Source organism: Akebia trifoliata, chromosome 9 (genome assembly GCF_017979445.1).
Source record: "Akebia trifoliata isolate Shusen 1 chromosome 9, ASM1797944v1, whole genome shotgun sequence".
Taxonomy (NCBI): domain Eukaryota; kingdom Viridiplantae; phylum Streptophyta; class Magnoliopsida; order Ranunculales; family Lardizabalaceae; genus Akebia; species Akebia trifoliata.
Genome location: NC_141383.1, coordinates 8017062 through 8089150, shown reverse-complemented (window position 1 = coordinate 8089150; position 72089 = coordinate 8017062). Strand labels below are relative to the sequence as shown.

General features: G+C 34.2%; 2 protein-coding genes and 1 pseudogene across 8 annotated transcripts; all 3 read right to left on the bottom strand.

The window, feature by feature from the left end:
* Positions 1 to 32593: 32593 nt before the first annotated feature.
* LOC147394239 (protein NLP9-like) lies at positions 32594 to 37318 on the bottom strand (annotated as a pseudogene). Its single transcript, XR_015181307.1, has 3 exons — positions 34392 to 37318; positions 33596 to 34038; positions 32594 to 33442 (listed from the first exon to the last, which is right to left on the bottom strand). The product of XR_015181307.1 is annotated as a protein NLP9-like (transcript).
* Positions 37319 to 38641: 1323 nt separating this feature from the next.
* LOC147394238 (superoxide dismutase [Mn], mitochondrial-like) lies at positions 38642 to 46598 on the bottom strand. Of its 6 annotated transcripts, none has more exons than XR_015181616.1 (10): positions 46075 to 46598; positions 43150 to 43230; positions 42726 to 42761; positions 42384 to 42469; positions 41785 to 41854; positions 41558 to 41683; positions 41387 to 41444; positions 39561 to 39694; positions 39235 to 39469; positions 38642 to 39005 (listed from the first exon to the last, which is right to left on the bottom strand). XR_015181616.1 is itself a non-coding variant. In XM_086454418.1 (7 exons), the coding sequence occupies exons 1-5, from the start codon at positions 42775 to 42777 to the stop codon at positions 39660 to 39662; spliced, it is 357 nt and encodes a 118-aa protein (XP_086310544.1). In that variant the 5' UTR covers positions 42778 to 43143; the 3' UTR covers positions 38642 to 39005; positions 39235 to 39469; positions 39561 to 39659. The 6 variants fall into 6 exon arrangements, 1 of the variants encoding a protein (XP_086310544.1); XR_015181617.1 differs by lacking the exon at positions 46075 to 46598 and adding an exon at positions 43493 to 46026; XR_015181620.1 differs by lacking the exon at positions 41785 to 41854 and having other exon boundaries at positions 41558 to 41755.
* Positions 46599 to 54946: 8348 nt separating this feature from the next.
* Positions 54947 to 61915, bottom strand: LOC147394237 (putative aquaporin NIP-type). The gene is given in 6 exon segments (XM_086453981.1): positions 54947 to 55346; positions 57685 to 57746; positions 59448 to 59645; positions 61435 to 61613; positions 61616 to 61652; positions 61767 to 61915. Coding segments are annotated over 6 exon segments (795 nt in total). The 5' UTR covers positions 61881 to 61915; the 3' UTR covers positions 54947 to 55141.
* Between the last annotated feature and the right edge of the window lie 10174 nt (positions 61916 to 72089).

Below are 72089 nucleotides of genomic sequence, written 5' to 3'. Positions count from 1 at the left end.
AACGGACTTACCGTTTGGAAGTTATGGCCAAAATACTCCTCCAATGGCATTTCTATAATTTTCACGATAGCACTGTTCATTAGGCACGGTAGCACCGGCAGCAAGTACCATTTGAGCACGGTAGAACACTGTTGGAGCACAATTCCACCGAAAGAGCCGTTGGAACTTCGAAAATGAATTTAAAAAGGTATTTTTGGCTCATTTCTCTCATGGTTCTAGCCCTAGAGAAAGCTCACACTTCATATCTACATCCCCTTGCTTTCTCTAAGCTTGAATAGGCTACATACTTAGTTGAACAACCTTAATCCAAGCCTATTCAATGAAGATGTTACTCTCAAGGACATGAAAGAACTCAATGCTACATCGTGGTAGATCGATACATTGAGTCGAGTCCTTGTGAGTATGATTTGTTGCTGTTAGATTTCTATTTTTCTTCAACCAAAAAGAAGTTTCTTGGTTCATCCTAAAACCAAGATCTTGAGAAGAGTTGAGAACTCTACTCAAGAGAACAAGGTTCTAAGTTTTCCAAAGAACAAAACTTAGTGTTTGGATGAGGTGGTACCTCATTTGAGCAAATCGGTTTGGGAATTCTACCGATAGAAAAATCCCATTTCGAGAGAAAGTCATTTTCTCAATCTTAAGGTTTAGAACTTGTCCTAGGCTTAAAAAATTCTATGTAAGGTTTCGAGGTAAACAATAAACCTACATTTTGATAGTGGAACCCAAGACCCAAGAGTAGGGTACTTGGTAGTAGATGTAGGCAAGTTGCCGAACCACTATAAATCGTGTGTTTCCTTTAAGATTATGCTCTAAGCGTTAATTTATATGAATGCAACTACTTGCTCATCAAATGCTTGATAAAATGCTTATCTTGTGATGTATGATGTATGATATAGGCTGTAGCTCATAAGATATTATTCTTGTACATCTCTAAGTTGTATACATTTTAGTATAATCGAGAAAGTTGAAACTTCGTGGGGAGTTTTGTAGACTTAAATTTTAATTAACCTATTCACCCCCCCTCTAGGTTTAGACACGGTACAAAGCCCGTAATTTTGCTAAGAAGTCTGGTATCATTGTGGTAGTAAACCAAGACAATGAGTTAATCCTACTCGAGTTCAAACTGAATGAAGAGTGTATATAAATTATAGGAAATTCAACTCAATAATTCCCAAAGATCACTTTTCAGTACTTTTCATTGATCAAATGTTAAAACATCTTGCAAAACATTCCTACTACTGATGAATGTCTCCAAACACTCAATTATACGCACATTTTCTGGATTTTTATCTTTATTTTTGTACCTATTTCTCCATATTAAGGTAATAATCATGATAAGTCTCAAAATACAATGTTGCATGTTAATTAGGTTTAATTATATATAAATAAATTTATTTACTAGATAAATATAATTATGTGTATTTCTTGTGTAGGAAATCAACATTTTGGAATCAAAATCTCAAGGCAAAAGTATTTGGGCCCACTTTGGAATACCCTAACACTTTGGAATGCCCTAATCCTTTAAAAAACCCTATTCCTTAACTCATATTCTCCTCTTTTATCTTTTTGTGCAAAGAAAAGTGGAGGCTACTTTTAAACTCTTCTACACACATTTCTCTCTATAAATAGAACCTCTATCTCTAGAGAAAGGGCCTCTCTTGGTTCTCTTATCCAAGACTCCTTTAATCTAAGACTCTTAGCCTATTCTTTTATTTTTTGTATTTTTATCTTCTAGTTATTTCCTGTTGGTTAAATAGTCTTGTAAGAAATAAAAAAAAAAGAAGTTGTAAGTTTTTTCATGAAATAAAGAAAAGTTCTTTCATCTCTTATCTTCCCTCTCTTGTAATGGCATTAGGCTAAGTTCGCCTCCATTGAAGAGTGGAAAAGCCTAAAGCAAGTTTTTGTGTTATTTCTAATTTCATGCCTTTCTTTTATTTAAAATGTTTATGAGTTCTCTTTAAGTTTCTTGCACATTTTACGCTTAGATTAGATCAAGATAAAGTATGCTTAAAGTAGATAATTGGTAGTAGAAAGTTTTCAAAGAATTCTACTTTGCTTATGTTTCCTCATTTCATTTTATTTGTAAAACTTTCCGATCTAAAGAGCTAATACCAAGCCCTTACAATTGAGTTATAAAAAGGCTAGAGACTAGGAATTGCTCATCAACAAGTTTTAGGTATATCTACTTCCAATGGTGTTTTAATTTCATTAGTTTACTTGCTTTTAATTTCATTTACTTTAGTTCATTTTCTAGCAATTTTATATCTTCTAATAAATTCAAAAATACAAAGAAGAAAATTTTTAGTTCTTTTTAGTTAATTTGAATTTTATCCTCTTAGCTTAACTCTACTCCGCCTTTCTCTTGGGTTCGATCCCCTACTTTCCCCACAAGTAAAGTAAAAGTAAGATTATTATTAACTCCGATGAGAAGAACAACGATAGTCTCATCAGAATTTTGACACCGCTGCCGGATAAAGGTAAAGGTAGTAGTGATAAGTTTTGATTTAAAATTCATTTCTTTCATTTTTATTTTATTTTATTTTTTTTTGATTTTTTTCTATAAGTTCAAGTGTTCTTGAGATTTTAAGAGAGAAGAAAGAAGAAAAAATCATTCCCATTTGTTTTTTCACTCTTGACAGCAGAATTTAAACTGATTGTAACTTTTTGCTCCGATCTCCGATTTACTATTATAGTATATCGATTTGGGGTAGAACGAAATTTTCTATAAAATGTGACTAAGTCTACAAGATTTTGGTAAGTCAGATTCATTTTTGAGTTCATTTACTATCATTTCTGCTAACATTTTTATTTTGTTTCTTGTAGGTGAACATTTTTTTTTCTTTTCTTTCAATTTCCTTTAATCGTTAGTTAGGTTTATTTTTTTATTTTAGAAACACTTGTATAAGATTCTTTGTAATTTTTTTAATTATCCAAGAAGGCTTGAATTGTAATAGACTAGGAAGGACGACAGGTGGACAATACCGCCACGGCTCCTTAGGTTCGCACACCAAAATTAGAGTTAGTGACCTAAGTTGACTCAAACCGTCTTCACCCCGTCTAACACAGGAGGTAATCTTGAAATACCTACGCCTCTTTTTGCTAGTGGATTACTCATTGCCTTTGTGTGTTATTTTTCTAATTTGCACACACTTGGAATAGTTAATTAAGTAGTAAAGAGCACCCCTCTCCTAGGGATGGCATGATAAGATAAGAATTGGAAGTCATTACCAATTTCTTGCTCTAATTAGGATAATCAACTCACTAGTCATCCAATCAAATTAAATAAAATCAATTAGACTTGATTATAGGGCCCATGAGCTCAATAGGAGAAATTTCACTTCAAATTGTGCCACTTGTGTTTCTTGATCATTTTTTGTATCTAGTAAGATCTTGTCCTTTGAGAGGATAGACTCAGTCTATTCAAGAAAGGAAGGTGACTTAATAGTGCCCTTGCTTATGCATTGTACGCTACCTCCGATCTGGAGATCCGAATGATTCAAACCTGACTTCATAGAATCGAGTTGGAAGGCTAGTTGTGCTATTTCTACCCAGTTAGGACCTGTCTAGCTTTAGGTAACCTATCTAAGTCCAGTATTTTCTTTTCGTGATTGTTTGATCAACTGTGTGATTTGCATGCTTGGTAGATGTTCACAAAACAACGTCTTAGAACCATTTGATCCTGAGATCGAACGTACCATTAGTAGGATACGCAAGACACCATCAGTAGTTATGATAGATGATCAAGAGCGAACTCTCAATGAGCTTTTCACTCCAACTTCCGCATCTCCTCCTACGTGCATTGTGTTACCATTGAACAATGCACCTCAATTTGAATTAGGGCTGCTACCATCAATATACACCCTAAGTTCTACGGTTTAGAGCGTGAACAACCTTACACCTATCTTAATCGATTCTTAACTATATGTCAAATTTTTAGCTACCAAAATCTAGATGATGAGAGTATCAAGCTTATTATATTACCGTTATCCCTGGAAGACCACGCAGCTGCATGGTTGAACTAACTAACACCCAATTCCATATCTACCTGGGATGTTCTATCCAAGAAATTTATGGCCAAATTCTACCCCGTGGCCAAAACTAAGAAAATGAAAGACTCCATTAGAAATTTTAGAGCCAGTCTTGATGATGAATTTTCCCAAACTTGGGAAAGATTCAATGATTTATTGGTCAAGTGCCCACACCATGGCATTGACAAAGTACAGCTGGTGCAAAGTTTTTATAGAGCAATGAATCAACGTACCTTAGTTGAGTCAATGTATAAGGGTCAATTCATGAACCATATTCCCAATCAAGCGTATGATTTCCTCGTAGAGTTAGTCAAGAGTGTTCAAAATTGGAGTACTAACCAAGAAGAGTTTGATAGAGATGATCTGATTAGGAAGACAGGCATGTATGAGATGAAGGCAGACCCTGATCTCAAAAATGTTATGTCTAGTCTAGTGAGTAGGATGAACAATCTCACGAAGAAGTTAGATGCATTTACCATCTCAGCATACAAACCTCAACTAGATCCTCGTACAATTTCATAAGTGACTATTGAACCGAGTTCTTTGTGCGTCATATTCGACGACAACAACCATTTGGTCAAGTGTTGTCCCACCTTGCCTCAAATCAAAGCTGAACAAGCAAATGCGATTAATGGCTATAGTACTTTTAAGAAGCCAACTCCAAACTCTTTTAGCCAAACGTATCACCCAGATAATAGGTTTCATCCTAATTTCTTATATAGACATAACGAACATATTCTATCTAGTGATCCGTCAAGTTACAATAGGAGTTTTCCTAGGCAATCTGGTTTTTCTACAAACCAAGCCATTATTCCTCAAGTCCCTTATCAACCCCAACAATCTACAGATTGTAGAGCCATCATACCAGATCCCATAACCAATTACCAGCAGCCTGCCCAATAACAGTCGTCCTTAGAATCTATGATTACCGAGTTGATGAGGCAGCAATAGCAGTTCATTCAAACTCAACAGCAAACACATCAAAATCAAACTCAAATTAACCAGGTTACTACGCAATAAATAACTAAAATGGAAGTTCAATTGGGACAGTTAGCTCTCTCTTTGAGTGGGAGAGAGAAAGGTCAATTTCCTAGTCAAACTATTCTAACCCTAAAGGTCAATCTTTGATTTCAAATGGATCAAAAGGTCAATATGAAGTAAGAAGCCATTCTAGAGCTCCACAAGACTCAATCTAAGCTATCCACACCTTGCATTCAGGAAAGAAGGTGGACAACAAAGTCCAACCTATTGACATGGGAAAAAAAGTCTTAGAAAATGATAAAGTTCAAAAATAAGTCATAGAGTCTCCAACAGAGAAGGAGAAAGATTTGAAAAATCCTCCGATCATTTTACCAATTGCAAAAGTTCCATTTCCCCATCGTCTTAGAGATTTTAAAAAAGGTAAGCAGTTTGGGGGTGTCTTAAAAGTCTTCCAAAATGTGCATATCAATATCCCATTCCTAGATGTCATTAAACAGATACCTTCTTATGCGAAATTCCTAAAGGATTTGATCACAGTTAAAAGGAAAATATTGTTTCCTCGGGAAGTCATCATGGCAGCCCAAGCTTCATCGCTCATCCAACAAATAATTGCATCAAAATTTAAGGATCCTGGATGTCCGATAATTTTCATTCATATTAAAAATCAAGTAGTTGAAAAATATCTCTTAGACTTAGGAGCCAATGTGAATCTTTTATCATATTCGATTTATAAATAATTACGTTTGGGGGTTTTGAAACCTACCGATATCACGTTGAGTCTAACCGATAGATCTATAAAAATTCCAAAGGGTGTAGTTGAGGATGTGATAGTTAAAGTCAAAGATTTTTATTTTCCTGTTGACTTTGTTTTCTTAGACATAAAGTCAGTCATCAATTCGAACAGTCATATTCCTATCATCTTAGAATATCCATTCTTAACCATGTCTGACATAGTCATTCGTTGTAGAAAAGAGATTATGACTTTAGCATTTGGGGATTGAAAGTGAAACTGAACGTCTTCCACAAGGAATTGATGTAGATGATGGTATGGAGGAAGTGAATATGATAGATACACTAGTCAATCAAACGTATCAAGAGTTAGGGTACTCTGATCTCCTAACGAAATGTTTGGCTCACTTTGGCCTTGATTTAGACGTAGAAGAGTGTATAAGCGAAGTCAATACTTTGTTCGAATTTGTTCCACTCTTAAATTTTGTGATGTGTCACGCAAAAATTGAAAGTCTTCCTGTGCGTACATTCAATCTTATTCCTTCTCATGTCGAGCCTCCAAAATTATAACTCAAGTCGCTTCTAGAGACCTTGAGATATGCATTTCTTGGCAAGAATCAAACCTTTCCCGTGATCATTTCCTCTCACCTCAATGAAGTTCAAGGGGAAAAATTGTTAGAAGTATTAAGAGAACATCAAGAAGCTGTTGGTTGGAGCATAAATTACATTAAGGGAATTAATCCATCTGTGGTGATGCACCACATTCGTTTAGAGGATTTTGCTAAACCTTCCTTAAAACCTCAGAGATGCAAAATCCTGTCACGAAAGATGTAGGTCGGATGAAAGTGATAAAATTGCTAGATACGGGTATTATTTATCCTATCTCTGATAGTAGTTGGGTGAGTCCTATACAAGTAGTTCCTAAGAAGTCTGGTATCACTGTGATAGTGAACCAAGACAATGAATTAATCCCCACTCGAGTCCAAAATGGATGGAAAGTGCGTATTGACTATAGATAACTCAACTCGACGACTCCTAAGGATCATTTTTCCTTACCTTTCATTGATCAAATGTTAGAGCGTCTGGCAGAAGATTCTTACGATTGCTTCTTAGATGGTTATTCTGGGTACAATCACATACCGTTCCTCCAATCGATCAAGAGAAAATAACTTTCACCTGCCCTTTCGAAACTTTTGCTTATCGTCGCATGCCTTTTGGATTGTGCAATGCACCCGTTATTTTTCAACAGTGCATGATGAATATATTTTTCGATATGCTAAAAAGATATCTCGAAGTGTTCATAGACGATTTTTTAATTTTCGGACCAAATCTTGAGGAATGTCTCCATCACTTGACTTTGGTCATTGTACGTTGCAAAGAGATCAATCTAGTCCTCAATTGGGAAAAATGCCATTTCATGGTGATATCGGGGATTGTGTTAGGGCACATTATTTCTGCAAAGGGAATTGAGGTAGATAAGGCAAAGGTAGGTCTAATAAAAAATTACCACCTCCTAAAATAGTCAAAGAAATTAGGTCATTCCTAAGTCATGTAGGTTTCTATCGTAGATTCATTAAAGATTTCAGAAAAATCTCGAAGCCTTTATGTGAGCTATTGGGAAAAGATACTCCTTTCGACTTTTCAGAGTAATGTCTCTCTGCATTCAAGAAGCTCAAGTCCGAGTAAACCTCGGCACCCATTATTCAACCTCCAAATTGGAGCATTCCATTCGAAGTTATGTGCGACGTTTCAGATTATGCAATAGGTACTGTTTTGGGTCAGTGAATCGCAAAACAACCTTATGTTATCCAATATTCTAGTAAAATCCTTAACGATGCTCAACTTAACTATTCTACAATAAATAAGGAAATGCTAGCAGTGGTCTATGCCGTTAAAATTTTTTGCCCTTACCTCATAAGATCTAAAGTCATGATCTACACAGACCATGCAGCATTGAAGTACCTTCTATCAAAGAAAGATGTTAAAGCAAGGTTAATCTGTTGAATTCTACTTCTACAAGAGTTTGATATTGAGATCCGAGATAAAAAGGGGGCAGAAAATGTCATAGCTAATCACTTGTCTAGAATAGTTAACAAGTCATCCGATGAGTCCTTACCCATATCTGAATCTTTTCCCGATGAGCAACTTATGCAAATCTCTCAAGCCAACGTTCCATGGTATGTAGACATTGTCAACTACCTAGTTACAGGTCAATTCTCATTCAAAATGACTAGCCAAGAGAAACTCCATCTTCCGTTGAAAATAAAATGGTATTTCTGGGATAAGCCATACTTATTTAAGTATTGTCTCGATCAAATCATTAGACGTTGTATTCCAACCTGTGAGCAAGTCAATATCCTAGAGTTTTACCACAATCATACCTGTGGAGGACACTTCAGTGGTAAGAAGACCGCTATGAAAATCTTATAATGCGGTTTTTTTTTGCCTAGTATTTTTCGTAATGCCCACGAGTTTAGCAAATCTTGTGATAGATGTCAGAGATTAGGAAAAATCTCTAAGAGAAATGAAATTCCTCAAAATACTATCCTGATCATTGAAATTTTTGACATGTGGGGGTATGACTTCATGGGACCCTTTCCTATCTCCCAGGGTTACCAATACATCTTAGTTGCCATTGATTATGTGTCAAAATGGGTCGAAGTTGTGGCATGTAGAACTAACGATCACAAAATTGTGATAAAATTCATCAAGGAGACGATTTTTTCAAGATTTGGTACTCCGCGAGCTGTCATAAGTGATGGAGGCTCGCATTTTTACAACAAGATCTTTACTACGTTGATGAAGAAATACCTCATAACGCATAAGGTTGCCACACCTTACCACCCACAAACAAGTAGGCAAGTGAAGATTTCTAACAGGGAAATAAAGACTATCTTAGAAAAATAGTCAATCCTTCAAGGAAATATTGGTCTTTGAGATTGAGTGATTCACTCTGGGCCTATAGGACTGCATTCAAGACACCCATAGGGATGTCTCCCTATCGTTTAGTTTTTAGTAAGGCCTGCCATCTTCTTGTAGAATTAGAACATCATGCTTATTGGACGATCAAGCGCCTCAACTTTGATTTTTATAAAGTCGGTGAGAAGTAAAAGTTACAACTAGACGAGTTAGAAGAGATTAGAAATGACTCGTATGATTGTGCTAAAAGGTACAAAGAACGTATCAAATTCTTTCACGATAAGCACATTCTTAGGAAGAATTTCATTCCTAATCAAAGAGTTTTGTTGTATGATAATAGACTTCACCTTTTTCTAGGAAAATTTAAGTCTCGATGGATTGGCCCATATATTATCCAAACAGTCTACCCCCATGGTGCTATTGAAATCCTTAATCCTAAGGACGGATTCACTTTCAAAGTGAATGGCCAACGTCTCAAACCTTTTCTCAAGTATGTTCCGCAGGAGGAAGTTCTTCTCCTTGATGATCCCGTCTATCAAAGTTAACAAAGTTTTCATCTAGCTAAAGACGTTAAACTTAGCGCTTTTAGGAGGCAACCCATGCACTTCAAGGGATATTGTGTTAAATATTAATAAGACTGTAAGGTCTTTCTCAGGTGTTATCTAACCCACTTCATTTCATTTTATCAATTTCAATTTTACCTTTGAATGTATATGTTGAAATATTGAAGACAATATAATGTTTAAGTTTGGGGGTGTATAGGTCGGATTTCCACTTATTATTTTCTTCTTTCAAAAAAATTAAAATTTTGGATGGCGATTTTGTTGTATTTTGCTCAAAATCTTAGCTTGTATCTTTAAGTACTTAGTTAAAAATATTTAATCAATCTTTCATTAGAAGCTATGATCTGGAGTCCCCATTTGTTTTTCTCTTAGGCAAAAATTAGAGCAAAGTTATCTTTTGATTTATAGTCACTTCTAATAAGGTTACCAAGAGTCTAGATTGTATTAAGAGAGCTTGTTACCTTCTTTCTACCTAAAGTTTAAAGAAAAACTAGGTTTGATGAACTTTGACTTCCTTGTTCACTTGGTTGGCTGATTAGAAGAAAAATAGAACTGGGTTGTATACACCTTGTACAGCAACCATTGAATTAGACTAGGTACCTTGAAAAGGACTGCCTACTTTTCTTAGAAAAAGAGTGAAGAAATAATAGAAAAAAATAGACCTTTAAAAAAAAAATCAAAGATCCAAAAGTTTATATAAAGTTTTAGTAGGGTGAAAGCCATTAAGTATAAAAATATGAGTATACTGGAATATCACAGATAAAGTCCCTTAGAGGTATTAAAGTGAATATCCACACTTCTCACTACCTCAAAGAGGATGCTAAGTTTAGAATTAAACCCTAAGTTACTCTAACTATTCTTGAGTAGTTAGAAAGTTGAAACTCATTCTAGAAAATCTAATCTCTTAAATTTCTGAGTTAGAATCACTATCGCTCAAAGGTCAATTTAAGTCTAAGTTTTGTCATAGAGAAATAAGGGTTGGAACTCTATACCAAGCAGTATTTCCAATTGATTGACAAAACCAAAAAGACTTGTGCTTTTCAATATAAATTTTGATTTTGATTATTTTTACTTCAAAGTTATTTTCAAATTTTGTAGGTATATTTCTGCAAATCCTCACGAGTCAAACTCGTTCACTAGGGGTAACCTAGTGGTTTAAGGGCTTGCTGCATTAGCTAAATGCAGTCGACGTGCCTGCGAAAGTGATAGTTTTATTTTTTTGGGACTAGAAAAAGGTACGTTTGGAGATGTGATGAGTCTCTCCAAATACTCAATTATATGCATATTTTTTAAATTTTTATCTTGATTTTTGTACCTATTTCTCCATATTAAGGTAATAATCATGACAAGCCTCAAAATACAATGTTGCATGTTAATTAGGCTTAATTATATATAAATAAATGTATTTACTAGATAAATATAATTACGTGTGTTTCTTGTGTAGGAAATCAACATTTTTGAATCAAAATCTCAAGGCAAAAGTATTTGGGCCCACTTTGGAATGCCATAATCCTTAACTCATATTCTCTTCTTTTGTCTTTTTGTACAAAGAAAAGTGGAGGCTACTTTTAGATTCTTCTACACACATTTTTCTCTATAAATGGAGCCTCCTTCTCTAGAGAAAGGGTCCCTCTTGGTTCTTTTATCCAAGACTCCTTTAATCTAAGGTTCTTAACCTATTCTCTTTTTTTTTGTATTTTTATCTTCTAATTATTTTCTTTTAGTTAAATAGTCTTGTAAGAAATAGAAGAAGAAGAAGTTGTAAGTTTCTTCATGAAATGAAAAAAAGTTCTTTCATCTTTTATATTTCCTTTCTTGAAATAACATTAGGCTAAGTTCCCCTCCATCTGAGAGTGGAAAAGCCTAGAGAAAGTTCTTGTATTATTTCTAATTTCATGTCTTTCTTTAATTTAAAATCCTTATGTGTTCTCTTTAAGTTTCTTGAACCTTTTATTCTTAATATAGATACTTTATGCTTAGATTAGATTAAGATAAAGTATGATTAAAGTAGATAATTGGTAGTAGGAAGTTTTCATAGAATTCTACTTTGTTTATGTTTTCTCATTTCATTTTATTTACAAAACTTTTTGATCTAAGCAGCTAACACCAAGTCCTTACGATTGAGTTATAAAAAGGCTAGAGACTAGAAATTACTCATCAACATGTTTTAGGTAGATCCACCTCCAATAGTGCTTTAATTTCATTAGTTTACTTACTTTTAATTTCATTTCCTTTAGTTCATTTTCTAGCAATTTTACATCTTCTTATAAATTCAAAAATACAAAGAAAAATAATTTTAATTCATCTTAGTTAATTTGAATTTTATCCTCTTAGCTTAACTCTACTCCGCCTTTCTCTTGGGTTCGATCCCCTACTTGCCCCACAAGTAAGGTAAAAGTAAGATTATTATTAACTCTGGTGAGAATAACAACGATAGTCTTTTCAACTACTACTTCTTGGATGGTTACTCAAGGTACAACCAAATACCCATTGCTCCCATCGATTAGGAAAAAACAAATTTTATAAGTCTTTTCAAAACTTTCGCATATTGTCACATGCCGTTTGGGTTGTGCAATGGACCCGCTACTTTCCAGTAGTACATGGTGAGTATATTTTCAAACATGATAAAAAGATATATCAAAGTGTTCATTTACGATTTTTCTGTCTTCGAATCAAGTTTTGAAGAATGTTTCCATCCTTTGACTTTGGTCTTCATGCATTGTAAAGAAGTTAACTTAGTCCTCAATTGGGAAAAATGTCATTTATGATAACATCCGAAATTTTGTTAAGGCACATTGTTGCTGTTAGAGGGATTATAGTAGATGAATCAAAAATAAGTTTAATAGAGAAGTTACCACCTCCTAGAACAATCAAAGAAATTAGGTCATTCCTAGGCCATGTAGATTTCTACCGTAGATTCATTAAGAATTTTAAAAAGATCTCAAAACCTTTACGTAAACTCTTAGGTAAGGATGTTCCTTTCAATTTCTCAGAGTCATGTCTCTCCACGTTCAACCAGCTTAAGTCTGAGTTAACCTCGGCACTCATCATTCAACCTCTAAATTGGAACATTCCATTTAAGGTTATGTGCAAGATTTCAAATTATGCGATAGGCGTTGTTTTAGGTTAATGAATCGATAATATCCTCATGTCATCTAATACGGTGGTAAAACTCTCAATGATACTTAACTTAATTACTATACAACAAATAAGGAAATACTAGCAGTGGTTTATGCCGTTGATAAATTCTACCTCCACCTAATAGGATTGAAAGTCGTGGTCTACATAGACCAAGCTGCATTAAAATGCCTTATATCCAATAAGGATGCTAAAGCAAGGTTAATCCGTTGGATTTTACTTTTGCAAAAGTTTAATCCAAGATCCGAAACAAAAATGGCGTAGAGAATGTCGTAGTTGACTATCTATTTAAGATAGTTACTGAGTCATCTAAGAAATCTTTACCCATCTTTGAATCCTTTTTCAATGAGAAACTTATGCAAATTTCTAATTCTAATACTCCATGGTATACTGACATTGTCAACTATCTAGTAATAGGTCAATTGCCAATCTCAATAACTAAGCAAGAGAAATTTTATCTCCTTTCAAAAATCAAGTGATATTTTTGGGATAAACCATATTTATTTAAGTATTGTTCTGACCAAATCATTAAAGTTGTATTCCAACCTATGAGCAAGCCAATATCTTGGAGTTTTGTCATCAATATGCCTGCAAAAGGTACTTTAGTAGTAAAAAAACCGCTGCGAAAATTTTGAAATACAATTTCTTTTGGCCTTCAATTTTTTGAGGTACCCACAAGTTTAGCAAGTCTTGTAATCAATGTCAAAACTTAGGAAATTCTTTTAGAATAAATGAAATACCTAAGAATCCTATCTTAATCATCGAGATTTTTTACGTTTGGGGCATAGATTTTATGAGACCCTTTCCTATCTCCTAGGGTTACCAAGATACCCTCGTTGTTGTTAATTACGTGTCCAAATGGGTAGAAGTTGTAGCGTGTAGAACAAATAATCACAATATGGGTATCAACTTTGTCAATGAGACTATCATATATGAATTCGGTATTCCATGAGCTATCATAAGTGACGGTGGCTCGTATTTCTGCAGTAAAATCTTTACAGCATTAATGAAAAAAATACCTTATAACTCATAAAATTGCAACACTTTACCATTCACAAACATATGGATAGATAGAGATTTTAAATAGGAAAATTAAGACCATTTTGAAAAAAATAGTCAATCCTTCATTAAAAGATTAGTCTTTGAGATTAAATGATTAATTATGAGCCTATCGAACCACTTTTAAAATGTCAATATAGATGTCTTCCTATCGGTTAGGTTTTGGCAAGGCCTGCCATCTCCCTGTAGAACTTGAGCATCGAGCATATTGCGCAATTAAGCACCTAAACTTTGATCTTGATAAAATTAATGACAATAGTAAATTACAACTCGATAAATTAGAAGATATCATAAATGACTCTTATGATTATGTTAAATACTACAAAAAACATACAAACTTTTATCACAATAAATACATTCTTCGATGAAATTTTGAGCCTGGTCAAAGAATTTTATTGTATAACAATAGACTCCAACTCACATCTCGTTGGACTCGCCCTTATATTATCCAAACAGTTTACCACCATAGTGTTGTTGAAGTCCTTAATCCTAAGAACAGATAAACTTTCAATGTGAATGGCCAGCTCCTCAAACTGTATCTATAGTATAAACCACCAAAGGAAGTTCTTCTCCTCGATGACCCGATTTATCAAAATCAACAAAGTTTTTATCTAGTTGATGACGTTAAACTTAGTAATTCTAGGAGGCAGCTTATTATTTTTTCCTTTTGTTCTTAGTAGCTTTAGAAGTTTTGAATGAGTATTGTAGTTTTTCACTTCAGTTAAGCTTAGAACTTTGTCATTTTTCTCATCGAGAATAGTTACCGGTTCGAAATCAAAGTGGTAGGCTCTAAAAGAAAAAACTATAATTGATCTGATATGTTTAAGGTTGCACAATACTAATCAGAAAGGAATGGCCTATCTATCGATAGGTTTCTCTCTTGGTGGCCCTCTTCAAATAGTCACCGCCAAATCAGGATGGCATACCCGATGCACCCAAGCTCTACGTGTTAAAAATTGACGAGTTGATCCCTTATCACATTAAACGATACACATAGCTACCTCCTTCCCATCCAAATCTTAAGTAATTAGTATTTCTTTTTGTAATTCTTCTTTTAATTTTTATTTTAATTTTTTTAGGACTTTTTAGCAATTTGGAATTTTCTTAATTTGTATTCCTTTCATTTTAAGATCTTTATCTTAGAAATTTAGGATTTTATGTTGTCATAAGGGTAATTTGGGAATTTCTCATTAACTTTAAAACAATAAGAAGTCCCAATCACTAATCTCTTGTTCTCCACCTCCATTTCCAAATTCATCCAAAACCATATTTATCAAGAAGACATTTTTCAGATCTTCCTCCTTAGTCGTTTCTATGCAAATCAGAATTAGTCAAAGCAGTTAGCACCAAATTGCGACCTGTTCACTGTCATTGCGTCGTCATCACCATTAGATTCACTACGTCATATTCAACCTTCACTACGTTGTAGTCCTTTGATCAGCACTCAAATCTGAATTTTTAGAAATAAATTGTGTAACCATCCTGATTGTAGTGGTACTAATGACTTCTTCTAAACAAACAATTTTTGAAAAGTCTATTTTCAACCATTATTTCCAAGGCATAAATTGAACGTGGTTCCGCGAGACCATCACTGTACGAAAGTGGAGCGATTTGTTCTTCACCAAATTTGAAATCTATTGCAAGGAATTAGTGAGAGAGTTTTATACTTCCATTATTTCAAGCAATTCTATCATTCTTTTACTCACCATCAAGTGTCATGGCATCATGCTTGTCATTGGCGTTGAGGATATCAACGTAATCTTAGGAATTATAGAAATCAAGGATGGAACTTGCCATACCCATCATCCATTTGAGTTCTTCATCACTCGATTCTTGAGAGGCAGATAATTCCTTATACAGCCACTACTAGAGGCAGAGCTCGCAGGGATTAGGCGTTTCACTAGATATTTCATTAAGTGTTTTATTAAGTATTAGTAGTGTATTTGAACTTGCTTTGTTAGTAGGTTTTTGTGTGTTTATTTGAATGTTGTATCACCCTATTTTATTTCAAGAATAGTTTATTTTGGTAGTATTTTTAAAAATTCTTTTCTTTTTCATAGCTATTTCATCTTGTGCTAGTTTACGCACTGTAGGTTGAAAATATTAGTATGTATTTATCTTACATAGCCTAGGAACTATTTACTTAGCTTATGAACACAATATCTTTCGTGGTGTTTTTAGCATCATACAACATAATCATGATTAATGCGGCAGATACAATCGACGTTGTGAAAGTGATGTGTTGTCTCATCCTAGGGGATAGTATATTGATATACAAGATTGAAAGATCATTTTCAAGTGCTGTCCAACCCAGTTCATTTCATTTTTTCAATTTTAGTTTGCATTTGCATTTGCATACTACAATATTGAAGACAATATTTTGTTTAAGTTTGGGGGTATAGGGTTGGATTTCCACCTATTTTCTTTTATATTCTATTTCAAAAATCATAAAAAATTTAAAATTTAAATATATATATATATATATATATATATATTTTCTGAAAACTTTGTTCAAGAGCTTAGCTTGTACCTTTAAGCACTTAGTTAAAAACACTAAATCAGTCTTTGGTTGGAAGCTTTGATATGAAGTCTCCATTCGTGGTTCTCTTAGGTAAAAATTAGAACAAAGTTATATTTTATCTATAGTTACTTCTAATAAGATTACCAAGAGTTTAGGTTGAATTGAGTAAGTCTTTTACCTTCTTTATACTTAGAGTATAAGAAAAAAATGGGTTTGACGAACTTCGACTTCTTTGTTCATTTGGTTAGTTGATTAGAAGAAAAATATAACTAGTTGAATCTATCGTGAACAACAACCATTGAATTAGACTAGATACCTTGAAAATGACTATCTGTTTTTCTTGAAAAAAAAGTATAAAAGAAAAAGTAAGAAAGCAAGAAAAATAAAAAGACCCCTTGAAGCATAAAAGAAAAAAATATTCAAATAAAAAAGTTTAGAGTTTTAGTAAGGAGAAAGTCATCAAGTGTAAAAATGTGAGTATGCTGGAATATCATAGATGAAGCCCCTTAGATGTATTAAAGTGAACATCCACACTTCTCATTACCCCAAACAAGATGCTAAGTTTAGAATTAAATCCAAAGTTGATCCAATTATTCCTGATTAGTTAGAAAGTTGAAACTCACTCTAAGAAATCAAATCTCTAAAAGTTTTTAAGTTAGAATCACTATTTCTTAAAGGTCAATTTAAGTCTAAGTTTTGCAATAGAGATATACAAGTTGAGACTCTATACCAAGTATTACTTCCAAATGATTGGCAAATCTTGAAAAAATTTGTGTTTTTAAATATAAGTGGAAAATTTCTTTTCTAAAGAACTAGAAAAACATAAGTTTCGAGTGTAAACAATGTCTTGAAACACTGATTTATCTGCACTTTTCCAAGAATTTATCTCAATTTCCATTCCTAAGTCATTAGATTAGGTAAATAATTGTGTTAAGTCTCAAATTATCATATGACATGTTCTACCATACTAACTAAGCTTAATTGCACAAAATTTATGTATTTATTGGAAGACTGGTTACGTGTGTTCATCGTACAGGTCATATATCAAATCATCAAGATGGACCACCAAATTAATCAAACAAGTGTGTATTACAATCTAGAAAACCAATCAATCAACTATGCAAAATTGAAGATCTAGAAGCCTCCAAATCAATGTGGCGCAGTATTTTTCTAATGAGGACTCATAAAATTGCTCAATGTTCTCCGCATGTGATATTATACACAAGAGTGATAGCGATTATTTTTGGGTCCTTCTAGAGCACCTAAGGCCTATAAATAAATCATTTTCTTAATTGGGAAAAAGTCCTTGGCCCTTGGTCCATTCTCTTTTCTCCTCTTATGCCCTTAGCATTTTCTTTGTAATTTTCTATTTTTAGATAGATTTTATTTCAATAATTCTCTGTAATTTCTCAAAGAAGGAGATAGTTACATTGGTCACTAAATGAATACAAGTATTGATCATAACTTTTCCTTGTATCCGTACAATGACCACAGGCTCGACTCCCTCTATTAGTTAGAGGAGGAAACCTAGGGGTAAGATTTTAATTTTGTATTTATGTTCTTTATCCTTTCATGTATTAATTATTATTGGGTTCTCTTCAAGGTTTTATCCAACTCTAATGGATTAAAGTTGTAAATGAATCTCTATGTAATGACTTGAAAATTTTAATACACATCTCGAGGAAAGAGTTGTAGATTTTGACGTTGATTTAAAAGTATAGATCCTTAATTTTAAATATTTGAGATAAAAGAACTTTACTAATAGATTCAAAAGGATCAAAAAACCTACTTTAGCCTACAAGTATGTTTTAATTAGAAGTCGAACGAAAAAGTTGTCGAATCCTCGAATTTCATGCTAATTTTTATCCAATATGTAAAAAGTTAATTTGGAGGCATAATTTAAGGAATGCAATCATACATTTAGGTTCGTGTCAAAAAATACCTGAAATAGAATATAAGAATGTTCGAATCGACATTCAAAAAAAATAATTTTCGAAACGATACTTATGTCCCCACTTAAGTATAAATATCAAAAACCTAAAGAAAAATCTAATTTTTCTTATTCTTCTCTCCAAACAAAACTCAATCCTATGGTTCCTCGATCTTTGCTTGTTAGATCTAGTCAAATGAGAATAATCTGAGTTTTACAGCAAGAAGGAAAGTTGCTCCTTTTCGTCAAGGACTACGCGTAGACGCAAAGAAATTCGATTTTCGTTGGAGGAAAGTTTCTGTGATCGGTCAAAGTTGATCTTTTACTTCAATCAACCATTGAAAATAACCCGAAATAGGATGCCTTCCCTTCTACCCTCTAGTTATATAACAATTTCATAGAAAAAATACATTTAATCCTTTATATTGTGATTTTCTTCCAATTTTTTATTAATTCGTTGAATTCACGCATGTTTGAATGGATTGAATCATGTTTGCGTAATTTTTTTTGCTTGATTTTGATTCATTGGATATTATTTCAGTGTTTTATAAGTTGTGTGATATTTTACAATCAAATCGATATCATTTTTATCGGTTATGGATGATTTTTAGTGAAAATTTTGAAAATAAAGAAAATATTTTTCAAACTTTTTGCTTGTTGACGGTGTCGTCTTTAGCAACCGTTAGTTTTTATGGTGCCACTGTCAAAACAAAATTTGTTCAAAAATTGAAATCTGGTTTAAGTTTTGCTTTTCTACAGCCTTAATGTGTTTTTCCAACTTTTACTTCACTAAAAATATTTAAGTAAATGTATTTTCTCTCCATTTATTTTACGTTCTTTAATGAAGTTAAGGTTTTACCTCCCATTTGAAAATTTTGAAAATGGTTTTAAGATTCAAATCTCATCATATCAAAATGTGATTTTTGGTTTTAAGAATAAAATGTACATGTCGACGATTTTGCCCGATTTTCAAAATTCGATATCTTTATCATTCCTTTGAATTAAGCTATAAAAATTACATGGTATTTCTCATGTTTTATTAAGGACTTCTGTTTACAAAAAATTATTTTCAATTTAAATAACTTTCAAAAATCACTTTTTTAAATACTTAGTCAAATTTTCACAATTTTTCAATTTTACGTCATATGGCTATATCATATTTTTCGAGTATTTCTACTCAACTAAAATCCTTTAATGAAATTGATTTGTGGCGCCCCGCCAAACGCTAACACAAATCCCCATGTCAGATCTCGAAGTACTAGGTGGCACCTCGAAATTTTGGCATGGACTCCTTTGTTAATGTTAGTATTCCAAGGCGTTCAACCTGCAATTGATAAACGACATACAATCCTGCATATAAACAAACAAAATATAATACTAGCGGAAACCTATATACGTCTAATAACCTATAATAAATCAGAGTGCGGAAGAAGAAAATTTATATACAAAAATTTCTCACTCTAATAATACTCCTTGACCAATCGACCCACTAGGGGTGTAGCCCCAATACTCACCAGGTGACGACCTCTAGTTGTCTATCTGACCCACCAGATGATCCTCACTCGTGCTCTATACCTGCCTCACCAAGCTCTAAATCTGAGACTAAAAAATGGAGAAGGAAAGGGTGAGTAACAATGGTTACCCAGTAAGGAAGCAAACAATTTTTGCCAATAACCTCTCATAACATGATGAATAAACATACTGAATCATTTTAAAATATGTAAAATTTTATAAAAAAAACTATGATTAACTAGTAAATATAGCCAGGGATGAGCAACTAAATATTTTAAAACTCACATTACATCAATCATCATTACTTACTATAACATTCTCTTTTTATACAAATCTAATTGATCAAATAGAAACATTAAACATGCATTTCATTTTATATATCAAAATAAGACAACAGATACATAATATACAATGGTGAAGTATACAATTAAACATATCAAACATGCAATTTCTAGGGTGAATTTTAAAATAACAAAAGAATTCTATATTTTTGAAAACTCACCACAAATTTTTTAATAAAATCCTAAATACAATTTTCACAATCTACAATTACTAATAGAAATTGAGAGTTCCTTACAATCTCTATGCAAGATGATTGAAGCACGTGCGCTAAAACTGAGGCGAATGGCATAAAAATTGAGATGGACCAAACTTTGAGATTTTTGATTTTTGAATCTGGCCCGGTGATTTTGAAGATCTGATGCCTTCGTCATTTCTCCCTTCTACGATTGAGGACAGTTTGACCCCGAAATCGATAAAATTTGAGGTCAAAGTTTCGAAATCCCTGTATATAAATATGATTGATTTTTGACGATATCGGATGAAAAAGAAAGTAAAACAAAAAAAAGTTGGGTGGATTTTGTAGAGAATGAGGCTGCGTACGTTTCTCCCTTCTACGTCGGTCATCGACGACGAGTCATTTGCAAGGGATCTGAAGTGGAAGTTAAAAAAAAAACGTTGGTTGTGTTTGAATGGGTTGGAGAAGACAAAGGAATAAAAAAAATTAAAATTTTATTTATATAAAATTTAGGATAAAATCGATATTTCGCTTATTATTTTGATCGACGATAATTTAATCGTCCAAACTCCAAAAGTGACGAATGAATACTCTATTTCACCTAATTTTTTATTCTGGATCTAATGGTGTAATCAATTTCTATAAATTCTATCTCTAACAAAAGTTTGCATTTTTAGCTTGAGATGACCCCTAAAATTGACGTCATTTTTGTTTTTGACGATAATTCAACTTCTTGATCTCCAAAAATGATAAATAAATAGTTCACATTTAATAATTTTTTGTTACGAATCCAATGATATAATTAAATTTTAATAATTCATTCTCTAGTAAAAAGTCACTATTTTAACCTGGTCCGACTCGATAATCGAGGATTTTATAACATTTCTATTCGGACTTGCATTTGAGCGTGCTTACAAGTTGAAGTATGTTTTTTGATCATTTTGAATATAATGGTAAGATTAGATTTCATTAAAATGATTAGAACAAGGTCCTATAGTTTTACCTTAAGTCCCACTTTCAAGATTTTCTCAAAATTTTAATATTTTATTTTTTCTCGATATACGTATCAAAAACTTGAGATTTTACATGGTTGATATTTTATGGATCTAGAATAACTTTAAAAGTAAAACTAAGGTAGATGATAGATTGATCGATTTATTGATAGATGGAAAGAGAAAACGTATGTTCTCAACTGATTAATGGGACCAGACCTCCAGTCTTATGTAGTGACCATGCCACGTAAGACTTGTTAAATAGATAGATGGATGGAGGTATGAAAATGACACTTGGATGTAACTGGAGAGCACTACTAAATCTTGTTTGTATTTTCGATAAAAAAAAAATTAGTATATATTACAAATCAAAACTATTTGGTTTACCAGAAAGGGTTCGTAGAAGACCCATAAAAAGTGATGCGTTGTTGTGTATCCGGAAGCAACGAGTCAATCTAAGATAATATTAGATGTTATATGTTCTTGGGTAGTATTGGATACTTTAGAGCATATTACAACATATGAGATCTGGAAATTTCTTCTACTTCTTTCTTGGAGAGCTTTGTGTGTAAAGGTGATCTCTATATAGTATAGAGGTAGTTGGGATTTACATGCATTGCCTCTTAATAGGCTTCAACGCAAGGGGTCTCCTAGGCTAGTTAGTGATTACTGTTAGTTTGTAGTCATCAAACGGTCAACCTCACTATTAGTTGAACTCAATACTGGGTTCTTAGTCAATGGCCAATTTGAGTCAGATAAATTGTCATCCAACTGTGGTATGTTCAGATTATAACGATAGGATTTCACGTCGAATTAAAAGTCTAGTATATTGAATTACCATAGTCGAGGTGTTTATATCGACTTTTTCCTCTACTTTCTTATTGACTATACCACCGTGTTCATATTATGTATCTTTTCTTTTTTTTATATAATGTTGATACATGTTTTTGATTTGAAAATTGTATGTATTATTTTAAATGATAGAAATGATAGATTGAAGTTTATTACAGCTATTTATTGATTATGCTTAGACATTTATCTTATGTTACATTATGAAAACATACATTATTTAACTGTTAAGATGTTTACTCGTGCATGTATGACTCGTTGTTAGAATAGCGTTCATGCTGCTAAGTAACATTCCCCTGTTACTCACCCTATTCTTTACCTTTTTCAAATTATTCAGCTTTTGAGAAGTCATTTTTTGAAGAATCATTCAAGGACGTTCCTGAGGAGAATCAGGTTGATTTCTTACCATCACCGTCAATTTGAGGATTGTTAGAAGATTTTGGCGGTTATGTGACTATAAACAAGAAACATACTAGTATAAGAATTTTGTAATCTAATTTATTATGAGATTGAGGATTCGGTTTACATCTTTGTTTGATGATACCTTCCGCATACTCTAGATATATTTAGATGTTAGTTATTTTGTTGTTCCACTGTGTATGTTATTTTTTCATGTGTATTATTGTCTTTGATTGATTTATCAAGTTGTGTGGATGTTTTTCTCATACCTCGAGATTCTAACTAATGAATCATCGAGATTTATGTTGGGATTTCGGGATGTCATAGCTTGGTATTAAAGCTCAATATTAATTTTGAATAAGACGAGAGCTCTTTTGTGAAAGTCTATTATAGTCTAAATTGGAGATAGGATCAGGAATAATAGAAAATTCCTTAAGAGTATTAAGTACAAGACAATAGTTATTTGAGGAGTTAATGGACTAAGTAGTAATAAATAAAATATGTTTGAATGCATAAATGTTTGATGTATAATTAGTACTCTGCTTAGATTTTGATGAAATGTCTTTTGGATTTAGAGTAATTATAAAGATTATTTAAATTGCATATTTTATTAGATGATAGGCAGAGGTAAGTCAAGCAAGAGACCCCAACTCATAGATGTCGGGAAGTCTACATCTTGACAGCCTACTGGGATGGAGGTTATGGTTCAAGTCATAACTGCACTCTCCCAAAATCAAGAAATATTGAAAAAAAAGCAAACTAAAATGATGGAAGACCACTCCCAAAGTCGAACAAGATTGGAAGAGAGCAGTTGGCTTCCATAAGATAGATAACATGGATGTTTGAGGGATATAATCATCTAGCTAAGCAAACCCCTAACACCACACCTGAGCATAGATGCCTAGGCATGTGTAGTTGGTACGACTACCATATCAAGGTCATACAAGTGTTCTTTTGAGAGAATAAATAAGTATGAAACCACCCAATTTTGATAGAGCTATGGACCTCACCATGGTTGAGAACGGATTGGAAGAGTCTAACAAGTACTTATGCATTAAGAGTGTTTAGACACACAAAAGGTCCTGTATACCTCTTTCGTGTTTCAAAGGGGGTGCAACACATTAGTGGACTTCAATGAAAGTTGATCAACTAGAAATTCAGAATAGTTGGACAATCTTTCAGAGAATGTTCCTAGAAAAGTATGTTCCCATTAACTCTAGAGACAAGAAAAGGATAGAGTTTGATCGGTTGGCACAAGATAATATGATAGTGGATCAGTATGAGTCCCACTTTACCCAGTTGGCTCGTTATTCTCCCGAGTTGATTTTTACCAACCAGATGAAAGTCGAGAAGTTTGTTAGAAGATTGAAAATCACCTTCAGAAGTATGATGGCAACCTTCGAGGTTACTAACTACTTCGAGGTGGTCATGAGACCCTAAAGGCTAGATAGGGCAGTGAGGTTATCTATGAGCAAAGCACTAGGATGAGGATGGTACTCCCGTCAGCTAAGAAGCAGATGATGTATAAACCCAATAGTTCAGGGCAACAGTAGGCTAATCAACCACAAGGTTAGAGTAGTTTCCAACCCCTAGTATCTACAGGCTAGTACCCGTAGAGGGCAGCAATACCAATATAAGGAAGAGGTCAAATTACTTTATCACAGAGTCAGATGACTACAAGCCAGAGACAGATTTTGAGGTCTCAGGTTCAGATTGCCAGACCCCTACTACCATAACCGAGGGCACCTATGTGTAAAGCTAGTAGGAAATCGATCAGATGTTATGAATGTGGAGAGTTGGGACATTTAAGAAGATAGTGCCCCAAGATCCTCCAGTAGACACGTGACTCGATGACCCAGGCTAGGGTTTATGCTATGACATAGGCTGACGTTGCAACTTCAGAGAATGTCATGGAAGGTATAATCATATTATACAATTGCTTAGCACATATATTGATTGATTCGGGTTTCATGCATTTGTTTATATCGTGTTGCATGATAGAGAAGTTAGAACTATCTATAACAGACACAAGTAGGAAATTTTCGTTATTGACTCCCCTAGGAAGCAAAATAATGCTACATCATGTATGTAACGGGTGTATTCTCAAAATAAGATATTGTTCATTTGAACTGGACTTGATAGTCTTAGAACTTTGAGATTTTGACATCATCCTAGGTATGAACTGGTTAGCAACATACCACACAATTATAAATTGTTATGCGAAAACAATTTAATTTCGTGCACCGAGACAGTCAGAATTCAAGTTTAAGGGAATTTGGAACCATGTAATCTGAATGATAGAATCATCTAGGAATGGGGCTGATTTGGATAGATTGTATGGCATGAATGTTATTGTTAGTAAAGCAAAAGAAGAATCACTAAAGGTGGAGGTAATTTAAATAGTGTACGATTATCCTGATGTCTCTCCTGAAGATTTACCTAGGTTACCCCTAATCAAGAAGATTGATTTCTCAATTGAACTGGTTCCAAGAACTAGACTCATATCGATCCACCTTATCGAATGGTTCCAATGAAAATGAAGGAGTTGAAAAGCCAATTAGAAGAATTGACAGGTTTGAGTTTCATTCGTCCAAGTAGTTCACCTTGGGGTGCTCTAATTTTGTTTCTGAAAAAGAAATATAAGTCAATGAAATTGTGCATTGACTACCGAAAATTGAACCAGGTGACTATAAAAAATAAGTATTCGCTTCCCAGAATTGACAATCTGTTTGATCAGCTAAGATATGCAAAATAATTCTCTCAAATTGATTTAAGATCAAGATACCACCAGTTGAATATCAAAGAGGATGATATTTTGAAGACAGTATTCAGAACACGATTAGGGCACTTTGAGTACCTAGTAATGTCGTTCGGTCTAAGTAATGCACCTGTAGTGTTTATGGACCTTATGTAGATAGTATTTTGGGAATTCCTTAATGTCTTCATTGACGATATTTTTATCTATTCAAAGATGGAATTTGAACATGAGGATCATTTGAATATCACACTTCTCAGGTTGCACAAAGAGAACTTTTATGTGAAATTCTCCAAGTGTAAATTCTGGTTAGATGAAGTAAAATTCTTGGGTCATGTAATTTTCATGAATGAGATATTTGTGAACCCGTTGAAGATTGAAGCAATCATGAATTGGCAGAGACCTACTACAGTTACTGAGATTAGGACTTTTCTTGAACTTGTGGGATACTACCGCAAATTTGTAAAAGGTTTCTCTAAGATAGTTTCATCATTAACGAAGTTTACTCAAAAAGGGGTCAATTTTTAATAGACAAATGGCTGTAAAGCAACATTCCAAGACTCGACTGACTACGACACCAATTTTGGTTATTCCTATGCTAGGAGATGAATACGTCATTTATGTAGATGCCTCTCACATGGGACTTGGATGTGTTAATATAGGATAGTTGGGTGATCGCTTATGCATCGAGACAGTTGAAGATTCACGAAAAGAACTATCTGACTCATGATTTCGAATTGGTGACTATAGTGTATGCACTCAAGGTTTGGAGACATTACTTGTATGAGGAGATGTTTAAAGTATACTCAGATCACAAGAGCCTCAAATATTTGTTCTCATAAAAAGATTTGAACATAGGGCAAAGACGATGGATGGAATACCTAAAAGACTATAACTTTACATTGCATTACCATCCTCGTAAGGCTAATATAGTAATAGATATTTTAAGTCATGGAAAAAATGGGTTGTTTACTCACGTAAGGATTGAGAAATGAAAAAGGCTAGAAACGGTAGTTGATTACTCATTCAACATTCATTCAAAAATAAATGAGTAGAAATCCTATGTAGCTCATATGAGAGTATAACCCCAAATCATTGAAAGAGTCATTGAAGCCCAGAAGACAAATACCGAATTGGAAGTGTATCAAGAGAAAGTCGGGAACTTTAGTGATTAAAGTTGAAGAATTCATGATGATGGTAACATAAGGTTCAAGAAGAGACCTTGGGTTCCTATAAGTCATATTTTTCTATTCATCCAAGGAATACCAAGATGTATCAGAACATGAATAAGAATTTTTGGTGGCTAGGGATGAAAAAGCACATTACCAAGTACGTGAGTCATTGTATGACATGTCAGCAAGTAAAGGCTAAACAAAGAAGACCTGCAGGGTTGTTACAGCCACTTCTTACTCTAAAATAGAAATGGGAGCACGTGACTATGGATTTTGTTTATGGGTTGCCGAATACCAATGATGGGATTGATACAGTTTGGGTAATTGTGGATAAACTTACTAAATCCACTTATTTTCTATTTGCATTATAGATAGATTGAGTAGGATTTATATCTCAGAGATTGTGAAGTTACATAGAGTCCTAGTTTCTATTGTATCTAATAAGGATCCATATTTTACATCTCAATTCTAGCAAAGTTTCTAAGTTAGTTTTGTACGAAGTTGAAAATGAGTATAACATTCCACCCACAAACTAATGGGTAGTCAGGATGTGTTATTCAGATATTTGAAGACATGTTGAGGGCTTGTGTGCTAGATTTTGATGGTAACTGAAAGAATCACTTGGCATTAGTTGAATTTACCTATAACAACAGCTACCAATCTAGTATAAGCATGGCACCATTTGTAGCATTATATGGTAGGCCATGCAAATCATCGAATTGTTGGGTAGAAATCGAGGATATTCTGTTGGGACCCAACATCGTCTCAGAGACTACTGAGAAGATTAAAACTATTTGAGAGAGGTTACGTGTAGCACAGAACAAGTAGAAAAATTATGCAAATCATCATCGACGACCATTTGAAATCACCCTCGATCTGCGGGGTGCGCGGATCCGCTTTTAATTTTTGAGGTTTGGGAGTCGCCGCCTAGTTATTACGGTCTAGGAACCGAACATTGACTCTAAAAGGTAAATAACACAAATTTATGAAAAATAAGAAACTAAGTCCGGGGATCACGTTACGGGGTTGGAAGGTATTAGGCACCAACCCCGCCCGTCAAACGCCGATCTCTACTTTTCTCCCAAAGAAGATTACATTGCTAAAAGACCTAAAATAAATAAATAAATAAAAAAGTTTACCTTGATGATCACAACAATGGTTCCCTTAGAACTGACGGAGAGATTTCTTGCTTGTGATTCTTTGCTTCATTTCCGTCATTAGATACTCTTCTGATCTTCTAAGATGAAGTATCTTCTTCCTAGATCTGAGTGTTTTTTAATTTTTTAATAGATTTTTAGGTGTTTTAGAAGGGTTTCTGAGTGTTTTCTGAGCAAAAGTTGGGGTTTGGGTGTTAAGTAAGGAGTTAAGGCTTCAAAATTAGGGTTTGGGGAAGGCTAGGGAGACTTTTTGACATATTTTTCTTAGGGTTTATTTTGACCTCTTGGATACGAAAATAGGTTATAGACCCCTATTTATAGATTTTTTTAAGAACTTTTTAGATAGAGTTAGAATTAGATTATATTTCTTTTAGATACTTTTAGAGTTTAATTAGAATTCTTTTAGATACTTTTAGAGTTTAATTATAATTCTATTAGGGTTAGGGTTTGACTTTGGTCTTATTAGGTTGATTAGGGTTTTGAATTAAGTCTCATTTGATTGACTAGAATTTAAGGTTTTGACTTAAGTCTTACTTGATCGACTTTAATTTTAATTAAGATTTCACTTTACATTAATGTTTTAATTATTAATTTTAAAATTTTTAATTATTAAAATTGTAAAATTACCATTTTGTCCTCGGATAGGACTTTTTGCGTTTTAAGTCATTTTTCAATGTTCTAAGATGTTTTGGAATCGATTTTCATAAGGAATTCAAAGGGAATATCGGTTTGTGTCATTTATGAAATTTTTTGAGCGAAATGGTCATGAACTTTATGAGGGGCATTTTTATAATTTTGTCGAATTTTGTGAACATTGGCGAAATGGTTTATTTGGTTTCAATTTGTTGTTTTATGTGTTTGAAAAGATTTTCCTAAGCGTAATATAGGCTCTAAGAATGTTTTGAGATTAGGGATATTTTGCTAATTTGATCATTTTTTTAGTGATTTTTATCGTGAAACTTCTTTTCGTCTAAAAAATGATGATTTCTATATTTTTAAGGTTATATTTTTCTAGCGTAGCGTGGTTTCTATAGTTTGTTTGTTTGAGATACTTCATCTGAATTTCTGAAACATATCTAGTAATAAATAAAGCATTGGAATAATCATCCATCATTGGGAACCGTTGCAATCAGGTTGACGAGTTGATTAATCAGGTGATTGCAAAAATGGGGTGTCTACACCGTTAGAGTTTGTGATCGGTGACTTTATCTTTTTAAAAGTTTTTCCTAGGAGAGGAATCGACAGGTTTGGGATTAAGGGTAAACTGAAGTCAAGGTATGTATGACCGTTTGATATCATAGACAAAGTTGGCATGGTTGCATACAAGTTGGCTTTACCAACGTAACTGAAAAGGGTTCATAATGTATTTTTTCATGTCCTGAAATCTCAACACATATCCCGAGGATTCGTCCGTCAGAATCTCGAGGTGTGAGATGAATATACACACAACCTAATAATTAACAAGGATAATAATGCTAAGAGATAAATATGTACGCAGCGTAAACTGTACTGAAATAGAACAAATCAGAGTAGCGGAACTGAAAGTCAAAATAATCATCCAAGGAGATCCTCGACATCCCTCATATCCCAAAATACAACTTTCCAAAAAAATAAATACATCATGTCTCACAAAATTTGGAATCAAAAGATAGATAGCATCTAAACTCCTAAAGTGATATTCAAATTGATAGAGGTTGTAGATCATCGACATAACCTTCCAAGGGAACCTCCTCGAATGACTTCTCGTAAGCAGGCTCCTCAAAAACTGGGCAATCTGAAAGGGGTGAAGGATAGGGTGAGTAACAGGGGGATGATACTCAATAGAATGAACGTCGTTCTTACGACGAGTCATACGTGCACGAGTAATCATCTAAACAGTTAAATTATGCAAACTTTTCATAATGTAATATACGAGAAACTGTCTAAACATAATTAGCAAGTAATTGCAATAATTTCAATCTATCATCAAAATAGAATATACAACTTTCAAAAAGAAACTGTCTATCAACATTATAATTAAAGAAAAGATATATAATATGAACACGGTGGTGTAGTTGTTAAAAGAGCAGAGGATCACGCCGATATAATCGCCTTGGCTGTAGCAAACTCGATATTCCAAACTTCAAATTCGACGTGGAATCCCATCGTTAAAATCTGATTTTGTGTCCGGTCTAGCATACCACGGTTGGATGACTATTTATCTGGTTTAGACTAGCCGTTGACCAAGAACCCAATACTGAGTTTAACTAACGGTGAGGTTGACCATTTGACGACTACAGACAATAGTAATAACTAACTATCCTAGGAGACCCCTCGCGTCGAAGCATGTCAAGAGGCAATGCATGTGAACCCCGCCTACCTCTACACTATACAGAGACCGCCTTTACATACAACGTTTCCCAAGAAAGAAGTAGGGAAAAATCTTAGATCTCAGAAGCTGTAATATGCTCTAAGGTATCCCATACTACCAAGGAGCATATGACATCTAGTGCTAATCCTAGATTGACCCGTCGTTTCCAGATATATAGTAACGAATCACTCTTTGTAAGTTTTCCCACGACTCTTTTCTAGTAAACAAAATAGTTTGTTTTGTATATAGTATATTAGTTTCTTTCTATCGAAAGTACAATCAAGTCTAGTAGTGCTCTCCGGTGACAACCATCTGTCATTTTTATCCATCAACAATTTCATCCATCTATCTGTCTATCACGGTTTACGTGCCGTAGCCACTACGTAGACTGGAGGCACTATCCCAACAATCAGCCGAGAACATACGTTCTCTCTATCCATCCATCAATCAATCGGTAAATCAAGCGTCTAATTTCCTACATATCTATCAATGTATCTTTGTTTCTAAAGTTATTTGAAAATCATAGAACACCAACCAATTTCATTTTATGATTTTAGTTGAATAGAAAAGTTCAGAAAATGCAATAAAATCATACGACGAGAAAGCTGGAAAAGCTGTCAAAATTTGGCTAAGTGTTGGAAAAAGTGATTTTTCAAAGTTGTCGAAATTAACAATGGGTTTTTGCACGTGAAAGCCCTCAACAACATGAGAAAGTCCATATACTTTTTATTACTTAATCCGAAGTAAAATTAAAGCTATCGCATTTTTAAAATAGGATGAAAACGTCGAAATTTACGTTTTGTTCTTTAAACCAAAAATCGGATTTTGATCCTTTGAGTTTTGGATCTTAAAACCATTCCCATTATTCAGAAATGGGGGATAAAATCTTAATTTCATTAAAGAACTTGAAGTAAATGGACATTTACTTAAACATTTTTAATGAATTGAATGGTAAGAAAATCATGTATAGGCAATGAGAATGACAACTCAAAAGACAGAAGTCAGTTCTGATGAACTGTTCCTGTCGGTGGCTGAAGCTTAGTTCTGTCAATGGATGTCGATGGAACCAACGGCAAGAACCACTTCCTCAAGAGACAGACAGATAAGACTATGAACATGCATGCAAATTGGGTCCCCTCCTACTCCAAGGTAATCCACAAAAAATAGACTCAATAACTTGCTCTGGAGGAGAGAAAATACAACCAATTAATTTGAAAAGTACTAAGCACAGATTTGATTTAAAAAAAAAAAATTATTATTGGCTTGTCAAACAATATTTATAATAATTGGGTATGTTATAAAAATGTTGGTGGCCATCTAAAAACTAATAATAATAAAGAAGAGGCAAAATAATAATAATAATGCAAAGTCAATTCAGCACACAAAAATCCGTTATATAAAGAAAAAGGGTTGGAGGGACCACTGTCAGTAGTACAACTATAATTTAAGGGAATATTTTACATCTAAAATTGAATATAAGAAATAATGGAATAGGATACGGGAGGAGACTAAGCCAAGCTGTTAAACTTAAATACGCACATGAGTTGAGTTTTTGTCAAACAATAGTAAAGTTATTTGGGGAGATTGTTAGTGTCATGTGCATAACATATACTGTTTAGCTGTCTCATTCTCATTCAACGTCCTCGCACACGCATAATCGACAAGCCCGGACGTGTAATCGCGAATGTGAAGTTGGAATCATTAAGCTGACTAATGGTGTATGCAAGCCAAAATAGTAAGAGCCACCTCAGCACAAAAACAATACTAAGGAATTTAGAACTTTTTCTAAGGTACAACGGCATTGGATAAGACTGGATGCCATGTTGGATAGTCGATCGAATGGGTGTCTAGATAAAATGTAAACATACATCATTTATATATTTCAAAAGCATTTTTTATTGTTGATCAATCTTTATCAGATTAATTGGGATATCGTTGATCTAAAACTGATCTTGATTTTTTATGGGATCAGATCTGTTTTAGAACCCAAATAAATAATTTAGACCCGTAGTATATAAAAAAAACAATGGATCAGATTTCTTAATGGGACTTAATGCCGCATGTGTCTCCCTACATTGTGGCCAGGCAATGGGTACCACTCTTTGTCGGACAAAAATTGGTGCAAACCTGCAAAATAAAAATTGGACTCTTATCGGTATTTTATGTATGGGTTCTTAGAACTTTATGGATTAAATTCCAAAAAGAAATAAACAGATCAATGACAATGTCCATTTCCAATGAAGTCCTTGGATGGAGGTACTAGTGATAAGGGAAAATATGATATTTTGAAAAGAAATATGAGTCCATTATGATTTGACTAACCAAAGGAGAGTGGGCTGATTTTGGATTGAAAAACCTACGATTTTATAAGTATGGGTTATAATTTTTATTTCCTTTTTTTTTTTTTTTTTTTAAAGCTCCCTATTAACAAACTCTATTAAGTGTACTTACAAGAAAGATCATAAAAAATGATCTTGGATGATCAATATGGTGAGGAGATCATCCTCACAAAAAACCAATCACCCATGGATAGCATCCATGCCTCAAAGCTCTAACTACATCTGCTGATTTAATACTCGTACAACAACTCTTTATATATGCAAATCATTTCACTCATTGCTAAGGTCCACGATCCAAGGAAGAAATACAATTCAACACCACCATTACCACAAAGCAATTGTTTGGTTTCCTTGATTTCCTGGACATACAAATCATGAGTGTGATTTTTTTATCCCTTAGGCTGGCTTTCTCCTAATATTTTGAAACAAGAAAACATACCCACCAAAATTGGTGCAAAATTCGATTTCACCAAATTAGTTTCTAAAACAAAGATAAATAAATTTAAAAATATATTTATAAAATATGAAAAACAGAGGACCTAAACATTCCAAAAGAGTAAACAAAATCATTACCAAAAACCAGTAATGAGAAAAGACTACGGCGATAGTTCTCTCAAACAATCATGAAACTTTCTAAATTGAGATTTGTTTGATAAAAAACAATTGAAGAGTAACATAAAACAGAACCAAAAACAAGAACAATAACAAATGGAGAGGCTAAACAAACACCTTTTCAGACAAAAGCATCATCTATGGGTGGAGTAAAAATGTGTTCAGAAAGTGGCCTTCCCTAACATTTTAAAACAATGAAACAATTTACCTACCATTTCTTAGAGCTCATTTCCTTGGAAAAATAAATATGGTTTTAGTTGAACTTTTTTTAAGTCATCGTGGCATTTTTCACACCAATAGCCCATGTTTCTATGGTCTTACTGAAACAAAAGAAGGAATAGGTTTGCTTCCATGAAATGTACATATGTATATTTAAACATGAAATGTACATATGTGGTTTTCGCGTAAATGACATCATCCAAGCAGGATCTATCATAAGTTCTAGCCCGAATTGACAAACAATGCTTTTTTAATGCATCAAATCTGATTCTCAACACTTACTAGACTGCAGTTAAGATGCAATTGCTACTGCTGGAGCTGTCAAGGCCAACTGCACTAGACAATTTACGGACCAGAAGCCTAAGGCTTCGAGACCTGAACTCCAACAACTCTAAACATTCCTGAAAATCATAGTTGCTTGCCAACATCACCCATTCCTCCTCATCTAGATACTTGATTTGGAATGCCCAGAAGACAACTTGAACCTCCTTCCAACTTCCTCGAACAATTGGAAACAGCCTTTGCAGGGTTCAAACTTGAATCTTAGTGTCTTCTTTATAAGTAGCCTTAACGGTGATCGCAGATCCACGGTCTTTGACACAAGTTCTGGTTTTCAAGTTTTGCTGCATATGTAAAGTTGGGAAGGTTTTTACACTGCCATCCGTCATGCCAGAAGAAGTTGTTTGATTACGTTTGACTAACTAATCATCACCATCTATTCTAGTATCAATCTCATTGGCTGCTGCCATAGAACTCGAACATTGAGACTTGGTGTGGCAGTTAGAGCTCTCTAAACTCAAAGCACTCCTATTCGAACCCGGTAAGTTGCATTTCTCCTTTGCAAAAGAACCTCATGAAGCATCTTTAGAGCATATCCATGTCATTGTTTCGAGATTAACTGGATGCAAATATTCAGTGTCCAAAGCAGGAAATTTGGAATCATTGTCACGGTAGGTTAGAGACACATTAACTTTATCTCTGTCCCCAAGTTGGCATTCACCCAGAGAACATACATGCCCTTCACATTTCACGAGAGAACTCTCCCCCTCACCCTCCATGTCAGGGATCAAAAATACTGAAATTGCATCTTGGAATGTTGATTTGGAATTTCTGGAAGTTGAGATTTTGGGAGGAGAAAAAATGGTATTGTGCACCTCCAATCCTCCCCCCACACCTTCCATGGATTCAATCACATTTTGTATCTTTCTTAATGAGCGGTTAACCTTGTTTATCTTGCGAGATGGCTACCTTGAAATTCCATATCGTCTGCAAATCCTTTTAATCGTTGGTTGGCAAACTGCAAATATTAAGTCATCTAGGAGTAAATTAATTGTTGAACTAAAACCATATTTTTTTTTCCTAACTAAACACTTTGAGATTTTGTACAATCTTACTAAATTTACTCTTATTGAAATATAAGTACATACATATACAAGAGGGATCTATATCACCTACCAATTGAGACTATAGGGAATTTATGTAAGCCAACACCAATGAATGATCCTTTTGATATATAACATGACATGATGGGAATTTCACGTGTAACTTGTTTTGATTATATAGAAGGATGGAAATCACAACTAGCATACCTATCAATTAAATGGTTATGGCAAATAAGAATGTGCTCAATATCTATGTTAAAAGTCTTACCACCAATGCTTTTAGCAGCATCCTTAAGGCTCCCCGAAAAGTATTGTTGAAGAACACACAAGCTAATATTCCTCTTTGTTGTACTTTTTTTCTTTGGTTGTCTCTTTGAGCCACTTGTGTACAATTCAAGTAAAGGTACTGTAAGTACTTTCATGTTTTAAGAGGCCAAAGATTAGTTGGTTGTTCTGCTCTAGGAGGCTTCGATACCTTGGTTCCAAAATGATCCATACGGTTATTTTCTTGGGAAATTATAATGGAAGTTTCTCAAAAATAGAGGCAAGCTTCTACTAAATAACAATAAAGAAGAAAACAATCATTTTACTAAGGATTTTTATTTGGTGGATGCTTCTCATGAAAAAATATATATATTCTTGAGGCAATGTTTTTTCCAGGAGAAAACCGAAATGCTTGACCAAAACTTTTAATTTTTCGAGGGGGGCCTCAGACTAAATCATGCTCAATAAGTATACTTATGTTATGCACAAACAATATATTGGAAGTATTAAGTAGCTGCTAAAAAACATTATCATCATCATAAACTTTATTCCAAATGTAACAATGCGGTGAGTCCGTGAATCATCTCCTTTTGCATTATAGGTATTCAATAGAGATTTAGGCCCACGTCGTCTTTATTTTGGTTTTCAAGTTATTTTTCCTTATCAGTTTCGTCATTATGTCAACCCTGAGATCTTAAGGTGTTCTTAGCCAAAGAGAGGATAATGTGGAGTCTAGTTCCTTTATCTGTGTGTTATGGCATCTAGACGGAAATAAATTGCCAAGTCTTCAAAGGGTAGGAGCACTCCTTGTAGGAGATCAGCGTCAATATTTACGCCTATTTATTTTATTGGTGCTAGTGTTTTTCGAAGATTTCTTGCTTAGGTGGGAGTTGTTGTGTAAGGGTAGTGATTGGTTTCTATTTCTTTGTTTATTCTGTGCAGTTCAGCTCGACCTCTTTTGTGAATAATCATTATGGGAAACATCAGTTTTACTCATTTGAAACTCCACCATACAAGTTTACAGACGCCGACTTTGGTTTTAAAAATCGTTCGAGACCAAGATGACTTTCCTGAGTCATATCGGTATCGTTAATGAATGTGTGGGATATTCGATGTGCGTCTTCTTTCCTATTGACTCGTCCGATATTTTGAAAACATCATCCAAGTCAATAAAACTAGGCTAAGTCAACCGGCTTTATGTAAAAATAATTAACTTTTACTAATTAAAATATTTATTATCTTAGTGAAATGTGATAACGCGACCAAGTATCTTCTAATCCACATTAATTTATATAATATAAAAAAACTATAACCATTTGAACATAAAGATAAGTTAACAAACTAAGTTAAACATTTTCATTGGCCAAGAATAGATGACTTTGTGCTGGAAAAGATTTAGAGATAAGATCACATCACCTGAAAAACTGGAAAATTTTCCATCCTATCTGGAAAACTAGAAGAAGTCCCATCATTTATAGGAAAGACCTCATTACTTTGTGAAATCGAATTCATTGGTGCGAAAGAAGCAGAACAATCAGACATTTCAGATGGACCATAAGAAGAGGTGCTGCTGCTACTGCAGAATTCGGTAAGAGTATCGAAATGGAAGAGCTCTAAAAGAAGTTCCAGTTGATCCAATGTGATTGCGTTCTCCATTCCATCCTCCAATGGTACTAAACTCTCCATCTGAGCTTCTAATTAAGAAGGCTTCTTCACCTAATTTCTCCAATAGGTTTTCTATTCCCAAATATAAAACCCTAATTTCTTCCTGTTCAGATTTCATCATTAGAACCCTAATTTATACACAAAAGCCATAGCAAACATATTATTCACAAAAGGCCAAATCTATGATGTTCAATTAATGGAGAACCAAACACTAATCAATTTGCAGAGCTAAAATCCTAAAGATCAACTTGCATAAATTCATGGATTCTTCGAATGGGGACTTAAAATTGAAGGAACTCTACGAATGGTTACAGGATCAAAAGGAGAGGCATTTCAAATAAAACGAAGAAAGCCGCAATCCAACTATGACAGTGGTGCAAACTAGAAAGGACAAAACCCATTAAAATATACACGCGAAGAGAATACGACATGACAACTTCGGTCGTGTCTGCAAATCCTGTAAACACAATTAATCTGTACCAAAATTCAAAACAGCAGAGACTGGTATAGACTAAAGAGTATGGTTTGCATTTGCATTTTGTAATAAGAATTGAGAACTTCTATTGCCACATCAAGTTTTATTTAAAGCACCCCATGTACTATACTCATATAAAATATGACCAAATTCCGAGTCATGTACATGTTTATGTTCATTTACCTCACTTTCTTACCAAAGAGATCCTCACTTTTAACAGCGAAAAAACATGTTTTGGAAATTAAATTGAAAAGTGTATTGGAATCGGAATTTTTGCTAAAGTTGTGATTGTTTTAGGAAATATCTCCATATGACATCTTTGAGTTGTAGATAATACTACTTTTTATTTACCAAGAACACTAGGGGTGCACATGGTTCGTATTGATTCAGATTTGTGGCAAATTCGGAATTAAATCAAACATGATCAGTTCTACAAATTTGGAACTGAACTAATCCAATTACCCTATAGAACCGAACCAATCCAAACCAACCTTGGTTTAGATCGGTTCTCGGTTCTCATACTTATTATTTTCAATAGTAAAATTAAAATAGTTAAAACTTAAAACAAAACATAATAAATATTAAATAAAGCATCACGCATAAACAAAACACTAACATATTTATTATTTCAACATAAACAAAGCATCACATATAACACATTAAAAATAAAAATCATGAAAAACTTAGAAAATAAAGTAAGAAAGCTAATATATTATAATAAATATAAAAATTGGTTCGGATCTAAGATTGGTTCAGTTCTACTATACCCCTAATCCGAAACCGAACCAAATCAGTCATTTTTTTTTTTACAATCCGTACCCAAACCAAACCATGCTCATTCCGAACCAATCCAATCCAAAAGGCTTCGGATTTTTTCGGTTATCGGATTTACCCGATCCAATGTGCACCCCTAAATAGCATAACACTTTCCATTTATTGCCCTAAACTTATTAGAGAAAGAAAAAATGATGATGTATCAAATTCAACTTTTCTCGTCCTACTCTTCCAAAATCTTGTCCAAGTAAAGAAACATTATCTTCTTCTCTCTCAAATCAGGTATGACACATCAAACATCTCTATGATAGTCATCTAGAGCTTGGTATAACTGTGTCACCATGAGACTAGCCGAGCAAATATCCTTTCTAGTTAGGATTCAAGCCACTATGACAAGCATCGTGTCGCTGACACATTGTTTTGGGGCACACAAACAAACAAACACACTGAGTAAGTATACCAAGAAAACTACGAAGTTTGACTCTTGGTAATAGTAATGACTGTACTTTTCTCGTCACTTCTTCAAAAAAATTTATCATGATTTATCGATATCAGTGCAGATACATGAACTTCGAAACCTTTGGAGAGGTTAGGAGCTTATCTACACGGGTTTATGAGTCATCACCATTCAATTAAAGTGGGAATGAACATTATAAAAGGTTTTTTAAAATATAGTGACTTACATGTCTAAAGATAAGGGGAAATAGTTTACCTAGAAATCTAAGGTAAGGAGATTCGATTGAGGGACAAGAAAAGTCTTAAGCACATTGTCCCTTTCATCCTAAAATGATTACCAATATATGACCATAGATGAAAATTAAAAGAACTCTTTTTGAATTTTTGTAAACAAAGAAAACTAAGGAAAATTAATTATAATTTTGTTTTGAAAAATGAACAAATCAATATGATGAGCAAGCCCCTACTAAAAGTAGGTGCTTGCTGAATTTTTTTGTGAGTTTGAAAGTTTAATGGAAACCCACATAGATCTCATCATGTAGAGTCCCAAAGCTTCAATAAAAGTTTACACTACAGTAAAATTAGGCTATAGCGACGGCCGTGGCCGTCGCTATAAGGACAAATACCGTCGCAAAAAACATTTAGCGACAGTCAGGGAGGACGTCGGTAGTCGTCGCTAATAGTCCCATCGCTATATGTTATATCGACGGCCAACCATTCACGCGGACGTCGTTAGTGCATGACTTATAGCAACAGCCAATATTGGCCGTCGCTACAGGGTATCATTTAAAAAAAATTAATTTACCCTTTAGATACACTTTTGGCCGTCGCTGTAAGGGTTTTTGAAGAAAAAAAAAATTTTATTTTACACCAGCCCCCTCATGTATTGCAGAATATTGGGGATACCCCTACGTTTTGAAATTGATGACCATGACCCCAATTACCAATATGAAAGACCCAAATGCCCACTCTACTAGACCTGCTTCACCCTGAACAGGGGGACTGGGACTAATGTTTTATGACGCTTTTTTCTTTTCCCCCATTTCAAACACTCATCAAAACTTACACTAAAGTTACAAATCATCGAAGAAATCATAAGTTTCTACTCCATTTTCCAATACACTAAAGTTACAAATCAAATGTGGTCTTTCAGGACGTTCGAGTCAGAAAATCGTTAACTGCAAGATTTGTATCTCCATGGGCCACAGCATCCTCTGGTTCTAGCATGTAAAGACTCGAAGAAGAAGCCTGCGCATCGGATTTCCCCATTAAGTTGAGAAAAGAAGGAAAAAATAAAATAGAATGGATTTTAGACCCAAAAAAACTCCCTGAAAACATTTGTTTTGGAATTGCTCAACACTCCTGAGGTGTGTAAAATACGAGTATGTTGTATATTTGAAAATCCCAAAAGGAGAATTAATCAACTGAGAGAAGTTTGGCATGCCCAAAGAAATTATGCTTGCAAAATTCTATATACCTTTGTGTCAAGCTGCATCTCTCCACTATTGTCTATAATAAGAGATGCACCATGTGCTCTCAACCATTCTTCGCACTCGTCCAAGCCATATGTGTCTTTCTCATCACTTCCCTCAATTGTTAGTGAGGAGCTTGTAAAGCCCAGAACCTGAGCGATGAATACCAACGGGATTGTTGGCCGATATGAACGAGAATGCATTTCACAGCCTCGAAACGCATCTTCTCAACGTAAAGATCTACACATACAGTAATTACTTTGGAGTGATTTAACTGCATAACATATTCCAATAGTTGAGCTAGTAGAGTAAACATCTATATTTTGCATACCCATAAGACAGGTACTCAATTTAGGAGCTGCCTTGTAAAGTCTGAAGAACGAGACATAGTTTCCGGACGTAACAGCTGCACGAACTACAAGAGCGTGCTTTACAGAATCATCCTTTTTTGCTTCATCCGATAATCTAGCAATATAAATTCAGTGCAAGGAAAGAAGACAGTATGAGTATACATTTGAGCATTCCCCCAGTAGGATGAAATTTAATTATGCAAGACACGTGGCACACCATCACATATCTGACCCATTAAGGCTACTACGCTGTGGTGTGCTTCCTAGCTGCTTGGTTAATTGCTACTTGTAACATGTCCAAGGGAAATATATTTTTCAGGAAAAAAAAACAAAAATGGTGTACCATATGGTTTTCTCCTGTTGAGTGAATTTGTTTTCAACCAAAAGGAAGGTTTTAAGATTACATTGTTTTAAGCATTACAAGCAGAATATGCAAGAATATGAAGTTGGGGACTTGAGACAAGCAAAGAAAGATAGTCTAAATATTCAATGTGAGACTAATTAGAGAGGAAACAAAATGCCTTGTTATTTATTAAAAATTTCACCCAAGTGTTTTATATAACAAGTAAAATTGCATGGATGGATAGATAGATAAAAGAGAAAAGTGTGTACCTGTGGTTTCATGAGAGATTTGAGCAAAAAAGGCTGCAATCTCGCGCTTGGGAGTTCCTATACTACCTGTAGTTCCGAATGTAGAAAAGCAACTTGTTGCTCGGATGAAAGAATTGTAGGTGTAGAAGTCTTTTGCAGGGCAAGCAGCATCATCTTTGCAGAGAAAGATGGAGCTGAAAAGCTCTTTAGTGACGATAGATGATATGGGGATGGTGAACTGGAGGGCCTCTGTGCTTGAGGATTCAAAGGATAAGAGATAGCAGTAGAAGAAGAAGAAGAAGAGGAAATAAACTGAAGAAGAAGAGGAGGCCATGGAAATGGGAGTTAGTTGACTTGGCCTTACTTCTTAGGGGTGGTTCAGAATGAGGGATCCAAAAGATATCACTCCTCTAATATATAGCTTTTAGTTGAAGTATTAATTAGTAAAGAGAGAGGACGTGGGACTGCGTTAAAACGCCTTAAGCCATGTGAGCTGGCTGAGTTTCTAATGGGTCTGACCTGTTAATCACTTCCTGTCGATCCTGTAGGAACTAAATTTGACCCTCTAGTCACCAGTGGATTCTGTAGCAAATATTGGTAAGTCCCATGGTCGGATGAAATAAGATAATTACTGAGGATATGCCTAGAACCCCAAGTAGAAATACTACAATCATAGACAACTCTCACACAGGAACAAATGAAACCGAAATAGACAAGTCAAAGTCAAGGCATCAAATTGCGGGCCATGCCATAAATGGTCTAAATTAATGGAGAATTTTTCATTTTCAAATTTTTTTTTCGTCGGGCCAAACCGTTAAATTAATGGAGAATGGAGAAATTCAACGGCTTTAAGCTGACGAAATTTGGTTTCTAAAATTTGTGAGCCTTGGCTAATCGAGTTTTCCAGTTTTCACGTAGTGGAATAAATTCAAGGCTAATAATTTCCTTCTCTACTCGCATATAATATGCCTAACCTATGTAAAGTAAATGTTGTAGAGTTCTTATAAGACAGAAAGTGCAAGATTGTGATGTTGAGTTCCACAAGAAGCTTGCCAAAAAAGTCCACAACATTACGAATTCAGATATTTAGGCATTATAATCTTAAAACATGACATCTATCCTATTACTGTATTACACAACCCACAAATTCAGCAATTCACTAAACAGCATTTCAGTTCCAAATGACAGAAGAAACAAAAAACCTTGTAAGCATTACCTGATTTTTTTGTGGCCTCAACCACAAGCTTCTTCATCTCTTTATCCAGACCAAGCCACTGTTTTACTCAAATTAGGAAATAAAAGGTAAATTATTATATATAAAAAATAAAAATAAAAATAAAAATAATCAATAATAAAAACAAGAACTATAAGAAGCTGGAAAACATACCACCCATCCAGAACCTTGCAAAGCAGCACCTTCTGCATTGATTTTTTGCACCAATGCTTCCAAAGAACCAAAATGTTGGTCAACAACCCAGCCAAGAGCTCCCTTTGGAGGCCCACCACCTCCTTCCTGCTAGTAAATTTCACTGAGAAATTCAATTGTGGAAATAAAAGAACCTCTGCCATTGAACTTGATGGCACTCTGCAATTTAACGACAGTGGACGAATCACCTTTCAACATGGCCTTCTCAAGTTGCTCGAGAGCTTTGTTGTAGTTTGTTACGTAGGTCTGATGGTGCTTCTGAAAATGAATCATTTTATGTTTTTCTCAAAATGAATCATTTTAAGTTTTTCTGTAAATATTAATAGGCATTCCAGATCTTGAAACTGTAAAATGCTTCCAAGTATAGAAATCAATAACAATGAATCAAGAATCACAATTTTAGAAAACCAATACATTCCATTGCCATTTTACTGCCAACACTTTCACACTACAGAAAGGACTCGATCAAAATTAATTAACTAATTAAAATACAAGAGTTTTATGGATTCTCAGTCAGAAAGTGCATCAATTGCATGCAAAGGACATATATAGCACCATCGCACAGCTACCAACTAATATAAAATTTATGAAGGTTCAGACATAAACAATTTTGTTCTAACATACAGATTCAGAAAAAGGTTGGAAATAGATTAAGGAACCAATAAGTACATATTATGCTTATCCTAGTGAACTTTACTGGTTTTGACAAAAATAACCCTCATTATATCACATTTAAATGTAAAGGTGGGGGCATTTTGGGCCTTCCAAATTTTGGTGTTGAACTTACCTGTGTTGTAAGATTTTGAACCAAAAGATGATCAAAAGGAAGATGAAGACTGGCCTTTATGGCAATGACATTCAAGCTTGAATCCCCTGTAATTTCCATTCAGAAAGCAGAAATTAAGTGAAGTTGTGGACACCAAAAACAACAAAGGAAGAGATATATCGACGCAATGAACCAAAAAGATGCATATTATGAGACAATAATATCAAACATGAAGGCATGGTGCAAAACATTTCAAAGGCCCAAAGTGTGAAGCATAAGCTTGAAGGCATGAGGTATAAGCCTTAGTATATGAGACATACACCGCATGACCTTTTACGGTTTTTAAAAAGACAGTGGCCTCACCAACTAGTAGTTCAGTCTCAATCCCTGCTGGCACCACTGCAACATAGATCATAGAAGCAAATTAACACAAAAATCAAGCAACGCAACAACTTCGCATCAATTATAAAGCTAGTATTCTTACAACGTTCTGAATTTTCTCAAAAAACAGAAAAGAATATAATTCCTGTGTGTGACAATATTGACTAATGGGTTCATGGGTGGGTTCGATTTCATTCAATTTTAAACATATCTATGAGTTTACATTGATAAAAAATTATTCAGATTTTATCATTAATTTTTATCAGATTGTTTCTATAGTAACAAGTAGAATTAATAATTAATATGGAACCAACATTTGATAATATAAGAATCAAAAGCTCATATTTACACAGCAGGACACACATTAAAAACAAAAAAAAGCATAAAGAGAGAAAAAAATCATCACCACAAGCCTGATCTCATCTTTGCTCCACTGCCTTTGTTGCCGACTGGAGAGCTTCAAAGCTACATACACTATGAAGATTTGCTGCATATAAAAAAAAAGTTCAGATATCTGTCAAACCTGATTATTTATGTCTTGAAATATGAAACAATACCTCATCTTTTCCCTCCTCTTTTATCCGGGATTGGGACCGGCAATGTAAAATATTTAATTTTACATTGGCGGAGTTAAAAAGGGGTTAATTACAAAAAAAAAAAAAACAGTTATTAATTAAACAATATGTCTGTAAAAAAGTCTAAAGTGGAGAAATTAAATGTACCAAAAACTAAATGTATCTAAATTTTACATTGGAAAGGCTCTTCTTCAACATCCTCTTTAGGTATCACCATGGCTTCTACACCATAGCTGTCATGAAAAGGCCAATTCCTTGCAATACTAGCTATATTTGTCAATCAAACACATATAGCATAGAAGTAGTGGTGCCACGTGGTTGAGCTGTTCCTCTTGGGACAGTGAGGTCACAATTTTCAGTCCCAAATGAGATGGATAAACAAGGAATGATAGGTTATGATACAAAGGAAAAAAAAAAAAGATGGATTTGGGTTCTATTTACGCTTTTATGGACCCAAATGATTAACAATCAAGAACCATCATGTTAATAAATTGCATATAACATAAATGAAGATATCGATACGGATGAGTAGAAAAATGTAGGAACAACTTCCGTATAGACTATAATATACAGGAAAGTTGGCTGAGATGATTTGGGACCATTCAACGAAAAAAAATTCAACTTGAAGATTCTAAAAGAACATTGATAGAAAGAGCCATCGACCCAAGTATGAAACTCTCAATAACCAAAGAATTTAGATTTTGTAAAATGAATTGGAGGAAACATTATTTGTTTAGCCGACCCATTTTAAAATAAGGCTTTGTTGTCGTTTGAAAACCAGTTTACTTGCATAAGATTAACATGACTATGCATTGATAGAATACTGAGGATTGTTCATGTGGGGGCTTTTGAATCGCTGCTCAGAGGCCCAATATGGAACCAGTCGCTAAATTTTCATGATCTACAGAAGCATCACCCACTCATGCCTATAATGACTCTCCATGCACCCAATACACAAAAAGAGCATGAAACTCTAGCTTCTCATCTTCTCATAAATTACTCTCAGCTACAATCTGTAAGCTTATAAACCTGTGTTCTTATCACAATATTAGCATTGAGTGAAGTACAACAGTGTAGATGAATGAGAATGTAGCCAAGCATATATAGATGGATCAAGGAAATTTGGAGATATAAATGATGCTAAGCCAAGTATTAGATCGGTCCAATTAAGTGAAGACCAAAGTTTAATCTCTCTTGGTACTAATATCAAATATGTATTATTAGTAATACATAACAAATCAACATACTCATTATTTAACAACTTATGAAATATGTATTATTAATAATATGAGTTGCAATTAATATAATATGGTGTTATCTACCAAACTCTTATCCCTTACTAATGAAAATAGATAGAAGTGTCTATAAAAGAATAAAAGTCAAAGAGATTAAAAAAAGAAGAAATAATTATTGATAAGGGTTGATATTGGATAGGAAACAAAGCCACAAGAAAGAGTTGTACAACCTTGGATCTCAAATATACAAGTTCAAGAATGTGTGTGAACATGTAAGTTCACTTTTCATGAGAGAAACTAGTTGAGTTGGTCCCAGGTGTTCCATTTAGATCCACATCATAAAAGCAAGAACTAGAAATTAAAAATAAAAAACATGACTCCAAAAAGTCTTCATCCACAGGACTTACAATCTTGCATTCTTTCAGAAAACATTGATATGGAAATTGAATACTAGTCGAAATACCGAGGACTTACAGAGTATATTATATTTATGAAAAGCATATGCTACAAGTGAATTTTCCTTTACATTTTTTTGCTAGGTAAAAATAAACAATACAATTGGGACAACAAAATGAAAAAAGCAGCAGCATACTTGAGTATGCTTTTCAAAAATGAACTAAGAAACTACATTGCTACGACGAAAAGGGTACTTAGAAATGTGCAAACTATATATATTACTAATCCTTTTTGTTTTATTTATTTCAGATACTCTGGAGTGTGGTTAATAACACTCTGCGGTTCACTTTTCATGATTGGAGTCTTTATACATTTATCCTTATACTCAATGGTATAGTTAGTCGTGCCATAGCTTTCTTTGTATGGTGACCTTCCAAAAGAAATGAGTCCAAATTATAATTCTTTTGCCAATCTTTTATTTACCATACAAGAATCCCCAGGATTTCCCTAATAATCAATGGGAACTGCTCGCTAACCTTTACACACAAATTTTTAGTCACATTGTAAACCAGACCAGACTACTGTATTTTAGGACTAAATGAAAGATTAATTTTTTTGTTCCATTGTTCAATTCGGATTCGATTTAACATGTAAATCGGAACCTACATAAAACATTGGGTAGGGTCTACCTCAAACATATTGTTGAGAGAAGTACGATCAATGAATGATAACTAGAAACTTTATTATTTCTGATGAAGAACATAAAGATCTTCAATTGTTCTGAATGTTTTCTAATCTATTTTCATGAAATTGGTGTAAGAATTCAAAAATAAAATTCAGAAATCATGAGTAATTGACTCTTACGAATAGAATCTTTTCAAATCCAACATATTATTCCAAATGCAGAATATGTATAACAGATTAATTACAAATTGAACCAAAATTTCTGAATTTAAATCAAACCAAATTTTCGAAATTGGGATTTTGGATTGAAATCGAACCAAAATTTGAATCAAAGCTGTAGAAATTAGGATTATACAGCAAAATCAACAAAATATCAACAAAAATCCAAGATTTAGGGATCGATTGGACAGAAAAATTAACAAAATATGTAGCAAAACATACCTTAATTTTCGGGAGACCGAGATCAGATCGGATCTGATTAGATTGAACCCTCATGCATTTGAGAAATCAAGATAGAGAGAGATCGACAGCGAGGCAGAGAGATTCTATGTCGAAATCCTTAATTTGAAGATCAACGGAGAAAGAGTGTTTGAGTTTCAGCGGCTTGAGATCTGTTTCAGATGAGATCTTCAAGTATGAGACAGAGGCTTCGAGTTTTAGCGGAGATGAGAGAGAGAGATTGTTCGAGTTTCAGCGGAGATGAGAGAGAGAGACAAAGATGAGAGAGAGAGTGTTCGAGTTTCAACGGAGATGAGAGAGAGACTTCGAGTTTCAGCGGAGATGCGAGAGAGATAGAGATGAGAGAGATAGAGTGTTCGAGTTTCAACGGATCGAAGATGAGAGAGGCGGAGAGTGTTCGAGTGTTTGAGGGAGATAGTTCGAGTTTCAGTCAAATAAATCGTTGTTAGAGCGACGATCAGATTTTGACCGTCACTAAAGCTCGTCGTCATAGCGCACTTTTCCTGTAGTGTTATGTGCTCCTTAGGGAGACTTTATTTATTGATTTGATTCTTTGGTGAGATTCATGATTTGAACTACACCATTTGGAATCAAGACTACATACATGAGATTTTATTTATTATTAGACTATTTTTGTTGGGTTTAAAGATTGAATATAGGTCCATAAAGACCTATACTCTTGCTTGTAGTCATTTTAGAAGTAAGTGTGTGAAAAGTGTATGTATGTGAGGACTTATCAAGGGAAGATTACCTCCAAGGAGGGTTTACTCTCTAACTTTATTGCCATCAAAGAAGGTAAAACAAGAAAGACTATTATTCTAGGAAACTTAAAGTGTAAGTAAAATAAATAAAATAAAGTATCTACACTATGAATTTAAATTGCATGAAAATAAAGAAAAAAAAGTAAAACAACCTAATCTAATACTCTCAAGGAGTTTATTGAGGATTTAATGGGGAAGATTACCTATAAAAGGAATTACTCTCTCTATCTAAGTCTCTAGACTAGAAATTTAAAGAAATACATTAAGAAGCAAGCAAATAAGCTAAGTAAGAAAAGTGTTTGAAAATAAAGAGGAGGGAAAAGTGAGAAGAAGGGATTAAAAGGGGGAGGTTGGAAGGTTTAGCCCCATCTTGGTCTTCTTCATTTCTTCCCTTTTCTTCTTCTTCTTCTTCTTGATTTGTCATTCTAGAGATTTTAGAAAGGTTTTAAGATAATAGGAAGGCATAGAGAGGTTTGAACAAATTTTAAATCGCCAAATGAGTTTTTTTTCTCCTCTCATCCCTTTTTTTTGCCTTGGAAAGATATTCTATTTATAGGATTTTGGGGGACCCTTAGGGATAAACTTGTCCTAACTCATAGGATTCCCAATATTTTCAATAAAACCTTTAAAGAAAACTCAAATTACCTCTCCTCTCCATGGATTTTATGGTCTTACACCTACCTATATGTCTCGCCAATCATAATGATCAAGAGGATAGAATTGTAAAAGATCATAGTTTCTAGAGAATTCTTTGAGGAGGGTAAAAGAGTCCTAGGTCATTGCCTTTGGGTCAAATCCTAAATAACTAAGCTATATAACATGTAAATATAAACTTGGATTTTGGACATTAAGGTCATTTAGCCTAATTAATTCTCTAACAACTTAGGGGGCATATTATTTTTGCTCACAAGTTCTAGAGAATTATATGGGTTGGGCAAAGTTGTTAAAATCCTTTGAACTTAGTCTAATTACATTAACTCTTTTAAGATTGAGAATAGAATTAGAAGACAAAAGGGTAATCTACATTGGTTTAGTTCTAACAATAACTAAACCAATTTTACCAAGGATTTTTGTTGAAAGAATAGAGAAATTATAAGAAGAGCATAATGGTGGGTTTATTGAAGAATTAAAGGATGGGCAAAAAAGTAAAAGGAAGGGACTTTCTTGGAGAAAAACTCATTGAGTGGGTTAAAAGGTAATTATCCCTAACCAAATTCGAAGACATATGGGTTTGTAACATAATTGGCCTTGGGTAAACAAAGACTTAAACAAAATTTATACTTAGCCTTGGGTCACCTTTGGACAAAACAAAAATCGCTCATGGTTGTGGGTTACCCTTGGCCAAGTAAAGAATTAAGCTTGACCAATGATGAGGTACAGCTAGTCTTAAATTTAAGATTGGTTAATCAATTTAAAAAAAAAAAAAAAAATGGCCTGCAAACATTGTGGTTGTTTCAAAATAGAATTTTGAACCTTCTTTGAAAATTATTTTGAGTCAAACCCCTTCTCGGAAAGTTTTTGGCACTATCAGGCTTGGCATAGGCAAAAATGGGGACAGTCAGTACCATCAGCTTCATCCTATGCAACTTCTCATCGGCTGATACATAATCTAGGTCCATTCCCACTAGTAACCTTGCCAATCTTGCAACATTTTCGATGGTAAAAATGAACTCATTACACATAGTAAGGGATGTGTGTGTGTCGAATCCATTTCTCTATCAAGTCATACATCCTTGGCTTGTTCTAGTAAACGTTATTCATGTTGATCTCTACAACGGCTAACAGTACAAGTTGCCTTAGCCTTTCTTCATTTTCTTGTTCAGTATTGCCCTCTTCACCCAATCTTCCCATTGTGTTGATTCCCATATCTTTATATATTCAAAGTCCGAGGTTATGTTGCAATTTATTATTGTTCTATTGTACAGGATTTGTTGTTATATGATCTGAAGTTGTCACTTTTTCAGGCCTCTCAGTATTAGTCTTCTTCATTTTTCTCCACAACATACAACACAGTCAGGGTGGGTACATTATGAGGCACTCACTATGCAAAGTATAAGTTCATGATGCATTGAGTTTGACTGAAAACGCCTTAAGTATACTTGGATAAAAGAAATTGATATAATTTTTTATATTTAGGTTCACTACATCAAGGTTTTGTATTGGTTTCCTTATTGTAAAAATCTAAATATTCAAATATTCAACATGACCTTTATTGTCCCAATAGAAACTAATCAACCCATATCTCAAACATATATATTCATGTTAAATAAAAAACAAGGTATGGTTACTTACCTTGTGTTATCGTAATTTAATATTTAATTCAATGTGTTTAGAGGTGCATATTTCAATATATGTTCCTCGTAGCCTTTTGAAACCCCAATCGAATTTGATTTCTTTAATTGCTAGACTCACCTTCTCCCTTCTTTCTATGTGGATCGACTGGGTTAGTGATTGATGGATATTACTTCTCTTATTTTGTTGTCCACAAATCTTTATATATTTAACGTATTCAATATGGGTTAGTTGATCCCCTTTTACAGATGAAGGTTGTGGGCTTAGAATCATTCTCTTAGTAGGTTTTCTATCTATCAAGGTCTCTTATTAAACCTTAAAGAATATTAACATTCTATTAATATTGATATTCTATTATTATATAAAATCCTTGTGTGATTTGGAAACTAAACTCGTGGAGGTCAATTGACCAAGGTTAATGGGCCACACGTTACATGGGTTTAACATTCTCCAACTTAGCCAATTAGATTGATTGTGCTAATAGTGAGTTTCAAAATATTTTGAAAATGACTCAATTTTAAGATTCTATAATTGAAAATATTTTTATGTGATCACGACTTTTTAAAACCATAAATATTCCCAATATGTAATTAGATTATTTAATATCATGTTTCAATTAAATATTAATGTGAGTCATGGTAGTTGTATATCATGTATGTCATACTTCCTTCCATGTACCACACCATTAATACATTATCTAATATAGCCCTTAATCATGCTCATTTCATTTGTCTTGTTAAGACATTTCCCATATCACTTAAATCTAAATAAAATATGCATAATATAATTAGAAACGGGAAATAAACAGAAACAAAATTTTATTTAGTACTAATATTAATGTCAATTACATAATCACTTTAAGATAATTTATTCTATATACATAAAAGATTTTTCCAAAAAACCCATCCTAATAACATGTTCTCTGTAAACTTTTGATGATAACCCTTTTTTCAATAGATCAACTATCATTTGAGTGGTACGAATATTATTTATTGACATTAACTGTTTCTGGACTCTTTCTCTAGCTACCAAGTACTTAACTTCCATGTGTTTCACACCGTTTGAGTATTTTCCATTCTTAGAGAAAAACACAATTGTGGTATTATCACAATATAATTTTAGCGGCTTGGCTATAGAGTCGACAACCCCAAGTCTTGAGATAAAATTTCGCAACCAAATAGCATGACTCATGGCCTCAAAGCATGCTACACATTTAGCCTCCATAGCAAACGAAGTAGTAATGCTTTGTTTCATGCTCTTTCACGAGATAACTCATCTTGCTAGCAAAAATACGAAACCTAATGTAGACTTTCTGCTATCAAAACATCCAACAAAATTTGAATCCGAGTATCTGATCACTTCAAGATTATTTGATTTCCTGTAAGTGAGTATATAGTCCTTCGTCCCTTATAGATATCTCATAACATTCTTTGCAGTTTTCCAATGATCCATTCTCGGGTTACTTTGATATCTTTCCAACATTCCAACTGCAAAACTGATATCTAGTCTGGTACAAGTTTGAGCATACATCAAACTCTCAATAGCTAAAGCTTATGGAATATCCTTCATCTAACATTTTTCTAAATCATTATGCGGACATTGCATCAAGTTGAACTTGTCTCATTTTCCAATAGACGCATCACCATTAGAACAAAATTGTATATTGTATCTCTCTAAAACTTTGTTGATATAACATTTCTGAGACAACCCTAATAATCATTGAGATCAATTCATAAGGAATTCTATGACATATGTTGCCTCATCCATATCAATCATCTTAAAATTTCAAGTGAGATAATTATTGGTTTCGTACAACAAATCAAGATCACTACTGACTAACAAAATATCATCCACATATAGAACTAACATAATAAACTTGCTGTAGACACCCCAATTTGAATGGGCCCTCACTTGAAAGGGCCCAAAAAATAGTAATTTTTCAATAAATTTAACCAACGGGCCTCGATGGCCCGAAGCATTAAAATCTGACACTTTTAGCCAAAATCTGAGCCTCTAACACTTCTCAATGGGTTAGTAGGTCCACCAAAAGGATTCGGCTATCTCGCTTCTACCCTGCTCCACTCAAAACATTGATTTTCAACAAAATAGGCCAATGGGCCTCTAAGGCCCAAAATATTAAAAAGTGGCAACTTCGATTGAATCAATGCTCCTAAGACCACCCAATGGTCTAAAGGATCCATCAAAAGGACCAGACTCATCCCACGTCGTCCCAACCACCGCCGCTCCGCACTTATATCCACAAAATCAATAAATTCTCCAATGGGCCTAAAAGGCCCAAATTGCCAAACACGTGGCATTTTTGGATCAAATCAATAACTTCAAGAAAAATACAAAAAAAATTGAAAAATTAAAAAAGTGAGACTTGGCAGACCTACCCTTCATCCATCATCCGCCACTTCACCTTGAAATTCTCAAATACCCTAAACCCACCTAAAGCCCACAATGCCTCAACTCTTTCCTAAATTCATTTTCTACCTTACCCATTAACCCAAAATTAATCTAAGACCTAAAATCAACTTCCCTTCTCAAAATCCAATCCAAGATAAGTCTTACCCAATTCAAAACAACCCACAACCCTCCTAAACCCAAGCCCAATACACTTAAAAGCCCATTGACTATTACCCATATCCAACTCATTACCTAACCATAACCTTAACCCATTACCCATTACTCACATCAACTAATCAACCCCTCAATATCAAAAGATGACACATGTCATCACCACCCTTCACCTCCCTCATCTAATTACTCACCCCCATCACCATTCTCTAAACAACTCATCTAACCCACATCACCTCAACTCATACCCTATCCTATCCTAACCTAACCTATCCTTATTCTCTAACCACCAACATCACAACCCATACTCAACATACCCTAACACATCATCAATCTCTAACATTAACAATCACCCATATCACAACCCATATCTACACCCATCACCTTCCTTAAAACACTCCCATGAAATCACTTCAACCTATACTTCTCTCATCATCAACCAACTAACCCACACTCCTTTCTCTAATCAAACAACCCCCATCAACCAATCAACCAATCTCATCCCATCACCCTCTCATCATGATTGTCACATGACATCATCTCCTTTATTCTCCCAAAAATCAACCAACCAATCTCTTACACTACCCATCCCTTCAAATCTAAACACCTTACCCTTTTCATCAACCTAACACTCATTTTCTAAACAACCCTCTTACACCCCCACTCCCCCCATCAACCATCACTCATATCATCCCACCAAACACTCTATTCAAATGGATTTGCGTAGGATCCAACCCATTTGGATCTAAACATCACCCATTTTCACTCATTAAACATTTACCCTCCATTCCACTTTAAATTTCACACATTCCACTTCAAATACCCATGCCATTCTCTATTCTCTCAACTCTTCACCCCATTATACCCCCAAACCTCCCCCAAACATCTATAAATACCTCCCCTCTCATCCCAAAAATGGATCAATGGTTACCAAGTATTACCAATTTTCATCAAGTCTCACAAGAAAAATAAGTTTCCTCTACTTATCTCTACTACTCTCTCCTACCATCTTCTAAAAAAAAAAGGGGTAATTTTTCTCATATTCCACTAAGGACCTAGAAAGGATAGAAGAAGAAGAAGAAGAAAGAAAGAAAAGAAAACCTTGAAGATATAAGGTGGGTTCAAAGCATCCCCTCTCTCTCTATCCTCTCCTCCTCCCTCTTCTAAAATCCCCTCCTTCCCTTTTTAATTTTATTTTAAATGAATGGTCTTTAAGGCTTAGATCTACAAGGATCATCTCTATCAATGAGATGATCCTATGATCGAGCCAAAAACAAATCCCATCTAGGGTACAAATGCACCCACGTGACACATTTTTTTATTTATTTTAAATCAAAAGGACCGAGTTACGTAAAGGTTACCGCCACTTGACGGGTAGAAAATGGTGCCTAACCCCTTCCCTTTTCTCCAACCGAGCCGCTTACCTGAATCCCTAGGTTCGATTAGTTCCCTATCCGTTGCGAGTCACTAATGCCAAAAATGGTAATTTTTTGAAAAATGTGCATCGGGTGACCATTCACACCCACTTACAAATTGAATGGTGGCGGCTCCAAATCGTAGTATATGTGGTCGTCCTAACGACGAAAACCACGTATCTACACTTACTCCCATTGATCTTCAATATATACATTAGTCAACAATATTTTCCTTAAATCTGAAGGAGATAATGATATCGTTAAACTTTATGTATTATTGCCTTAAAGTTTGTTTAAGTCCGTAAATGGATTTCTTAAATCAACAAGCTAGATTTTTATTTCCATTTTCTGTGAACCCTTAAGGTTGTTTCATGTATATTTCTTCATTTAAACTCCCATTTAAGAAAGTCATTTTCATAACCATCAAGTATAATTCTAAATCATAATAAGTCACTAATGCTATAATAATTTTAAGTAAGTTTTTCTTTAAAACTAGAGAGAAAGTCTCAATGTAATCAATGCCTTCCTTCTAAGTAAAACCTTTGGCCATAAGTTTGGTTTTAATTCGTTCGACATTGCCTTTTACGTCATGCTTGATCTTAAAGCCGACTTTTTTTACATTTAAGAAATAATTCGATGAGATCTCAAACACTATTCTAGTCCATAGATTTTAACTTTTCTTTCATGACATCCATCCACTTGATATAATCACTACTTTTCATTTTTTGTGAAAACATAACCGAATATTTATTTGTCTTAATATCAAAATCAGATTCTAGTTGAATTACTTTAACTTGCTTGCATATTGATCTAGCTTCCACACCCACCCTTTGTGTGGGCACAATGCTATGCAGTTTTGTTCTAATGCTCACCCTTGAGCTTCTCTTTGACGAGCAAGCATATTGGCACCTCAACATTTACTTACTACACCCCAATTAAAAATGAAAAAGATAAGTAAATGGTTGAAAATAAGTATAAGTTGGGGTGCTAATAGAAACTCTTTTTTTTGTTGTTGCAAGATATCTATATTGTTGGGCTTAAGAGTTTGTATGAACCTAATCATAATTGTAAATAACAATTGAAATTGTTTGATCGAGTGATATAATGGTTTATAATGTTGAGATAATAATTTGAGCCAAACCTTTGTAGTGTTTGAAGAGAGATTTATCAGGATGCCCTGTGTTGTAATTTTATTACAAAAACTCTCTTTATCAAGTTTGTTACTGAACAAACCTTACTCACATGAATTAGGCTGGCATGACTAACTCATATGGTAAGATTGGTCGTTGGGCTTGCAATGATTATCAAATTGGCAATCTAACTTCACAGTCTTTTAGATTTCGTAAAAAATAATTGTTTTAAGCTTGATTGATGGTGTTGAAAATGGATGGCTGTCAAAATCTCAAATTTAAAACTAAAATTCATGGGTAATAATTAACTTTTTTTTTCAAATGTTTTTCTTCAAATTCTTAGAATTTTATCCTTTATAGCCCTGTGGCATCAGATCATGTTTTTTGAATTTTATGATGTGGATCACCACTACAAAATTTGTTGAGTAAGAAAGTAAGCTTTGGTGGATAACAAACTCCATAAAGGAAGATTCCCAAACTCTTATGGGAGTTTTTGTAATAAAATTGCAACAGTTAGGTTTGCGGGTTAATCTCTCATGTTTGAATGATGTGTTTAATCTTTAATTAGGGTGTGATAAATAATTTAAAACACTGACATGTGTCATGTGAGATGTAATAAGTAGTAGTTCGAGTACCAATAACAGCTCTCTTATACTATGACAAAATATAATTTGATTTTCTATAAGTCAACATTCACTATTGTAAGAAAACTTATACATTGGTCAAATCAAATATAAGTTTGAAAAAGAAGAAAAATAAAATAAAAACTTCATTACTAGCAATTTTAGGTTCACAGATGATTGGAAAAAAATAAAAACTAGATAGAGATAGGGAAAATGGAGAGATTGATCCTTTTAACGCACTCATTGTCTCACGGTAAGCTCTTCATGAAAGACCCACTGTTGGTTAACTCACCAAGTGGTTTATTCGTGGATCTAATGAGATTATATGCAAAAGCTCCAGAAATGGTGCCCAGAATCGGTCCCACAATGTAAACCCAAAGTCCTTTATAAATGTGCATTACAATAGCAGGTCCAATACTCCTTGCTGGGTTCATAGATGCTCCAGACACTGGCCTGCACTCAAAATATTGTGTTCAAAAATAATTTCTAGAAGCTCATTTCTAAACTCAAACTGAATTTTTAGGACTATGCAACATTTATGAGAAGTGTCCTGAAGTTATTTCAATTTTAAATTTTCAAGAATAATTTAGATAAGTTTTTGTTAATTAGTTAATTTCATAAATTAGGTCGTCCCTATATATTTCTAATTAGAATAGCTGTCATTTGACAATCATCAAATTGAATTGAACTTAAATAATACTATAGACACCAAAATAGTGCAAATTGGTGACATGTAGCACGGCTAAATACATTTAAAAGAAGACAAGATGGAAAAATGCAAAATTTTTACAAGTTTTGTATCCAAGATATTAATCGTTTTTTAGGTGTTCACCATCCCCACTTAGCAATAGCCAGGGCTGGAGCTAGTAAGGAGCTGGTGGGGGCAATTGCCCCCACACAACTTGGAGACAATGTTATATTTTCAACTAATTACATGTCCCATTTGTCCCTACTCCCTCACCTCTCTTCCCATTTACACCCCCCCCCCCCCTCATTTTTGTTGATGACATTGCCTCTTGACTGGGCCTTCCCATATACTAATTGGAAATGACCTAAATATCATTTTCTTTAACTTCTAATAAAAAATCTTTGAATTTTTTCTTAAAACAATTCATCTTCAAGTTCTTCAACTATAACAAACCATAGTGTGCCCCCGCTACAAGAAAATCCTGCCTCCGCCCTTGGCAGTAACCCTCGGTGCCATGAGGTTTGGTGGTATACATCCCTCCCAGGGTACGAGAAAGTGACATCCATTTAGACGATCAAGCAGGCAATCATTGAATTAAAGTAGTAAAATTGATTATATCATTCATCTACACCCAAGATCATAATAAAGTTGGAATTAATATAAATATACTAGAGTTTGCATGTACCTACAACACAATCATCCTCTTTGGTTAAGGGGTAATGGACGAAAGACAACAAAGTTATAGGGCATCACTGGAAAAGGGGTTTTCAAATCTCCATCCATGTTGGAAATTGCCTATAAGGCCGCCGAGTTCAGAAATAAATTAAATCTTGAAAGGAAACATCACTCTACTAAACCTGTTATATCTCTCTCTCTCTCTTTATATATATATATATATATATATATATATAGGGTCCCTTTCAGCAACAAACATTTTGACAAACATTTTGGCAAAACATTTTTCAAAACATGGGTTAGAGGTTTTGGAATGGGCTGCTTTTGGTGAGGAGATCATCCTCATAAAAAATCAGCCCATTCCAAAACTTCTAGCCCCATGTTAACAGGTTGAAAAATCGTGGACCGTCCATTTTTTGTAAACCATTTTTGATAGGTTAGAAGTTTTGGAATGGGCTGATTTTTGGTGATGATGATCTATTCCCTGTAGAGATCATCCTCACCAAAAATCAGCCCATTCCAAAACCTGTAACCCATATTTTCAAAAATGTTTTGCCAAAATGTTTGTCAAAATGTTTGTTGCTGAACATTTCCCATATATATATATATATATATATGGGAAATGTTCAGCACCCTAAGTTTTACCACACACTTTAACAAACGTTTTTTGTCCTACATGGGTTAGAAATTTTGGAATGGGCCGATTTTTGGTGAGGATGATCTCTATGATTAGAAGATCATCCTCCCCAAAAATCAGCCCATTCCGAAATGTTTAGCCCCATGTTTACAAGTTGAAAAATTGGGGACCGTCCATTTTTTGTAAATCATTTTTGATGGGGTTAGAAGTTTTGGAATGAGCTGATTTTTGGTGAGGATGATCTCCTCACCATAGAGATCATCCTCACCAAAAACCAGCCCATTCCGAAACTTCTAACCCATGTAGGACAAAACGCGTTTGTTAAAGTGTGTGGTAAAACTTAGGGTGCCGAACGGGACCCTATATGTTTTATAAAAAGATGCTAAAAAAGCATTTTTGGTATTACTGTTCATTTAAAACTTTACTGTTTTGGTTAAATATTTTAATTTCAAAATGAAAATTTACCATTTTCGAAATTAAAATGATTAGTGTGCCATTTTGATAATTTTTCAATTCTGTTGGGCTAATTTGTTAACTTCCTCAAAATATAATCCATTCTATAAACATACAAAATATGGGGTGTTCAAACTATAACAAACATTATAGTCGTAAACATAACAATATTGAAAAAAAAAAAGATTATAATAGTTTCCATGTGTGATAGATTAACAAATTTTAACCTTCAAAACTAAATAACCATGCATGTGTGTGTGTATGTGTATGTGTATGTGTGTGCACCTTTTCCACATGCCTAGCTACAAAGTTCAAGGAGCTTAGTCTAGAAGAATTACCCAGCAATGAATACGTTTAATGTTATTGTCGATCCAATTGCAATTCCAGCCAGCTCTCCAATCTGTAAATAAGTAACAGTACCTGAAACTTGTTAATATAAACAACGCCATGCCACAAGTATGGCATGTATGTATAACAGCCCCACCCAATGGAAATAAAGTGACAATGGTTTTTCATTATTGCGAGAAAATTAGTTCTGAATTTGAAGAATGAAATTATTTCACTCAAGGAATGGATGTAAAATTGATTATGGGACTAATGAAACCTTAACCAACCCACTATTATAATAATAATAATTTTTCTCCACCTAGAAATTAACTTGGCAAAGTTTACTCCTCTAAGGGGTTGGTTCAGTGGTAAAACTAGAAAAAGGAGTTTACTCCCTCTATTATTCTGTTCGAAATTGGGTGGTCTCCTGATTTATAATATTGCACATTGAAATACTTTTGTGGGGTCAAGACATACAACCGTAGCGATTAATTCCTTCCCAAAAGGGGGTAGGGATAGCACTACGATATCTAATAAAAAATTTTGGCAAATTTTTATAATTGCGTTTACTTTGGCAAACATTTGTAGGAATTCTTAATGGAAAATGTAGATCGCCAAAAGTTCATGGCAATTACCAATAAATGGTCAGCAAATTTGTAATGTCTTTATGAAGGGTAACCAAGCAGGTGCATTTTGAAGGTGTAAGTGTATTTTGGTAAGTTACTAATCTTTATTAATGAACTAATGCGTTGCCTATTACAAAAAAAAAAAAAAGGATTTATGTATGATTAAATTTTTTATAAATTGATAATCTAATTTTATATCATATTTTATCATTTAATATATTGTAAGAGACATTTTGTAATTTTAATTATTAACTAATATACTTTGGAAGGGGGCATATAATAAAAAAAAAAGGATATTGCGGTAACTTTAGAATACCCGGCATTTTTATAATTTTACTTCTTTTAAGGAAAAATGACCTTGATAGTAGTAAGGTTATGTAAAACGGGGCATTTTTGTTCTTCCAAATTACGTTGTCAACGAACTCCTACTCCGTCTTCTGTCTTTATAATGGAAAAGATTAATTAAGGTGATCTTGTAAATAACATAGTAAAAATGATATTTTTATAATTTTAGAAAATTAAAAATTAACTAACATGTTTATAAGTGTAGTGGGGTTGTAACTTTGTTTATTTTGACAAACATGGCCTTGATCATGATTGTAAGGTTAAATGAAAAACTGGGAGCATCTTTTATCTTTCAAATTTTGGTTTCCAAAAAGATACATTCGGTCTTTTCTCATTAAACATGAGATTAAGGATGTGAAATTACGATTTTATTGGTTTTTGACCTTAAATGACCCTGATTATATTAAGTTTAAATATTAAGGTGAAGGTGTTTTTGGAATCCAAATTTTGTTGTCCAACCACTTCTACTCCGCCTTCTCATTATAAAGCTAGACTATGATAAATAGGTCATGGAACCACAAGAAATAGCCTATAACTATTATAAGTTATTCTAGGGACCCATGATATACCCTCGAGATACATATTTTATCCCGACCATTGAGGATTTCATGTTTGTCATGAATCACTGGTCCCACCCTTTTATTTAAAACTTTTAAAATAATTTTTTAAATTAATTATAAAAATAATTAAAAATTTATATAAATATTAACTTGTAAATAATGTGCAATGGCACATGCTAAGCCCCCCATTCACATAAAGAGTAATGGAAAATGATCACAATTGGGCATTTTAGAGTTACTAACCGCTCTATTGTCAGTAGCAACGCCTGAGATGACGAACATCAAGAGAAAGGAAATGACGAACTCAAGAAATAGGGATTGAACATTGGAACCAACTGGAACTGTCCCAAAGAAATGCTCACGTTTTGCATCAAAGAGGAGGCAAAGTGTGCCACTGCCAAGAATTGATCCGAGTAATTGAGCTCCGATATAAGGAAGCACCTACATGTATAGATAATCAATGCTTGTTTACAACCATACGCATTTAAGGAAAAGTATCATATTTCTTATGTATTATCACTTCAATCAAATGCATAAGAAATTATCATAAGAAGCATCATATTTCTTATGTAATGCCTAAGTTTTCTAGGTGACTCGGAGAGCTTGTTCTTGTGAATTTTTTTGGTCGAGTTACCTCAAAAACTAATTAAGTTGAGTCAACTGGATTAACTTTGTTGTTAACTAGACAAATTTTAAACTATGGTATTCATGACAAGATAACTTTTAGTCACCCTTATGTGGAGAGATTTTTTGCTCACAAAAAAAGTCGACTAGGTAAAATCCGAAGGAAGTACAACACAAATAGTGTACTGTTATAAAAAAGAGAAACTCAGGTACAAACATAAAGGCACACACAGAAAAAGTGTTCTATTCAAGTATGTGAAACAGTTACAGAAAGGACGCTCCCCTTGTTATAAACTTTGTACTACGGGTTATGGGAACAACCTGTTCAACAAATCTACTAAGTGTAGGTAAAACAACTCAAGTAAATTCAAGACTTATAGTAAACTGATAGGGAAATAATGTGTTAACTCGGACTAAGTATAAAATGGCCTTAGCCAGCACTGGTTTATGGGTTTTGGTCCTCTCCCTCTATGGTACTCAGTCTGTCATAGCCTGAATCATAGGCTTTTCTATCTAAGTATGAGCCTTCATAGTTGGGTGAAAACTTCGTGTCCTTAGAGTCGCCCCTAACAGATTGGGTGGCCCTTAAGAGACAACTGCCCTTAAATTTCATAGAATCCGAGGGTAGTATTGTAAATTTGGGATACCCTCAATACACACATGCTCGTATGATTGATTTATTGGTGAACATTTGAGATACTATTTTCAAAGTGCTACCTTGACTTTGGTCTTCTTTTAGATATGTACACAAAATTGCATAAATGCCCATAGTCAATCTCTTGCCAAAAACCCCTGAATTTTTCTTTATAAATGTCAGATGTGTTGGCTGGACTTGAACCCACGACCTCAAAGTTGTTTTCGCAATGTGGGAAACCAAATGAGCTATGGGTCTAAGCACAAAAAAGAGCCCCTGAATTTTTCATGACAAAATTTTACTCTCTCTTCAACCTCAAGATTTCATCTCCTTAAAACTTTCATACCACAACAATTCCATGGGATGTTGAAAAAGACAACATTTCGGCAAACCATGCTAAAGGTGGAAGCCCAGCAATCAAATGAGCCAAAAATAAATAAACCCATATAACCTAGAGATTGAAGAATTTCAAGATAATGGATTTTTTTTTTTTAAAATAAAAATCAAAGGGATTATTTTGGGTAGGTGTTAAAGAAAATATCATTTCCATCCATCGGTCTTTTACAAAGGACTTAGGTCAAGCTAAAGCTCTGATGAGTATGCCTAAATCACCAAAAAAATTTACATATTAAATTTTAAATGTTTTTTATTGGAAAGACAGGGTAGGGTTGAAGATAAAGGGCATTTCCATTTTTTCAGTTAGGCAATCATCGGAGACTGAAGTCGTCAATAATTAGCATTTAAAGGAAGACCGATCAAGGAGTTTTTGGTTATAAGGGGGATTGAGTCGTGTTGAATGACATTGAAATTGACATTACTGATGTGGAGGTGCGCACAGAACCGTAACCATAGATGCTTTCATTCGTATCTCGATGAAAAGAATCTATGGCTATGGCTTGGTACACATATCCAATCCACGTTAGCAATCTCACTTAAGCATTTTCCAAGGGGATCATTCATCAGAAAACTAACCTCTCTGTAAGGGAATCGTCTCAAGATGAAGAAAGTGATTGTGACCGCAGGATTGAAATGAGCACCAGAGATATGACCCACAGAGTAAACCATGACCATAACAATTAAACCCCAAGTTAGACAAATCCCCGGAAATGTTATGGAACCATATATCTTGTTAACGGCAACTGACCCACATCGAATATTAAAAAATAGGTCCCCAAGATCTCTGCAATGAGCTGAAACTCAGAATAATAAAACATTAAAAGAAACAATTAGTTTGATATCTCTCAATCTCATTATCCTTGACACTTGACATGCATACATGAAAAACTTTTTCTGATCACTTATACCTTCTGAGAAAATGATACGACTGCGGTAGATGAACATAAATCTGTATTTTGATCCGCATTACCTTCCTCAATATTTGATATTTCTTCTTCGATTCGATCCGAGTTCATCGACATTGTCTCCAACAGATCAGTTAAAGAGAAATCTCTCTGGAGGTTTTGAGAGAAAGATAGATATATAGAGCTTTTGTGCATATCAAATTAAGAAACAAATACTTATATTTTCTTTCCATAATACTTTGAAGCCATTAATAAATAAAGAATATTACTTTTATTCATTCTAATGACGTGGCGTATTCAATTGTATAATAACGTAAGAAAAACGAGTGCTGATATTCTAACTCTTCACTTGGCTGATGAGGTACGGACAATTATGAACCATAGATCTTTCTCATCAACTTCACATCTTTCAAGAAGATGTGTAATTGTGTATCCCGAGGTAAAATATGTATAGTCTCATGTTCATCATACGTTAGTCTAGTATTAATCGAGTGAAGACTTTCTAAGTTCGAAAATCATTATTCACATTAAACTGGTTTCAAAAATACCACGTTAAGGTGGTGGTGGTGCGTTCAGAACTACAAATTCTATTCCTCGAGATACGTTAAGAATCTATGATTATGTCCTCACTACGGACCACCACCACGTCAGCGCAATGGTGCAGGAGCCCATGTAGTAGGTCAAAGAGTAAGCTAGTCTTACTAACTTAGTAAGATTTCAAATATTACCTAAGGATTGTTGAACTCATCGTGTGTCATCAATAGAATTCCATATTCAAAACCTTGGATCAAGCCCAATTTATTTATTTATTTTTTTTTTCTGATTTGTTTTTCCAAATCTAGAGGGCTATGGGGTTGGATTGCTAATTTGGCAATCCACTGGAGCTCAAGGACCCTTTGTACGATTTGGAATCTTACTAAGTTAATGAGAAAAGTGTTTTGACAGTTTAAGGGTAAACCTAGAGTTTAAGAGCCTTCCTATAGGTCACGACTCGAACTGACTATGAGTGTTCCTGGGTTGCTCTAATCAATCCAACCAATAGGTAAGTGGGCGGACCGATCTAGACCATTCAAACTAAACCCGCAATATCGGTCCGACCTAATGTGTGAAATGTAAATCAATTGGCCCAATCAACAAATGGATCAAACTGATCAACACCAAACCAGTTGGACCAATTGGTTTTACTTTCAAAGACTCTGACTATTTTATATAAAAAGGATTCGATCGTAAAAGTCAAATTATTTTGTCTGATCAGAGGTTCTATCTCAATCAGGAGTAGACCCGTAACTAATCTTTCTCACCTTCTTGGTCCTTATAGACTTATAATGCAATTGGATTCAATGTTTTCCACTAGACTTAGGCCAATCTCAAAATTTTAATCATGTGGTTAAGAATCAAACTTTCAGAATCAATGGTTAATCTTGGTGTACTTCCACTCAGGTGATAATTGGTCTCAAACGTTCTAAACCTCTATTTGTACCATTTTGGGTCCGTGAAAAAAACTATCTTTCCAGACTACCATAGCTAAGTAGTCAATTTTTGCCACAAGAAAAAACAAGTATCATGGATGAAACAGCGTTCCGTCAAATTTTAAAATCTTTTCAAGCACAAATTATCACTTTTGTCCAGACACAATTTAAAGCCTTGAAGACTGAAAAAAAAAATATAAAGCTATAGAACTTCATGATGTGTTTGACCTCGTCGAAGACCAAGAAAATGATCAATACACGTCGACCCTATCTTAGTTCATCGAATAACTCAGGTTGAAACTGCTTTGAAGAATATCAAAGACCCCGATGATCTTACTCTAGGATTAAAGGCAATGACGTTATTTCCCATCCTCCGTCTACCAGAGAAGTTCACAATGCCAGATATGGAGAAATTTGATGGGATTTGATGCCCTAGGACTCACTTTAAAGTATATGTCGGCATCATACAATCTCAGGGTTTGAGTGAAAAACAGATAGCACAACTTTTTCAAAGAACCCTTACAAGTCCTGTCCTATGCTGGCTAATGTTATTGAATTCATCTCGGGTAAGAACATGGCATGAATTGATGAAGGAGTTTATTGGTTTGTATTCATTCAACACGGATATTGAATTCACAAGAAGAGATCTAGAAACTACTAAATAAAAGCCTGGAGAAACTTTCAATGAGTACATTGCTCGTTGGAGAACTAAAGCTGCTCAATTGTGGGACTGACCTCAGGAAAAGGAACAAGTCAAGATCATCCTCAGGAATCTCACTCCAAATTATGTCAAGTACTTGATGCCTCAGTACCTTCCCACTTTTCAATCCTTTCTTGAGGTTCGAAATTAAGTTGAGGATGCCTACTCTTTGAGATTTTTTGGTAACTTGTCTGAGTCAAAACCCAAATATTTCAAACCCAATGCCAATTCCTTACAAGTAGCCAACACCTCTTTCACACTAATCCCTCAAGCCATTCAGCCCTTACAAGCTAAGCCTAGGAGATAATTTGTCAGTCTTGGAATGTCCCTTAGTGTTGCCTATCAAAAGTTGACAAAAAAGGGATTGCTAACACCATTACAACCTAAGCCTTTACCCAATCATTTTCCTCCAAACATGGACAATGGGCAATTATGTGAATTTCATTAGATGCCCGGTCATATTCTTGATAGATGTCTTAGTCTCCGCCATACTATTTAAGACCTTATTGAGTAAGGAAAGGTCACTATACCCACTCCTACTGCGCCCAAGGTTAAAATTAACCATTTGCCTACATTTCAAAATCAACCCCCTCCTACTCTGAACCTAATATCCATAAGCAAATCCGAATCTATTAACCTGATTTCCTTCATTCACTCGATTGGTCTTAATAGTACATTCTCACCATGCAAGAATGAACCCATATACCTTGAGGCAGTGGCAGACTGAAAAATAGCGAAAGTATTGAAGAAACGAGTTTTTCAGTATCAGATAGGTATGAATCCGAACATGAAAATGTGGCAAAAGCGTACGAGCCTGAATCATCCATTGTTAAGATATCTAAAGTGGCATAGACCCTAGTATTGTGTCTTTTCATTTAGAATCATGTCCCAATTTTAATTTTTCTTTTAAGTGTCGGTTGTGTCAGTCTTAAAATTCAGTCGATCAATTCCTTTATGTTAAGATTTATTAATTTTTAACTTTTAGTTAGGCTTGTCAGTCTATGTTCTTTTAATTCCAATAAATAAAGAAGCTTTTGATTATCATGCATGTAATAATGATGTGAACATAAAGTTTGATGAATATCATAGTTAAATAGTACATTGAAGAAGTGCAAATTGGTACAACATTATCATCAGGGGCATATGAGATAATAAGAAACTCACTTGAAAAATCCAACAACGTTCATGCATGGTCTCATGAGGATATAAAGTCAATGGTGATTTTTAAAGTCAAAGTTCATCGATCAAGAATGATGCAGTTAAAACAATCGACAAAAATGCTAAGATTCGTAAGAAGAGATCCATCATTAGGAGAGTTCTTATTCACAAAAGAATAAAAGATTTTTTGAAATCTGAAAATGTTGAACGAACCAATGTCAAATACAAAGAACTCAATCATATTCAATTTCATAGAAGAAGACTGAAAATTACTCATTCTCAAAAGAAGATTGTACTCGACAAAGCAATCCAGACATCGAGTTCCTAGAATCTTGACCAAATCAAGTATTTTTTCACCAAAGGAGGCCTTCTTTGGTTGAACCATTTTCTTATTTTACCAATAAAAGATAACCTTCTTTAGTCCCTCGCAGCCTTTAAAAAAATCAATAGCCTCTTCTTTTTAAGCCACACCGACCAACCTTAGGAGGGAAGTCTAGTATAAATTACGTTTTGACCTGATCCCAAAAGAGAAGAAATATTTTGGGTACGTAAGCTACCTGAGAAGTTACTTCAGGCCCGGTCACAAAAAAAAATGTATTCTCTTAAAAAAAGTGTCATCCAAAAGGAAAATCCTCTATTGAAAATGTTCAAAAGAAATAATGCCAAACTAGGGGCATTAAAAAAAAGTCAAAAGAATTTACAAAAAAAAATGCCAAATTAGGGGCATTAAAAAAAACAGTTAAAAAAATTTTCAAAAAAAATGCCAAACTAGGGCCATTTTGGGAAGTTGAGCCTTATACCTTTTTTTTCTAAACCATGTTCAAAGCCCACCTATTAAGTCCTCCTGAATACTAATTGACTCGATTAAGGTCCAAGGAACCAAGAAGTTGTTGAGTTGAATATTCAAGATCATTAAGAAGAAAAAAGTTTATTAAGTTGAAAACCTGAAAGGGCGACTTAGGTAAAAGTTAGGGTATAACCATAAAAAAGAAGGCTTGCTAGGTTGAAAATCTAAAAAGGCGACTTAGGAAAAATTTAAGATCATCAAGAAGAAAAAAATCCACTAAGTTGAAAACCAAAAAGGGCGACTTAGGCAAAAATTAGGACATAACCATAAAAAAAGGAAGGCCTGCTAGGTTGAAAACCTAAAAAGATGACTTAGGCAAAAATCAAGGTATCATCAAAAAAAGAAAAATAAAGCCTGCTTGATTGAAAATCTGAAGAGACAATCTAGGTAAAAATTAGGACATCATCAAATGGGAGGAAATGTCCCATCAAGAAGAAAAATCCAGAAGGAAGTTTATTAGACGATGTAGAAAATTATTCAAGTCACAACATTCATTTTCAGTTGAAAGCTCACATCTGATGAAGATAGTGTTGAAGTGGAAGAAACTCAGAAGTCATCTTGAATATTGTAGGATATATAAAAGTATATTTACTTATTTAAGTGTTCACCAAAGAAAAATGTAGAAGCATCGACCACTTTGAAAAGAAAGATTTTTTATTCTAATAATCATCAAGATTTTAAGTTCAGCATTTCTCAAAAGAAATTGATCAAATTCCTTATTGTACATATGATAATCTTAAGAGTCTTGAATTTAAAGGAATGTTGATTCTTCTGTCTGTCATATATCAGAGTCCATAGTTGCTTGTTCATATTTTTCAAGTGCAATCCCTTTCGTCAGTTTCATAGTCAAGTTCCAGTTAGATGCCAACCTTGAAACTAGGGGCATTTTTTTTTAGAATAACTGTGATTCTAAAGTTTTCATTCTTGATCACATGATAAAAATAAAATCTTACAAAAGCTTAAAAGTCGACAAAGCCCAATGATAATTATGAATCCAGATGTATGATAAGTCAATAAAGGCCCAATCTTTCAAACTTTGAACTCGATAATACCGAGTCTTTAACTAATTCAAGCCCGAGAAGCATAACTCCAATAAGTTCGAGTCCAAGAATTAAGACTTCGACTCTTTTTGAATTATAGAATGAATAGGTTTTTTGAAGTGCCTACAAACCTAAGTTCAAGTCTGAGAAACGAGATTTCAACTTTTTGAATCATAGAATGAGTAGGTTTTTTGAAGTGCCTACAAACCTAAGTTTGAATCCGAGAAAAGAGATTCCAACTTTTTGAATCGTAGATGAGTAGATTTTTTGAAGTACCTACAAACCTGAGTTCGAGTCCAATAAACGAGACTCTAACTTTTTGAATCATAGAATGAGTAGGTTTTTTGAAGTGCCTACAAACCTAAGTTCGAGTTCGAGAAACGAAACTCCAACTTTTTGAATCATAGAATGAGTAGGTTTTTTGAAGTGCTTACAAACTAAATTTGATTCCAAAAAACGAGACTCTAACTTTTTGAATCATAGAATAGTAGATTTTTTGAAGTGCCTACAAACTTAAGTTCGAGTCTGAGAAACGAGACTCCAACTTTTTGAATCATAAAATAAATTGACAGTATTGTTTAAGTTCTTGTAAACCTTAGCTAGAGTTCAATAAACAAGACTCAAATTTTTTCGGACTGTAAAAAGGAATTTTGATGGGATTTAATGAAGTTTATACATCACCTATCTCGTTATTCAAACTTACCATAATTCAATATTGTGTGATTGTCTTCACTGTGTATGTGCATCTCAATTTTAATCATCATTGTCAGTAAGAGGAGATCTCTAGGACTTGACATTCTTTTTTAATCGAGGAAAGTTATTCTCAATTATCCGATAGAATACTCAATAAGTATCACACCTTTGCACACATGTGCACTTTTGTATTATTCAGGAGGAATTTTCTAAAATTCAAAGACCTGACATCATCAGTAAGAGTTTAAGCTCAAGGACCTAACAACTTTTAGTTCGAGAAGAGTTTACCCTCAAGGATCCGAATGCCTCGACGAATTGCTCAATCAGACTGCAAAATGAACTGTCATTAACTTTAGCATTTAGATATCGCACTATCTACCAAAATAGATTTGTTATCTAGTTTGCTTCAACCCTTTACCGAAGAGGGGCATCTGTAGATACATCATTTTTGTATTTGCCTGATTAATCAACTCATCAACCCGATCGCGACAATTCCTAATGATGGATGATTATTCCAATGCTTTATTTATTACTAGATATGTTTTAAAAATTCAGATGAGGTATCTCAAACTAACAAAACTGTAGAAACCACACTATGTTAGGAAAATATAATCCTGAAAATATTAAAATCATCATCTTCTAGACAAAAAGAAGCTTTACGACAATAAATCACTAAAAAATGATCATTTTACCAAAATACCCCTAACATCAAAACATCCTTAGAGCCCTCTTATGCTTAGGAAAATCCTTTTGAACACATAAAATAATAAAATGAAATCCAATAAATTATTTCGTCAATTTTCACCAGATTCGAAAAAATTATTAAAATACCGCTCATAGGGTTCCCGATCATTTCGAACCAAAAAATTCTTAAATGACACAAACCAATAATCCCATTGAATTCCTAATGAAAAATTGATTCTAAAACATCTCGGAACATCGAAAACTGATTTGAAACTCAAAAGTTCTCTTCGGGGGCAAAACGATAATTTTCTAATTTTTAAAATTTTTAATTTCAAAATTAATAAATAAAATATTAATTAACATAAAGTAAAATCTTAATAAAATTAATTTAAAATTTTAAATGAAGTCAATCTCATAAGACTTAAGTCAAAACCCTAATTAAAACCTAATCAAAAGAAACCAAGTCAATCTCATAAGACTTAAGTCAAAATCCTAATTAAAACCCTAATCTAAAAAGACCAAATCAATCTCATTAGACTAAAGTCAAAAACCTAATTTATCTTATCTAAAAGGAGACTTAGTCAAACTCTAATTCTTCTAAAAAACTCTATAAATACAGAGCTTCCACAACCCAATTTCGCAGGTCAAAGAAAATCCTAAAAAAAATAGGTCAAAAAGTCTTCCTAACCTTCCCAAAATCCTGATTTTGAAGTCCTAACCCCTTACCTATCATCTAAACCCTAACTTTTACTAAAAAAAGACCCAGAGACCCTTAAAAAATATCTAGAAATCTATCAAAAAATTAGAAAACACTCAGATCTAGAAAGCATATACTTCATCTTGGAGATCAGAAACGGATTTAGTGATGGAAATGAAGCAAGAAATCTCATACAAGGAATCTCTTCACCAGATCTGAGGGAACAAATTGTCGTGAACATCTAGGTACATTTTTCCTTTATTTATTTTATTTATTTTTTTTAAGTCTTTTAATAATGTAATTTTTTTTTGGAAAATAGTAGAGACCAGCGTTTGTTGGGCGGGGTTGGTGCCTAACACCTTCCAACGTGATCCCAGGACTTAGTTTCTATTTGTAAATTAGTTATTTTTTTATCCATTTTGAGTCGATGCTCAGTTCCTAGACCGTAATAACTAGGTAGCGACTCCCAAATCTCAAAAATCAAAAGTAGATCTGCATATCCCGCGAATCGAAGGCGCTTTCGATGAGTGATGAATGCTCAACCTCTACCATATGTGGCTTCAAGATTGGGTGAGTCTCTTAAGGTATACAAAGATGGGGAGCTCACACAAGCTTCTTTGATCAAAGCCAACATGAAGCCAAGGCTTCTCATAATAAGCAAAATGAGTAGGTAAGGAGTGAATTTTTGGTGGCACTGAAAATTAGTTATGTGGCACCAAAACTTGTAATGGATATATTTTTGACCATTTAACATTTTTGATGGAACCAAAATGTTATCCTCTCTATTAATCGAAAAATCTTTTTTTTTTTTAGTGGAAGGTGTGGATTTTCTGTGACATTTCGGTGCCACTGAAAATACTAATCACATGACTCTAAAGTGTTGTATTTAAAGCATTTCAGGCAAAAACATGATTTTACTATTTAGAACAACCTAAGGATCATCTTGGTGGAAGGGTATGGTCTAGGTGGTCTTCTTACCTTTTTGGCCTTAGGCACACAAATGAAATATTTTGTCAAAGTGTTTGATCTTGTGTGATGTTGTCGATGTCTTCACATGTCTTCTAATAGAGCAAAATCGACATATACTCAAATCTCAGGATTGACAAAAACATGGTACTAACAATCTCCCCCTTTGTCAATTATAAGACAAAACCAAAAAGAAACCTAAACTATACCAATAAACTTACACCAAAAAGACTCTTAAAAAAGTGTTTAAATTTAAAATCTTAAGATTTTAACAGCTTTACTCCCCCTTAGGTACTGCTCTTTCTGAATGATTTACCTGTAGAATTTAATTGAGACAATACACACAGGTGGAAACTATTGTCCCCCTTTTTGTCAGTATTGGACAAAGAGCATATTCAACCTAATGTCTACAAAATATATACCAATAAGTAGAGGGCAAAAAATAAGCATGCAAGTAAGAAATGCAATTATCAGAGTAAGATGCATGGTGGAAGCAAAAAAAATGTCCACTATACTTGAGATGTAATTGTAAGAGCACAAGGACATATGAGGCTAAAAATGCATGATAAATGATCTACTAATCAGAATGAGGCATAATTAGCATTGCAATGTGAAAAAAGTACAAAACTAGAACACATTCACGAAAATGATAGAGAGAACAAATATTACTATTGTAGCACAGAAAACTATCATATTAACAAAAGGTGTCATTTTAGTACACAAAAGTAATAAGATACAAATCTGGCATAGACAGCCAAAGTTTTTACAAAAAAGTACTAAATGATCCACATACACATACATAGAAAGAAAGCAACAACATTGACTAGCTTAGATCTCATTGAAAGCACCAAAATGATCTAGGCTTTCGTTAAAGGACAGATCCCCTCCTAGGATGTAGACACGAACTAGGCTCTTGAGATACCGTTGTATCTTTTTTTGTTGAGAATCCATGAACTGTTGGTGCTGGAGAAGCTCGTGTTAATGCAACTTAATGGCAGTCAACTGAGACTCAATAGTACATACCGAATCTACCAAGGGTGGTGTCGAAGAATCCAAGATATCAGCATCGGACTGTAGGATTAGGGATGTCGCTTGTAGGTGGAGGCTCAGGGGTGGCTCCAGTAGGCAACCAAATGTCCGTGCTCACAATATTGCCCATCCCAAACATCGTGATAGGGACTGAATTTGGGGGCCTAGGAGCCAGACCATACTCGATGGCTAATCGAGACATGAGGTGCCCAAAGTCGAGACTACTAGAATTATCCTTTGATTGATCAACTGAGATAAGATATTCCAGAATAAGTGTCATAAGGCACAAGGGATGCTCCGTAGCCACGCATTGCATGATGTCGTATAGCATTGTCAGGTCGAGGATAGAGATTAGTAAAGAAAATTTGATACAGAATCCAAAGGGACGTAAGCAAGGTAGTGGCTCGGAACACGCAACCCTTAATCCAAGTAGGCGCCACAGACTCACAGAGATTGTTGTTGAAGGTATGACGATGAGTACCAATGTCGTCGATAGGGTAGGGGAGATGGCACGAGTACATGCAATCCCAAACATGTTGGCAATGTATTTAGGCCCAATCAGGGTGACCTATGGGACATGTTCCGAGTTGGTGGTGCCTCGATACAAAGACGATCAACAATGGCGCATGAAATACAAGCATAAAATCTCCGAGTTCGGTTGGGAAACACTTCACTACTCATATCCAATAGGACCTCCCAACCTATAAAAATCAGAATGGGCTCGATCCCGAAAAGATAAATTACCGATCGGTCAATGATGCACTCGAAAACTATGGGATGATTTTTGAATTTTGACAAACGCGATAGATATGCTACTTCATCTTTATCCAAGTCTTCATCGATAGACGAAATAGATCGAAACTCTAGCGGAGTAAAGAGGTCTTCCGAACTTTCCTAAGAGTCCTTAAGAGCTCGAGAGGAGGAAGCACCTCCTGTATGGGTAGAACGATGAGCTTGAGGAGTTGGGGGATGCGAGGGATTCTTATGTTTGGCCATTAGACTGATTCCCAAAGTAATGGCTAGAACCAAAAGGAAAAAAAAAT

What these genes read in the sequence shown, in the direction of transcription:
- LOC147394238 (XM_086454418.1), bottom strand. Translation starts at nt 42,777, where the DNA reads ATGATCTATGTTGCAGTGGTGCCAGCAGGGATTGAGACTGAACTACTA. An exon ending in TGAGACTGAACTACTAGTTG is followed by an intron (nt 42,470 to 42,725) that starts GTGAGGCCACTG and finishes TGGAAATTACAG; the next exon opens with GGGATTCAAGCTTGAATGTC. An exon ending in TGCAAGGTTCTGGATGGGTG is followed by an intron (nt 41,445 to 41,557) that starts GTATGTTTTCCA and finishes TGAGTAAAACAG; the next exon opens with TGGCTTGGTCTGGATAAAGA.